This window comes from Dromiciops gliroides, chromosome 4 (assembly GCF_019393635.1).
Source record: "Dromiciops gliroides isolate mDroGli1 chromosome 4, mDroGli1.pri, whole genome shotgun sequence".
Classification (NCBI taxonomy): Eukaryota; Metazoa; Chordata; class Mammalia; order Microbiotheria; family Microbiotheriidae; genus Dromiciops; species Dromiciops gliroides.
Window position 1 is genome coordinate 483,148,999 of NC_057864.1, and position 67,118 is coordinate 483,216,116.

At 52.5% G+C, this 67,118-nt stretch overlaps 1 protein-coding gene across 2 annotated transcripts; it reads right to left on the reverse strand.

Moving 5' to 3' along the window:
• Nucleotides 1–25,217: 25,217 nt before the first annotated feature.
• EPHB3 (EPH receptor B3) lies at nucleotides 25,218–52,964 on the reverse strand. 2 transcript variants are annotated; one of them, XM_043962780.1, is made up of 16 exons: nucleotides 52,928–52,964; nucleotides 41,529–41,593; nucleotides 40,279–40,951; nucleotides 36,933–37,088; nucleotides 36,231–36,581; nucleotides 35,304–35,428; nucleotides 34,311–34,470; nucleotides 33,411–33,519; nucleotides 32,825–32,877; nucleotides 31,047–31,169; nucleotides 30,372–30,619; nucleotides 28,886–29,101; nucleotides 28,612–28,761; nucleotides 27,834–28,027; nucleotides 27,504–27,659; nucleotides 25,218–26,129 (listed from the first exon to the last, which is right to left on the reverse strand). In XM_043962780.1, exons 2-16 carry the CDS (start codon nucleotides 41,583–41,585, stop codon nucleotides 26,021–26,023), a joined length of 2,880 nt encoding a protein of 959 aa, XP_043818715.1. In that variant the 5' UTR covers nucleotides 41,586–41,593; nucleotides 52,928–52,964; the 3' UTR covers nucleotides 25,218–26,020. The 2 variants fall into 2 exon arrangements, with proteins under 2 accessions (XP_043818715.1, XP_043818714.1); XM_043962779.1 differs by having other exon boundaries at nucleotides 31,047–31,208.
• Nucleotides 52,965–67,118: the final 14,154 nt, after the last annotated feature.

A 67,118-nucleotide genomic window follows, 5' to 3' on the forward strand; every position in this document is an offset into this window, starting at 1 on the left:
TTCCTCCGTAAAATTTCAGAGGCCATTGGGAAAGACCTTTATGGATCGATGCAAAGTGAAATGAGATGAACAAGAACAAGAGTTTCTACAGTGGTAACATTAGAGAAAAAACCAACTTTGAAAGACTTTAGAAGTCTGATCAATACCCCGATGAAGCCCTAATCCAAGGGGATGAAGATGAGACAGTCCCGTAACCTTCTGGCAGAGAAGTGATGAACTTCAGATGCAGATTTCGGCGTGTGGCAAATACGGGAATTTGTTTGGACGGACTATGCAGTTTCGAATGGAGGGCTTCATTTTTTAAGGTTTTTTGGTGTGTTTTTTTAATTTTGATCAATAGGGGAAGGGTTAGTTGGAGGCACAGATTAATTTTAAAAGCACTTGTTACTTGAAAAATAAAAATAAGAAAAAAGCCAAGCGAAACCTTTTTTATTGTTTTTTAACGAGGAGGTTGGACTAAATAAATGCCTTCTAAAATCCCTTCCAGGGCTCAGAGGGTTCGCTGATGAGTCTTAGGCACATTCCCTTCTCCGGGCCTCAGTTTCCCCAACTGTAAAATGAGAGGATTGCCCCAGATGGACTCTAAGGTCCCTCTCAGCTCCGGATACAGGAGGCTGTGTTCTGTAAAAGGATTGTTCCTCCTGACGCTCACTCGATGTTTTTTAAGCATTTGCTCTTCCCTCAATGCCCAGTCCCTCCCCCCCTGCCCAACCTCCTCCCAAAGCCTGGGAAAACCTCTTAGTGTTCGGGATATCTGAAGGGAGATACATCTTAGAGCATCAGGCTTTAAAAGAAACCAGGCATTGAGAGCACAGAAGAGAGTGGGGTTTGGGGAAGGGGAAGAGGGGGAGGGAGCCCTGCTTTGGGGAGCCCTCCCCAGGGGAGCTAGAAGCCTCAGACCCCAAGGCGGACTCTCCCTGGACTCTCGGCCCCCTCCCTGCCCCAGATTGGCCCCAATCTCTCCAAAGCCAGGGTGACCCCAGTGCCTCCCCCCCCAAGCCCTCCCGGGGGTCAGCACTGGGGGTGACTCATCCCTCCCAGAGATGAGACTGAAGAGATCCTTTGTTCTGAGCTGGGCCAGGGGAGGCGGCCGGGCTGCGAGGAAGGAGCTCAGAAGCTTCGGGCAGAGGACCTGCATCCCCAGCTGGGGCCGATCTGCTGGGTCACCCTGAGCAGGTCACTCAGCGTCTCTGGGCCTCAGGTGCCTCAGCTGTAAAATGAAGAGGCCTCCCTCACACCAGAGGATGCCCGTGACCCTCCCCTTGCTCAGGGAGCCAGTGGCCACCATCGTCTGGCCCTGACCTGGCCCCTTTCCAGGCCCCTCGGTACGAACCCATCCATCTATCAACACCCTCTACTTCGGCTCCTCCCATCCAGAGTAAGATGGGGGGGGTGGTCAGGGAGGAGCCCAAGGGCAGGGGGAGAAGAGGAGGTGTCTTCCCTTCCCCTCTAAGGCATCCAGGAAGGCAGCCCGAGCAGCGCCCCTCCCCCACCGGGGCAGCCTTGTCTGGTCCCCCTCTGCCTCCCCCCTGCCTCCTCCAACAGGTTCTCTTAACAAAAGGATTGTGGGGCCTGAGCCCTGTGACCAAGTAGCCCTAAATCTGTCACTGTTCTACTGAGGCCTAAAGCAACAGGGGCTGGAGAAGACACCTCCCATTATAGGAATGGTAGAGGGCATCTCATCCAATCTCCTTCCCCATTTACAGATGAGTAAACTGAGGCCCAGAGGAGTGATTAAGTGAAGTGTAGGATTTAGTGCTGGAAGGGATCTTGGAGGCCTGCCCCACCCTTTAGAGAAGAGGAAGTTACATGACTTGTCCAAGATCTCACAGGGAGTTCCAGGGGCAGGATTTGAACCCAAGACCTCTGACTCCAGGGCCAGTACTCCTTCCACTGTACCACCCTGCTAGCTTCTCTATCAACTCTGCCTCAAGGGAAGGAGAGGAGAGAAATGTGTATGGTGAGCCCACTATGGGTCAGGCACTGGACAGAGCACTTTACAAATATTGTGGGTGAGGTAGGAAACTGAGGCAGACAGAGGCAGATAGGTGACTTGCTTAGTGGGTGTCTGAGGCCCAATGCTCCATCCACTGCACAGCCCAGCTGCCCCAGCCCTTCAATGAAGGGCATGCATTGAATGCCAAGGGAGGAGAAAGGGATTTTAGTCTGAAGACCCAAGTTTGAATCCTGACTCTGTTACCAGCTCTTTGGATGATTCTGAGCAAGACACAACCGCTTCTTTCCTCATGTGCAGAAGTAGGGGACTGGGGGGCAGCTAGATGGCGCAGTGGATAGAGCACTGGTCCTGGATTCAGGAGGACCTGAGTTCAAATCCGGCCTCAGACACTTGACACTTGCTAGCTGTGTGACCCTGGGCAAGTCACTTAACTCCCATTGCCCCACAAAAACAAAAAAACAAAAACAAAAAAAAAGGTAGGGGACTGCACTAAATGAGCACTAAGGTTCTGCTTGTGGCCAGATCTAGAACGCCTGCCCGCTAGTACCTCCCTTTTATGAGGCTGAGCAAGGTGATGAACCTTCCCTGGGCTCCCATGGTGGGCCAGTAAATCTCAGAGGTGGTTTGAATCCCGCTCTTTGAGGGTCCAGGTCTAGGGCTCCAATCACTACCCCACACAGCCCCTCCTAGCATAGGCCTCTTTGAGGCTCTCCCCAGGGTGGAGGAGACACTAGTGTTGGCTTATCCTGTCCCAACCAAAGACGTACATTCCTCTTCCTCAGTCTCCCCCATGCCCGCTCTGGGGTCCCCCTGAGCCTAACAACAAATGACTAATTCTTACTCCACCATGGTGGCCTTGTTGGCACCAAGCCCAGAGGGGTTGGGGCATAGGAGGCCCTGGACTGGGGAGGGGGCCCCAGCCCACCCCCATTCTGGAGCAGCTCCAGGCAGCTCAGGGAGGCAGCCACAGGGCTCCGGGTACCAGGCTTTGGACATCCACAGGGGTATCCAGACAGGGACTTCCGGCACGGGGAAGCACAAGAACGCAACCAGAACCCTGGGTAAAGGAAGAAAGAAAGCCAGGCCTTAACTCTCCCATGAACTCGAGGGCAGGCCTGGTGACCGGCTGTGGATCTGCCCTGGTGGGCAGGTCCCGGCCCTGACTCCAGAGTCCGAGGTTCTGGGTTCTGCTTCTGCTCCTGAGGTTTACTGGATGGTCTAGGTTAGGTGATTTCATTTCCCTGGGCCTATAAAATGGGGAGGGGAGAGGGGTGTGCTAGATAACCCCTCTGTTTCCCTGCAGTTCTAGATCCATGTCCCCAACATCCACAACCCCACAAGTCACTGAGCAGTTTCCAGGAGCACCAGGTCCTCACTCTCCTTGCCTGCCTAATTGGCCCAAAGATCACACCATGGGCTCATTTGCCCAGGAAGCCTTCTCTGGGTAGCAGAGAGTGGTTGTGTTGCTAGAGCTAGAGAACAAACTTCTCCTTCCCCATCCCTGATCTCAACTGTATCCCAAGGAAAACCAGGGCCCGAGGGGTTCATTGTGAAAAGGTGACCTAGGTGGGTGGGAGGGTGGAATGTCTGAGCCAGACCTCAGTCAGTGGGCACAGAGGGCACCCACGGGGCACTCCAAGTGGTGTTCCGCAGGTGGCACTTGGGTTAGCCTGTCCCCAATGCTAGCTTTGCCGTCTCGCCTCTGGGTGGATTTGGTCCTACCTCTCCAGCAACCCTACCCCAGGAGCACGGTCCCTGAGACCCAGACAAAGGAGGGACTGCGCACGGGATTCACAGGAGGTGCCAAGGAAACCTGTGATGAGGCTCAAAAAGAAGAGATGCTTTGTGGTGACCTTCCCAGGAAGAGAGAGATAAAGGGCCCAGGGATGACCTGGGCAGCCCTAACATGGGCCTTCTTCCCCAGCCGTGTATCTCAGACACGAATGAGAGCCTGCCAAGGCTTATCAAGCACGCTTCTGACCAGCAGCCCCTTCTGGGGGTTCCTGTGGAAAGGGTGTGGGACTTTGGGTTGTTCCTATCTCGTCTTCCCTTGGTATCAGGGATGACGGCATTTCAGAGACACATTCTCGTTTATGTGGGGGCCAGTGCTCAGCAGCCACTTCCCTCAAAACCTGAGAAGCTCAACTCAATTCTTTGTTCCTTCTCACCAGCCGTAGACAGAAACTGATTCTTGAGAGCTGGGAGAACACAGTGCTAGGATTCATCTCCCCTGGATGGGCCCAGAGGGTTTGACCCACAGGGAGACACTACGACAAACACAAAGGGTCAGTTGAGGGAGAGATACCAGACTCTGTAGGAAGAGAATCCCCCTCGGCTTGAGGCGCTACAAGAACAACTCATCCACTGATTACAAAGAGTCCTTTCTTGGCCACAGATGATCTCCAGAAGATGTTAGACAACCAGATCACCAGCATAAGAGGAGTCCTGGATGCTAGCAGACATAGCATTGGGTTAACTCTGTCCGGCAGGAAAGCAGCTCCCGAGAACACGGCTTCTGCCTGTTCTCTCCCTCCCTCCTGACCTCTCACTGTGATGGCTGGCTCCATTAACCATAATTTGTACAGGGCACGGCTTTAGCTGACAAAGTGTGAGTTTGTTTACTTCCTGCAGGGTGTCTGTCCTCTGGAGCACCCGAATATTTCCCTGTTGTCAGGTGCAAAGAATTCCACCTGTGAATGCTTATGGGAACCAGTTATATCACCAGAAAAAACATGTAAAGTATTTCTAGTGCCTCTAAAGGTTGTTGAGGGAGCCCCTCACCCCCCACCCTCACAAAAGACTCCTTGAGATCAGGGATTGTTTCTTCTGTGTGTGTGTATTTGTATCCCTATCACCCAGCACATAGTAGGTGCCTAGTAAATGCTTGTTGATGGATTCATTTTTCCAACTAATGATCAGGACTTTGGAAGAAAAGGGAGGATGTGGAAAGTAAAGACAGGGCTATAGAGATGATGTTATTGAACATATTTGGTTTTCTTGACTAGGACTTAAGATATCAGAATAATGGGTTTCTTTTTTCTTTTTTTTTTTTTTGCTTTGTTTTGTTTTTTTGCGGGGCAATGGGGGTTAAGTGACTTGCCCAGGGTCACACAGCTAGTAAGTATCAAGTGTCTGAGGCCGGATTTAAAGTCAGGTACTCCTGAATCCAGGGCTGGTGCTTTATCCACTGTGCCACCTAGCTGTCCCTAGAATAATGGGTTTCTTGCCAGGTACAGCATAAATCTCATGAGGCCTGGGAAGGAAGTGTTTGGGATGAAATACTGATCAAGAAGACTTTAGACTGAAATTGAAGAGGGAAGAAAAAATGCCCAGTTATACCTGTCAAACCAGATACGATGGAGGATGGAGGGGATGACCTAGAAAAAAAAAGAGTAAAGGTGTTGCCCAGTAATTTGCAGGAGGAAATGACCAGGAAGAGGGTTGGGGATAGCACTTAGGGCCTCAAACATCCTTTCAACAATGCAAAGGTGGTAAACAAGGTGAACTTGGATTTATTACATCCGGAAGCAAATATGATCTCTTAGTCATTATTGAGACTTGGTGGGATAGGACTCAAGGCTAAACTAGGACATTTGAAAGGCGTACATTCTTCAAAAGAAACACATCTGAAATAACTCTATTTGTCAAGATGTATGTCTACACAGAAACTCATGAACCTGAGGGCAGAAGCACAGCAGAGAGAATTTGGATTAGAATTAGGAAAGAACAAGAAACAGAGATTGACAAGAGTGTAGTATGAGCCACCCAGTCAGATGGAGGATATGGATGATGTTTTTCCCAGTACAGGTCATAAAATAGACCCAGGGACAAAATGTGGCAGAACCTATTTCAACTGTCAAGTTACTGGGAAGAGTAGATTATAGCTAAGAGAGAAGGGATACCCAGCAAAAGTAAAAAGACAGCAAGAGAGTCCCGAGCTGCTATAAATGATGTCAAGTCCCTAGGTTATGAAAGAAGTCATAGATTTCAATGGTCGATTGGCCCTAGGGGGCAGGACTAAGATCAAGGGTGCTCTCTAAAAGTGAAATGGGCTGCCTGGGGAAACCATGGGCTCCCTCTCCATGGCAGAGACTGGATAACCACTCTACGGGAATGTTGTCTAGGGGATCCTTGTCCAGATGCTTGTTGGACTAGATGCCTCTAAGATTTTTTCCAGCTCTCACATTCAATTCATCAAGATTTGGTTGAATGTTTACTACGCACCAGGCCCTGTTCTAGGTACTAGGGATCCAGAGACCAAAGGAAAAAAAAACCACTTGCTCTCAAGTCATTTACATTCTATTGATATCAAATAACATGTACACAGATGAGTAAATAGGAAAAATATGCTATTTTAAATGCAAAATAATTTTGGGAGAAGGGAAACACAACTGAAGGATCAAGAAGACCTCCTTAGCTGTGCCTCAAATAAAGCTTGGGGAGTCTACAAGCTGGAGAGGAGGAAGACATGAGGCACAGCCCGAGCAAAAGCATGGAGGTAGGAGATGATTTATGTGTTAGTATCGTTTGCATGATTCTATCATTCTGAGTCTGGGTGTCCCATGTAATGTGACTGAATGGTACTGTACAACAACATCGAGGTTCATGATATTTTCCCTTCTAAAATACCAACTGTGAATTCATGTCTGTAACAAGAGAAGAGAAGATGGAGGCTTGGGATCATTCTCCCTGAGGTATGCACTTGGGTCTGGGCCAGGATTGGTTTGGCAGGGGAAAGGGGAGAAAGAAAGCATTCGAGGAGTCCCTGAGTGAGCCAGCGCCTGAGAGTCACAGGACTTTGAGGGAAAAGGAAGGTAATTGTTGGAAGAGAGCAGATGAGCTCGCCAAAGCCAGCCAGACATGTGTGGGTGTGTACTTGCTGGCGGTATTTGGATGGGGGAAGGTTGGAGTGGAATGGAAGGAAGGAGGAGGGAGAAGTTACCCTTCCCTCCTTCCTGAAGAGCTGCACCCTTTCCATCAATAACAACAATAATAGCTAGTATTTTTATAGCACCTACTATGTGTTAAGTGCTTTACAAAAATATCTCATTTTATCTTTAGAACAACCCAGGAGATAGGTGCTTATTTCCATTTTATAGCTGAGGAAACTGGAGCAAACAGAGTTAAGTGACTTGCCCAAAGTCACACAACTAAGTGTTTGAAGTAGAATTGGAACTCAAGTCTTCCTGACGCATTGCCTTTTGGAGTCCCCTTTGCACAGGGGGAGGGGGGGGTGCTGAGCCCACCTCCATCTCATCTCTTGAGTGACTAGAAGTATGGTCCAGTGGGAAAGATCACTGGCCTGGTGTGCTAGGAAGTATATTAGAGCTGCAAGCAGGAAGAAATGGGTTCAAATCCCAACTGAGAGACTAGCTTTGTGACCCTCTTCAAGTCACCTAATTAATCCTCAGTTTTGTTTTCTGTAGAATGGCTGGGCAGGGGGTAGACTCCATAACCTTAAAGGTTGCTGCTAGATATAAATGAAAGCTCCTGGGACCAGCTTCCCTCCAGCTTTTTCTACCTATCCTAGGCCCTACCCCTCTGTCTGCCTGTCTGTCTGTCTGTCTCTCATCTCCCCTCCTCCCTCCCAGTCAAAGCCGGGCTTGACAAAAGAGGGTGACCCAGCTGGCACCAAAGAGAAGTAGAGGAAGCCGGTGGCCACTGCCTCTGCTCCCTCCCAGCAAGCACAGACCAGATAACCAGGGAGTGCAGCCTCTCTCCCTGAGACAAAGCCAACTGTCAGGACACTGCCGCAGCCTGACACATCTCTACAGTGGTAGGTAGGTTTGCAGAGTTTTGTTTTTTTTTTTTTTTTGCAGGGCAATGAAGGTTAATTGACTTGCCCAGGGTCACACAGCTAGTATCAAGTGTCTAAGACTGGATTTGAACTCAGGTCCTCCTGAATCTAGGGCCAGTGCTCTATCCACTGTGCCACCTAGCTGCCCCCTGCAGAGTTCTTTTTTTTTTTTAGGGAGGCAATTGGGGTTAAGTGACTTGCCCAGGGTCACACAGCTAGTAAGTGTTAAGTGTCTGAGGCCGCATTTGAATTCAGGTCCTCCTGAATCCAGGGCCAGTGCTCTATCCACTGCGCCACCTAGCTGCCCCCCACCGCAGAGTTCTTTATGGACATTAGCTCACTGACTCACAGAAACCCTTTGGGGGCAGATACTAGGAGGATATGACCCCATATTAGAGATGAAAAAACTGACATCAAGAGAAGTCATGTCACCAAGCTCACCAGCTAATGGTTCTAACCTGGGATTTGAACCCAGGCCTTCCCAACTCCCTATCCAACACCCTCTTCACTATGACACTAAACTGTGGGGGTTTTTCCCTCCATGGGCACAATATAAATTTGTCCAAAATACCTAATTTCTCTAAAGCCACAAGGAACAGACTAACAAGGACACCCCCAGGCCTACCAACCAACACTTATGAATTTTGTCCCTATTTTTCCAACACAAGGTTCTGTGTGGCTTAATTCATTTGGGAGATGCCAACTTGGGGGTTTGCACAATGCCAGCCAAGAGCATGAGCCACCATTCACTGTCATGGCAGACGTCAAAGATCCAGGGTTGGCCTTGAGCTGCCCCGATCTGCCCAGTGTCCAGACCTGGGAAGGTGATGGACGGCCAGCCCCTGCCCTGGCCAGAGCAGCTCACGAGTCTCACGTCCCTCATTCTGGGCATCAGGGTTTGGGAAGATGAACAAGTTTGGGAGTGTTGAGAGGAGGGAGATCTGCAGGGTGAGGGGACTAAAAACTACATCATAAGAGGGATTCTAAGAGACCTGGGGGTATTTGCATGGAGATGGAGCCACAGATATGAAGAGCTGTCACCCTATAGAAGAATTAAGCTTGTTTTCCTTGACTCCAGTGAGTAATGGGTGAATGTTCCAGGCAGAGATTTAGATTCAAACTATAGAAAAGGGGGCAGCTAGATGGCACAGTGGATAGAGCACCAGCCCTGGATTCAGGAGGACCTGAGTTCAAATACAGCCTCAGACACTTGACACTTACTAGCTGTGTGACCCTGAGCAAGTCACTTGACCCTCATTGCCCCAACCCCCCCCCCAACAAAACAAACTATAGAAAAGAATCCTTTTAATTAGAGCTAAGCAAAAGTGAACTTGGCTTTCTTGGTAAGTAATGAGTTCCCCATCACTACAGGCGTGAAAACAGAGGCTCTCTGAATAATTGTTTGAAAGCTCAGGAATGAGTTGCAATAGCTGAATTCTGAACTTCTCACATAATGTCATGGAAGCTGGCGGGACCTCGGAGGTGGTCTAGTCCAACCCCTCATGGTACACATGAGGAAACTGAGGCACACAGAAATGAGGTCTCACCCAAGGTCACAGTAAGTGGAAGGGTCAGGATTCGAACCCTAGAACGTTGACTCCAAGCACAGTGCTCTTCTCCTGGGCCCCGACTCAGAAGGGTTGGGGGCTTTGGTGGGAAGGAAGAAGCCAAGATAGCTTCCTAAAAGTCTCCAGACCTAGGGTTACTGGTCAGGTTAAAGCCAGGGCTAGGAAGGCATGTGGAAAGCCAGGCGAATGTTAGTGGTGTTCTGATACGGGCAGCCAAGTGTAGACACTAAGAACTGGGCAAGTTGGGAGGGAGGCACCAGCTGAGTGCAGTTATCTATCCAGATGCCCAGCGCTGAGAAGTCGGGATGTCCCCAGACTCTCAAAGATGGCATGAGCACAGCCAGGCCAGTCAGGTGCCAGCCCCCTCCCAGCACCGTTCCTTAACCTCCCTCCCTCTCTCCGTCTCTCAGCCTCCCTCTTTCCCATGGTATTATTGGCTCGGACAGCCATCAGCCCCAGGGCTCTCTTCTCTCTTAACTCCCAGGGGCCACCCACCCAGAGGCCACAGCCCTAGGATTCCAGAAAACACTCCCACTGGATTCCAGAGGCCACACCCCTGAGGTGAAAGGGAGGAGGCTAGAGAAAGCTAGCTTGGTCAGGTAGCAGGGCCGAAAGAACGGGATTTCTGTTTCCTTTTAGAAGGAGGGAAACTTGTCTCAGGTAGAAAGAGGAAAAACCCATGGGGGAGGGGAGGAGACAGAGACCGAGACACACAGAGAGAGATGGGAAAGGGAGAGAGAGAGAGAGAGTGTGTGTGTGGAGGTACTAGAGAACCAACCAACAAGCATTTGTTAAGTGCCTACTATGTGCCAGGCATTGTGCTGAATGTTGGGGATAGAAATTCAAAGAATGGAGAGAGAGAGAGAGAGAGAAACTGGAAGTACTAGAGAACCAACCAATAAGCATTTATGAAGTGCCTACTATGTGCCAGGCATTGTGCTGGATGTTGGGGATAGAAATTCAACGAATGAAAAAGAAAGGGGGTTTTGATTAGTGGAGTAAAGGATCATTGACCTAGAGCTAGAAGGAAGCTGGGAGGTCATCTAACCCTCATTTTTATCAATGTAGAAACAAAGGGCCAAGGAACTTAAGTGACTTGCCCAAGGTAATACATTTCACAGAGGTAATAAATTTCAGAGGTAGAATTTGAACCTTTGATGAAGTCCTGGAAAAGTTCCCTCCCCTAGCGGAATATTAGCTCTTTGAGTGCAGGGGCTATCTCCTTTGTGTCTGTGTGTGCTCAGCACCTAGCTCTGGGCTTGGCACATAGTAGGAGAGGTTGGTAAATTCCTGTTGATTGCTTGAAGAGGTAGAAAGGGATGGGATCAAAGATATATGTGAATGGGGCTAGCCTCAGAGAGGAGGGGAGGGAAGCTGCACGCAGAAGCAGGAAAGCGTGGGGGTGGGGAGAAGATCCCAGGATGTGGGTTCCCAGGGTCTGGATCTTCTCAGTCAAGCAGGGGTCTGGGAGCCAGGGGTCCAGGGGAGAGGGAAGGCTGAGGTGGAGGCAGGGGAACAAGGCAGAGCATAGACTCAGGGAAGAGCAGAGGGGCCCAGTTTTGAGACCCTCCCCATGATAAAGCAGCATCCTAGAAGCAAGATCTAGAGAAAGCAGACCCAGGGGGGTGATCCCAGGTTGGTCAGTGAAAACCAGACTACTCAAGTCATCAAGCAATTGTTGTGTTCTCTAAGCTCCGCCGCCGCCGGGGCGCAGGGAATGTGGATGCAAGCAAAGATAGATCGCCCCTGCCCTCAGGGAGCTTACATTCAAAGAGGAGAGGGCAACATTAAAAAAGGAAGTTGAGAGAAGAGAGAGTGAAGGAGTAAACTTGGCCAGCCAGGCACTTTTTTTTTTTTCCTTTTTAGTGAGGCAATTGGGGTTAAGTGACTTGTCCAGAGTCACACAGCTAGTAAGTGTTAAGTGTCGGAGGCTGGATTTGAACTCAGGTACTCCTGACTCCAGGGCTGGTGCTCTATCCACTGCGCCACCTAGCTGCCCCCCAGCTGGGCACTTTCTTCATGGAAATTCTAAGCGGAACTGATCAGAGGAAGTGGCCACAGGGCCATAGGATCTTCTGGGGTGAGAAGGCTGCTACAAGTGAAAGGTTAAGGGGCTACTGGAACAGTTATGACTTACCTTTTGGGCCCAGATGGGCAGGGAGACAAAGAATACTAACAATATCCATTCAAAAAACATTTATGACATGCTATAGTGGCCCCAGCAGAGAGAGAGACACAGAGACAGAGACAGAGACAGAGACAGAGACAGAGACAGAGACAGAGACAGAGACAGAGACAGAGACAGAGACAGAGTGAGCTGGGCTCCAAGCCAGGAAGACCCCAGGCCCCACACAGGCTCTGGCACATGCTGGCTGTGTGACCCTAGGTAAGTCATTTCATTTCTCCAGGCTACTCTAATTCTCTCTAACTGTAAATTACAGAGGGGGCAGATGGTGCCTCTTAGAGGGGGTTTCCTCATAGGGATTCCTTATGCTAATGAAATCAGGTCCAGTCCCTTTCCCCTATGCGTCTCTGTGTCTCTGGGCCTCTGGGGACACAAAGACAGAAAAATTACACAGCCCCTGCCCTCTATTGCCAAGGAAGTGACCCCAGAAAGGAGCCGCTCTGTCACCTGGGTAACTTTGGGGAAGTTGCTTAACCTCATTGAGCCTCAGTTTTCTCATTTGTAAAATGGGAGTATAGGATTAAATGACACCCAAGGTCCTTCCCAGTTTGCTAGGTCCTCAAAGGCCTAACAGGCTCCTCTTAAAAAAGGAAAAACCAAGGCCTGGGAAGATAAATATTGTGCAGATACTGGGATCTGAACCCAGAGCACACAGATATACTCTTGTGAGCTCAAAATACAGTGATAAAACTCCCTAAATACTCAACCTGTGAATACCTATTGAGTAATAAAGGATTGTTATAGAGAAATCATGTTTGTGGATAAGGACCACAACTCACTGTAGAGGGAAGAGGGAAACCGTGTGGATTTCAGCCTGCCAGCTTTGCATAAATAACTCGGACCTGTTTATTGTTGCTTGGCATAGTGCTGACTTAATCCTAGGTGGAGTTCTCCCTCTCTCCCTTCCTCCCTCCCTTCCTTTCTCTCTCTCTCAGAATTCTGCCCCCATAGTCCTGGCTCCTGGACCGTGTCCATATGCTCTTAGGGCCCAGTCAAGAGACTGGGAAAATCTTCCACTCCTCCTACTCTCTCACAACCCTGGAGTCTGTTCTTCCTCTGTTATACTTGTTAGAGGACAGAGGCTCAGCATCACTATCCAAGTTCAATCTGTTTAGAGAATTTGGAGGGCCCTCCTCTCCGCAGAGAGACGGGGAACTATATATAGGTATGTAATGAAACATAGATTGCCAGGCATGGCTGACTATTGATTTGTTTTGCCTAACTCTTCTCTGGAGCGTTCTGTGAAGCCACAAGAAGGAGGAAGGAGGTGAGTGTTGAAGAATCACAGGGACGGGAAACAAACTCCCAAATGAGAGCATCATAACAACTTTTCATTTTTGAGAAGACTCTTGCAGGGCGACATTCACAGGGTTTTCTCTTTCTTCTCCACAGTGAATTGTGGCGCTTGAATGGGAACACGGCTTCCCTGTCATAATCCCCTGAATAAACAGCTGCCCTGGATGCAGAGAAAAGCAACAAAGAGAGCCCGCTGTCTGCCACCCAGCTAAGGACAGATTTTCCAAACAAGCTGGGCCCCTGTCACTGGAGAGCTTGGCATACATTAAGATAAGCTATGAATGCTGGGCTGGGCTGGGGAGGGGTGAAGATCCTGGGGTCATAGAATACCCCCCAGGATAAAGAGGAGCTAGAAATGTTTAGGAGCAAAGAAGCATGGCTCCTCGCTCAGTGCCTGGCACACAGTAGGCCCTTAATAATGAGGGCTTGCTGAATTAAATGGAATGGAAGAAGGCAAATCTATGCTCACACTGACAAGTTGCCAGATGTAAATAAGTGTCCTTGAGCCCTGCAAATTTCATCCTGAACATTTCAGAGGGGAAAATATCTGCCACGCTGACATTTTCCTCACCCAAACTCACAGGATCCCAGAACCCAGAATCCGGCCTCACAAACCCAGCCCCCCGAAAACTGAATGAAGAGCCTTGTGAGAGACAGAGGACAGGGATGTTTTTGCAAAACCAGGCAGGGATGGTTTAGGGAAACCAATATACACAAGATCAGGAGGATGGGGAGGGCAGGGGGAGCAGAACAAAGAGGGCTCACACATCCCTGCCAGCAGAAGCAGGAGGGCTGGCTTGGGATGGGGCGCTGGGGTATGTAAGCCTTTGGAAAAGGGACCAGAGCTGCCTGGATGTAGCCTTGGGCATCTGCTCCAGGTCTGCCTGGGCCTGAGCTCCTGAACAGAGGGCTGTGCTTATGAAGAGGCCTGCTCTGCACCCCCGCACAAGGATGGGAGGCTGCTGTGAGCCCCTCCCCACTCCCAGGGCATCCTCCAGCAGAGGCCAGCTCACTTCACTGAATCATGAATCATCCTGGAATCTCTGTGTGCTAAGGCATCCCAAAAGCCGACTAGGCCAAGCCATCGCCTGACTGAGAATGCTCTCTGTCGCTTTGAGGGGGACCCCAATCCTGAGGCAGCCCCCCCTCCTTTGGGATCATTCTGATGGTGATGACGCTTGTCTTCAGGGTAGTGAAGGGAGCCTGAGACCTCACTTCCAGAGCCCCCACCCCCTCACCCCCTTCACCAAAGGTCCGGTGAAGCCCTTGGACCTCTTCTCACAATCGTGCTGCTTACTTAACACATAACATGTATTTAATGCAACAGTAAAATAAAATAATAAATGCAGAGGATTGTAAAGAATACTGATTATGTTGAAATTCAGTTATCAAAATACACATTTAAAAAAGGATCCCGGGGCCCACCCAGGTTCAGAACCCTCGGGGTGAGTCCAGTGCCCCTCATTTGTAAAATGAAGAAGCCGGGACTCTGAAAGATGCAATGATGATGATAGACAGAGCCCCAGAAGGGACCTTCTTTTTACCGAGGGGAAAATGGGGGAAGGTGCTGGGCCTTGCTCAGGTCACCCAGGCAGCAAGGGTTGGAGAAGAGATTTGAACTCAGGCCCTCAGTCTTCAGAGGCAGTTGTACCATGTACCTTGTACCATGGGTTCTCTTCATCAGGCCTAAACCTCTGGGCCACTTGCCCCCACTGCTATTCATTCTGCCCTCTGAGACCAAGCCCAAGGAGTCTCATCTCTCCTTATGGAAGAGCTCTTCAAATATGTAAAGACTGGGGGGGCAACTAGGTGGTGCGGTGGATAAAGCACTGGCCCTGGATTCAGGTGGACCTGAGTTCAAATCCGGCCTCAGACACTTGACACTTACTAGCTGTGTGACCCTGGGCAAGTCACTTAACCCTTATTGGCCAGCAAAAAACCAAAAAACAAAATGTAAATACTGCCTTAGGTGCTTTATCATTCATTCATTCATTCATTCATTCATTCATTCATCCATCCATCCATCCATCCATCCATCCATCCATCCATCCATCCATCCATCCATCTACTTATCCATCCATCTATCTATCCTTCCATTCATCTATCCATCTACCCACCCACCCACCCACCCACTCACTCATTCAGGTCCTTGCAAGCCTTCTCTTCTCAACCAATCAATGAATCAATAATTCTCATTCCTTTAACATGCACTGGGGGTGGCCAAGATAGAGCCCAGGTCTTCTGGGGGACTACGCCCATGACTATGACATACCAGAGGGCAGGGAACCCTGGACCCTGTTTATCCCTCAGCAACAAGGGCCAGATCCAAGCTCTAGAGTTGGAAGGGACCTCAGAGGTCAGCTAATTAGACCCCTCCTGTTAGAGTAGGGAAACTGAACCCAGAGGGGTTTGCCCAGGGTCACAGAGAGGATGGATGGGCCCAGGTTCCCTCAGTCCAAGTCTAGAAGTACACCACCCTGCCTTAATTTACTCCCCAGGACTATCCCTCAGAGGGGATGGCTTTGGACATCCATGTCAGGACTTCCCAGAGAGCCACATTCCATGTGGGAGAGGGCTGAGACTCATGTGCCTATAAGTGGACAGGGTCCCTCACAGCGGGGAAATAAGTGGTGCTGGATCTCAGGAAGACCTGAGTTCGAATCTTGCCTCAGACCCTTGATAGTTGTGTGACCCCAGACAAGCCTTCCTGGGCCTCAGTTTCCTCCTCTGTAAAATGAGGGGGTTGGACTAAATGTCCCTCTAAATCTATAATCTTCTGCTTTCCCCCTATGCTGATTACAGAGTGAACCCAGGAATGTCCCTCACCCCCTGCCTTATTAGCCCAATGAGATTGTGGCTGGAGAGAGTGAGCTCCCAGCCAAAGAGGGGATGAGTTCCTTGTTATCAGCCTCATGGAAATGAGTCCTCTGATGGGGACTTGAAGACCTCTAGAATCAAGGTCTTTTGGACAGCTCGAGACTCCGTGGAAGCCACCAAGGCCACGGCAGGGAGCGGGTGGAGGAAAGGACTCCAGGCCAGGTGCTGAGGTCACGGAGGAAGGTGGGAAGGAACCCAGAGCTCTGTAGATGATGGTGATGAGACCAGGGAGGAGAGGAAGGAGCAGATGGGCCTCGAGACCTCGAGAGAAGAAGGCCTGTTGAGTGATGGCAGGCCAACAAATGTCTGAAAACAGCAAAGGGGATCTGGCCAATCCCTTCTCCTCTTCTCCCAGTAAACCATGTGTATGCGTGGGGTGTGGGGGGGGGGGAGGGATTGGGATAGTAGGAGAGGGAGCAGCTGGCTGGGGAGAGAGCAGCCAGGTTCCAGGGCCCTTAGATTCCAGAGGCCCCACCCTTGGTCCCATTATAACCTCTCTCTCACCTGCTTTCAGAGGGCTATGAAGCCAAGCCCCTCATCTTTCCTGTGAAAAGCGGGGCACTCAAAGAAAACTGCTCCCAGAATCCTTGGCTCTCCCCTAGCCCATCTCCCAGGCCACTGTCAAGCAGGGAGCCCCTCCATCCACCCCCTCTTTTTCCCAGCCCCCAGCAGTCAGGGTCAGGGCAGGAACCTCTGGGCTGATGTCAGCAGCAGGCCTCTCGCCAGCTCCTGAGTCTGTTTTCATTCCTGTTCCATGAGACGGGAATAATTAATGAGAAACAGAGAGGGGGCAGGGGGAGGGAGAATCCTGCTTGCCTCTCACTCCCCCCCCCCAAACAACCCTCTTTGGGGCTAGGCTAGCCTCCTGACTGGGCACCAGCCAGGTTCAACTTTCCCTTCCCTGACTCATGCTCTGCTGAAATGACAGAGCCAGAGCTCTGTCCCTGGGACAGCCATCCCTGGGTCCTCTGGGTGCCAGCTAGCTCAGGGTGCAGGGGGTAAGTGGGCACCACTCAGGCTCTCAGGGTGCAGGCCACCTTTGTGTAAACCAGGGGCCTCCTTTCCCGCGCCTGACTCAGCTCCCCCAAATAGACAATCCCCAGACACCACCCCCCCCAGAACAAGTGAGGGCTCAGATAGCTCAAGTGTATCGTCTGTGACTACAATGAACACTTATCTACTTGTAGTCTTGTGAACATGGAAATCTGATGACCACACTCCATAGATGGAGTCACCAGGATACTAGTGACTGACTACTCACTGGCCCTGTCTCAGCCACTCTAGGTTTGGCACATAATTGGCCTTGTCCTCTGAACCATTCATTGGCTGAAGGGGTTGTTGGGGCCCTGAGGAAACAGGTGGCTGGGGGAGGGGGCTTCTGCTCCCTTTGCTGGGCATCAGCCCTGTGGGGGAGGGGCTTCAGGAGGAGGGGAGGACCCATCGAGGCTTAGGAGGGGAAGCTCAAGCCCAACTACCCATGAACTACTTCACCAGCACCCCAAGAGGAAGGGGCCTCAGAGGGTTAGGCTGCACCTGACCACCAGTCCCCTGCAGCCTCCTCAGCAAGTGACTGGTCAGCCTTTCTCTGAAGGTTCCAGGGAGACAGAGTGAGTCAGGGGCCACTATCTCTCAAGACAGCCCGTGACCTTTTTAAATGACTCCAACTATTAGCTAGTTTTTCACCATATTGCCCCTTGGGATCACCCTCCCAGCTCTATCCTCCGGTGGTAAGACGAAAAGTCTAATCCTTCCAGTGACAAGCCTTCCAAAATTTGAAGATTGCCCCTGGTCAGTTTTCCACAGGCTAAACATCCTTGGTTGTAAGGTCACAGATTCAGGGTTGGAGGGAGCCTCTCAAGCCATATGATGTAACCCTTTCATTTTTTTTTTTTTTAGTGAGGCAATTGGGGTCAAGTGACTTGCCCAGGGTCACACAGCTAGTAAGTGTTAAGTGTCTGAGGCCGGATCCTAACCCAGGTACTCCTGACTCCAGGGCCGGCGCTCTATCCACTGCGCCACCTAGCTGCCCCATAACCCTTTCATTTTTATGGATGGGGAACAGAGGTCCAGAAAGATTCACTGACTTGCCCAAGGTTACAGGTGACAGAGGTGGGATCTGAATCCAGGCACTCTGGTTCTAAATGTCGCCCTCTCTAATATCATCCGTGCTCAGTCCTCATGCGGCGTGATCTTAAGGCTCTTCGCCATCCTGGTCACCCTCTCCAGGGTAGTCACTAGCTGGATGAATTTTATCACCAACCCCTCACGTGTAGTAAGTAGTTGATAAACATTTTTCCATTTTTTTATTCAATGAGGTGCCCACAATACTCCAGGCATAGTACAACCAGAGCAAAAGACATTGGGTATCTTATTTCCCTCATCCTGGACACTGGACCAGATGGCCAGGACTTTACCAACATGGTACCTCCAGTATGGTCCCCTCTAATGACATCTTTCAAATCTTCCTTTGTCCCTTCCAAGCCCTGGAGCCCCTCCTGTGGCCCCACTCAAAGAGCATAACACCCACACTCCTAGATCTCTGATATCCCTGGGGAACCAAAGAGAGGGGGCCCTGGAGTGAAAGAGAGGCCTGTTTGTCCTTTCTACCACTTGCTCCCCCCAGGTTTCCCTCCAAAATTTCATAGTTTGGTAGGAGCTACTCCCACCCCCACATCACATTAGGGTCTCCTGACTCCCACAATTTCAGTGTATCCAGCAAAATGTCAGGAACACAGTAGAAGCTTACTGATTGATTGGGCCAATTATGTGCCAGGCATTGTGCTAGGAGATGACAGTACAAGGTCAAAAGTGAATCTCTGCCCTCAAGGAGATTACATTCTAACAAGAGAAGCAACATGTAATGTTCTAAGTATACCAAACACATGTAAAGCCGGTACAAAGTATCCTTGAAGGGGAAGGCAGAGCAGCTGGGCTACCAAGGGTAGGGAGGAGTGTCTGAGGCCTCCTGCTGAATCAAGTCAGACCGTTAGCATGTGGAGAAGGTCCCTCTCCAGGCTGGGGAACCTACATCTGGAGGCATCCAGGAGACCCAGCATGCCCCAAGCCTGGCCCAAACCCACCTCCTCTGACCTGTGACCACCAAGGGGGGTGCAGTCTCATGATCAAAGGAGAAGGAGGAAGAGGAAGAGGAGGAAGAGAAATGACCCAAGGGCCAGCCTGTCTCTCTCACTTTCCACTCCCTCCCCAGGGGCATAGAGGCTGGGTCCAGGACAGGAAAGGCCTCCCAGCCTCCCAGCCTTTCCTGTTCATTCCCATCGGCCCTGAGAGCACCTGTTGCTCTCTGCTCCCCTGCCCCTCTGAGTGCCTATATAGAGTACTCCTCTTCACCTAGACATAGCCAAATTGAGTGTGGAATGGGGGGGGGCAGAGAAGGGAGGACTTGGAGTTGTAGGGAACCCAGGGGGAGCTCGAGGAAAGGGAAAGGCAGCTCAGTTGTTCCTCAGGCTCCTTCAGGGAGCCCTGGGGACCAGAAGCCAATGCCTCCCACACAGGTCACAGGCGGGCTGTGACCTTGTCACATCTCTCCGGACCATTTCCTCCTGCCCCACCTCCTCTCCTGACATAAGCTAGTCCTTGGGGGGAGGGGAGAGTGTCCAGGGGTCGATTGCCCCTTCTCATCCCCTCTGGGCAGGCCCAGCTGAGCTCTGTGATGCTCTGGGCCCTGGTCCCCACACTGTTCTGTCTCACATCTAGGAGGGAGACAAAGACAATTTCCCAGGGAGCTGGGCTTTATTTACATCCTCCCCCAGATTTGAGGGGGGTGCTGTCTAAGTTGGAGGAGGAAGGGGTTGGGGCCTGGAAAGAACAAGGGCTGGAAAACCCAGTGGCTTCCCTCACTCCTGCCCCAGGGCAAGGAATGAGGTGCAAACTGTTAAGGGTGGGGCAGACTTAGATGGGGTGGGCTGGGCTCTTGGAGCAGGGTTGAAAGTTCCTTGGGGGCTCTAGGGATTGGAGATGGAATGGCTGAACACTGAGGAAAGGGAAACCAACCCTGGGGGACTCCAGGAAGGGTTGGGAGGGCACCCATCCCCCTCGCTCCCTCCCCCTGCCAAGCAACATCTCCCTGGTGATCGGGCCCCAAAGCACCTGGGGCCAGCAGAGGGGGTTGGGGTACTTCTCCTCACACCCACATCTCCCCACCCAGAAGCTGGAGGCTGGAGGGAGTTAGGGGGTCCTGGGCCTGGCTTCTCATCCCATGCTTTTTCAGACCCCTGGGTTCCCAAATCTGCAAACATCACCCCCCACTTCTATTCCATCTTGGGTCTCACTGTGCCCGCCCCGAGTGCACGCACACGCACACTGTGGGGGCTCAGGGGAGGGGCAGGAACCAAGAAGGAGAGCCGGGAAGAGGCAACTGACCCCCACTATCACAGCCATCCAGGACAGTGTTGGGGGTTGGGGAGGCCCAGAAGGTTTCAGGTCCAGTTCGGACTCTGAAATCTCTCCTACCCCATCCCTCCCTTCCTCTTCCTCTTCTTCCTTCTCCCCCTCCTTCCCCTCCTCCCCCTCCTTTCCCTCCTCCTCCTTCTCTTCCCCCTCCTTCCTCTGATGCTTGGCGCGGGCACTGCGGCGGCCTCACGCCGTGGGGGGAATATTAAGGAGCCTGGCTCGCCAGCTCCAGGAGTGTGTGTATGTGTGTGTATGTGTGTGGGGGGAGTTCCTTGTGCGTGTGTGTGCATACTGGCATGGTGGGTGCATGTGTGTGCATGCGTGTAGACACATGTGCCCCATCTCTCCAGGCCCCTGGAGGATCCTTGGACATGACCAGGGAATAGGGGAGAAGCTGTTCAGTCTTAGAGGAGAGCCTGGGCCTAACGAGCAGGGGCCTTTGGGGGCCCTGCCCATCTGCTCCCTACCCCTGGTCTGTTGGCAGCAGGAAAGGATTCAGGCTCCTACCTGCCCTGCTGGGTTGGGCCCCTGCATGACCCCTAGGTGACCTCACACCTGGCCAGTCTCTCGCCCCCCCTTCCCCTTTGGGGAAGCCTCCCCTTCTACCCTCTCTTGCTGGGCACAGTCTAGAAGGGAAGTGTGCCTGTGGGGAAGGAGCAGGATCCTGGGAGGGGTTGGGAGGAGGGGGCTGCATCTGGGCTCTGGTTGGGGATTGAGAGGGTCCAGCCTGAGCTGTCACAGGAAACTCCCAGGCCTGGGTGGTGACATGGGCCCTGAGGCAGGTGGGAACTGGCCACCCACAGTTCATTAATGTGTCCTCACCCCATATATCTGCATTTCCTCTTGAGAAAACTTCCCCTGGTTCCCATCAGGTTCAAATTCCTTCCACTGGGTCTTGGTTTTTCTTCTCCCCCCCACTCCTCAGGCTCCCTCACCTGCCTTCTAGTCTCTGCTTCCATGGGACTTGGAGGCAGAAAACCTATGTTTGACTGTGACCTTGGACAAGTCACTTCTGTGCCTCAGTTTCCTCATCTGTAAAATGAGACGATTGGACTAGTTGGTCTCCGAGGTCCCCTTCCAAATCCGTGATCCCATGACCTTAAGTCACACCCTTCTGGTCCAGTCACCTCTAGGTCCCTTCGTCCTCCTCCCCACCTTCACCCCCATGAATCTCCATGTAAACAATTACTTCATCTTTTTGTTCCTCATGTAGCCTCTTCAACCAAGCCACCTCCTTTGCTTCAGAAGTTAGACTCAGACCTGCTTCCTGTGCATGAGTGTGCGCGCGCGCGCGCGCACGCGCGCACACACACACACACACACACACACACACACACCTCCAGGAAGCCTTCCCAGATTAGCTGCGGGAGGAAGCAGGCACTCAAGGCTCCCTCATGTCAGCAGGCAGACTCTTCTCAGAGCTCTAGCCTAACTGTCAGGGACTGCCAGGGGCTATCAGCTCCTTCCCACTCTCCAGAGAGACTGAAGCCTGAGCTATTTTGGGATCTCCAAGGAGAGATTGCACAAGCTCCTTCAGAAACCTGTCCCGGTGTGTCTCCCTCCATCCCAGTTCCTGGGTCTCCTTTAAACCCCATTGAGGCACATTGAGTCTTCCTTCCCATGCTCTAGAGAGAACAACTACATCTGAATGTTGTGCAGGAAGGGACCTCAGAGGGGGTCTGGTCTGGACCCCCTCCTTTTACAGAAGAGGAAACTGAGACCCGGGGAGGTGAAACTACAAGAAATATGTGAAAGAGGCAGGATTTGAAATAAGTCAATCAATCTGTAGCACCCCCCCACACACACACCAGTTACCAAGATCTTATTTCAGGCAAAATACATGCATCTGTTAAGCACCTACTATGGGCTAAGCAATGGGGATACAAAGCAGAAATGACCTCACTCCTATCCCCATGATCCCTCAAAGGCTACATTAGAGCCAGAGCTCAGAACTAAGGTGGGGAAACAGGAGCTCTGTTCTAGGGCACTGAGTTTTGAGAGTGCTAAATTGCTTTTGCATGCTCTAAGTCCTTCACCAGCACAGCACCTACTTAGCAATAACAGTTAATGAGACTAGAAACAACTGGAGAAGCTTCCTCTAACCCTTGCCTACTCCATCTCTTACTACCTTCTGTCACCCCCACCTCCAATCTCAATATGGCAGCCTGCTCAGTAGCAATCCTTATGCCAGTGTCCAAGGGTCTGTTTCTTCCCTGTGGGCTAGTATCCTGCCTAGAGGCCCAAGGGAATGTTTGCCCTGGGCAGTTTGGGGGCTTATCCTGGGGTAAACAAATTCCTGGTTCCAACTCTGTCCAGCATTGAGCTGAGCCCCAGGAACTCAAGCAATGATCTTGAGGTTCCATCTGGGGGGGATTGGTGGGTGGATAAGTTTTTCATTATTCACGGACAATTTTAGGGGTTTCAACTCCCTGGCACCTCCCTTCCCACTTCCCCAGGAGAATCATTTATAGAACCAAGGGACAGCCCAGCTGGAGAGGAGCTCAGAGATTGTCCATTGTTCAAACCCTTCATTTTGCAGATGTGAAAACAGAGTCCTAGACAGGGCAAGAGACTTTCCTAAGGACTCACAGGCAGAGCTGAGGCTAGAATCCACATCTCCTGGGATTCCTAGGCCCAGGTTCTTTCTACATACCAAGGGCCAGGGACAGACTCTTCAGCCCCTCTGCAGGGGTGTTGGAGCCCTGGCTCGCCAAAGCCTGAGAGAATTGGAGGTCCAGAGCTAGAGGGAATCTACCCCCCCCCTCCTCATTTTATAGATGAACAAACTGAGGTCCAGAAAAGGACAGAATTCAAACTCGGATCTTGAGACATGAAGTGCCGATGAACGCCTCCAGCCTCTCCATCGGCATAGCATTTGCTCTCTCTGTCTGTCTCCCTCCCTCATTCCCTTGTTCTCCCTCTCCTTTCTCTTCCCCATCTTCCCCTCTTTTCCTTTCTCTCCCCTTTTTTCTTTCCCTCTCCTTCTTTTTCCTCTATCTATTCCCTCTTTCCCTTTTTTCTCTCTTCCCTTTTCTCTTCTCCCTCTTCTTCTGACCCCCTTTCTCTCCCTCCTCTATCTTCCCCTTCCTCTACCCCCCTCCTTTCTCCTCTCTCCATTTCTTTCTCTCTCCCTTTCCCTCTGATTCTTTCTCTATCTCTCCTCCCCTTTCCTCTTTCTCTCCCCATCCCCCACTTCCCAGCACAAAGACTCCAAATCCCATTAGTTCCTTCTTCAACTCCAAGGCCTGGGATAGCACAGTCAGGGAGACCCAAGAGTCTCTGTTGGGGGAGGGGGGGATAAACAGCCAAGGCATCTAAAATGAGCAGGGTGGGGAGGGAGAAGAGGACAAATGATCCAGGAGGCTAGTTGAGGCACGGAAGGGGGGTGGAGGCTGGGAAGCATTGTCCACCAGATCCCCTCACAGCAAGGGTTGGGCGTAGCAGGAATATGGCCCGCCCACCCTGCATTGCAGGCTTGGTAGCTATGCCCAGGCACTGTTGCACCCCTCCCATGGATCCAGCCTCCAGCACCCTGGAGGCCCAGATAACCTGCCACTATTTGTGGGGCTACTGTCCCAACAGAGTGGAATCCAGGTTGGATTTGACAGAGGGCTGGGAATCTAACATCATTTACAGATGGGAAAGGTCCAACCCCCTTATTTTATATTTGGGAAAACTGTGGCCCAAAGAGATGAGCAGGAGTACCCCTCCCCCACTACCATACACCTGGATTTGAACCCCTGTCCTGGTTCCAGGCCTAAGACTTGTCCCCTCCCTCGTTCTCCATGAAAATGCTACCTAAATGTCTTATCATTATTATTTTTTTGTTTTGTTTTTGCAGGGCAGTGAGGGTTAAGTGATTTGTCCAGGGTCACACAGCTAGTGTCAAGTGTCTGAGGCTGGATTTGAACTCAGGTCCTCCTGAATCCAAGGCCAGTGCTTTATCCACTGCACCACCTAGCTGCCCACACTCTTGTCATTATTATTGACCAGACCTAGGATTCTTTGGTGTAAGACATCCCAGTGAAGGAAATACTTCCACCACCTGCCCTGCAGTCTGCAGTCCCAAAGGATTCCTTAGGGCCGTGAGTAGTTAAAGCACCTATCCAGGGTCACACAACCAGCTTGCATCAGAAGCAGGATTTGAACCCTCTTTGCCTCAGTTTCCCCCATCTGTAAAATGAGCTGGAGAAGGAAATAGCAAACTCCTCCAGGGTCTTTGCCAAGAAAACCCCAGCTGGGGGCCTGGACAGTCTGACATGACTGACTCTGAGGCCAGATTCCTAGCCCCCATACCACATACTGTGTATGTATCCCCAGTGCAGGTGGGATGGTAAAGGTCTCTCTTCCCTGTGTCTGTGTCACTGGCTGTGAGCTGGCCTTGGGCAGGCCCCCCACCCCAGATCAGCGGCCTTGTCTTGGGCTCCACTTGTTGGTTCTGTTGCCGTCTTGAAATCACTTGGCATCCATTAGACTTCTCTGACTACCTTCTGTACCCTCCACCTCCACCCCCAGTCAAACATAAGCCCTTTGAGGGCAGGGACCATTTTCTGGGAGCCTTCCATAGGGCCTGGCACAGAGCATGACTCCCAGCCTGATCGACTGGTTGTCTGTATCCCCAGTAGAAAGTAAGGGCCTGAAGAGCAGGGTGTCCCTGGCATTCGGCACAGTCCCTGGCTCCCAGCAGGCACTTAATCAACCTTTGTCATAGATTGGTTTCATCTCCAGTAGACAGGAAGCATCCTGAGGGCAGGGGTGGTTTTATCCCCCCCCCCTTTGTTTCCCAAATGTGGAGGGCATAGTAAGACCCAAATAACTTTCTTTTTTTTGTTTGTTTTGTTTTGTTTTGTTTTGCGGGGCAATGGGGGTTAAGTGACTTGCCCAAGGTCACACAGCCAGTAAGTGTCAAGTGTCTGAGGCCGGATTTGAACTCAGGAATTCCTGAATCCAGGGCCGGTGCTTTATCCACTGAGCCACCTAGCTGCCCCGCCAAATAACTTTCTTGAGTGGGATTGACGTTGTTTCTGGAATTCTGACATCAGATGCAGAGCACGGTGTCCCCCTGGCCTTGGTGAAGGGGACCAGGTGGAGGTGGGGTGGAGGGGAGAATGAGCAGGAGGCACCACAGCAATGACTTATTGCCTTTATTCTGCTGACGCCCCAGCTGGGCCACCCCCCAGCTGGGCCCAAGCTCTCCCATGCTCACACACGCACCTGCCCGGTGCGCTAGCACGCATAGCAGACATCCAGACATCTATTCTCTGGCTCTGTGAGTCTCTAAGGGGCAGGGGGGCTGCTCCTCAGCCGGCCCCCTCCCCATTTTGGAAGCCAGCTTCAGCACCAACCAGGCTGAGGAGGGGGGCCAGGAGGTATCAGGTAGGAGCCGGGTCCTATCCACCCCCCTCCCCCCCGCCAAAGAGTCCCTGTGCAAACTTGAAGCGATGGTGGCTGGCTCTGGAGCAGGGCCGGGGCGTCGAGTACGTCCCCTCACTCCCTGAAGCTTCCCCCCTCTGGTTTCTGAGGGAGGGGCTGCTTTTTGCGTACCTGGGGGGGCCCTGATCCAGGCTAGAGCCCCACCAGGCTCACTATTGCAGTCACTCCAGCGTGGAGAACACCCAAGTCTGAGGCTGTGGGGTCACCCCCCTGTCCGAGAGCAGGGAGGCCTGGGCCCCAAGGGGGATGGGTAGTGGCATGACTCCCATCCCCTAATCCGTCTTCAATATGAAGAGGTGGCATCTGTCCTAAGTCCCGAACCTGCTGTTGCCCACAAAGGGAGCACAGGCCACTGCGGGGGGTGGGGCTCCTGCTGGTCCCCCGACACATTGTGAACTTTTGGGCCGCAGCCCTTGACCGAGCATCCAAACGTCCGAATGTCCAGCCGCTCAGAGTCCCTGTGGCACCCCGGGGGCCCCGGGGGCTGCTGGAGGGGGTCAGACCTGCACCGGCAGTGTTTGGTTCATCTGCAACCGCATATCCTGGATACTACTTAGGATCTTCTTCTGGTGGCCGGCCAAAGTCACTCCGATCCGAAGCAGGTCCCTGGAGGGCAAAGGACAGTCAGTCAGCCTCCCAGGGGCATCTCCCCTCTTAAGAGCTTTTCTCTCCTGGGAACACTCTTCCTTCTCTGAGGGTTCTAAGGATTCTTCCAGTCAAACACCACCTCCTACCCCAGTTCCCCTGGGGGGTTAGCCCCACTACCCCCTCAACAATCCAAACTGACTTTGTACAATTGCGCGGGCTTATCCTAACCCATATTCTGCCCCTCTAAGGAGAAGGGAACTCTCTTGAGGGCAGGCCTATTTCAATTTAGTCTTTTAATGCCCAGCCGTCTCACTGTGCGAGGCACATAGTAGGCATTTATGTGAATGATTACTGATTGACTGATACTTGTTTGTGTGTGTGTGCAGGGCAATGGGGGTTAACTGACTTGCCGAGGGTCACACAGCTAGTAAGTGTCAAGTATCTGAGGCCGGATTTGAACTCAGGTACTTCTGAATCCAGGACCGGTGCTCTATCCACTGCGCCACCTAGCTGCCCCCTGACTGATACTTTTTGATGTGAGCGCCAGCACACCCTCCACCCCCAACCACATACACATGTGCACACGCATGGACACAAGCACTCATGAGCACTGTTTCCCTCCATTGAATGTGCACTCCTCAATGGCAGGCATGGATTTAGTTTCGGTTTTGATCACCAGAGCCTTAATAGATGCTTGTTGAATTAAATCTTAGATTTAGAGGATCATAGATCTCCAGTTAAGAAGGACCTTAGAGACCAAGAAGTTCAATCCCCTATTTTTACAGAAGGGCAAACTGACACTCAGAGGAAAGGAAGTGACTAGGACGAGGTCATGTGGTCAGTAAGGGACAGAGCCACTAAGAATAGAGCCTTTCCCACTGTATCATCTAGGATCATAATGTCATTGTACGGGAAGGAAAATCTTCAAAGTCACCTGGGCCTGACTTAGCCTCATTTTACAAATGAGCAAATGAATTTTCAGAGAAGGGAGGGGATTGTTTTTGTTGTTTGTCCTTTGTTATTGAAGAGGACCTTGCAGTGAAGTGGATTTAAGTGAGAGACAGTTGTGCAAAGTCATCAGCCTCACTCTCTCCTCTAGAGCGGTGACCCTGGATGTTTAAGGCAATCGGGGTTAAGTGACTTGCCCAGGGTCACACAACTGGTAAATGTCTGAGGTGAGATTTGAACTCAGGTCCTCTTAACTCCACGGCCAGTGAGTGCTCTATCTATTGCACCACCCAGCTGCCCAGTTAGGGGATACTGGAGCAATGGAGGGTCTTGACCTTGGTGGTTATCCAGTACAACCCCAATGCTTTGCCCCAGGTCACTTGCACTGTCCATGACAGAGCCAGGATTCAGGCCCCTCCCCCCGCCAGTGGAAGGGACACTTACTCTGCCGTCATCTGGGCAACGAGGTCAAAGGAGGCAAAGCCCGCGCTGACAAAGCTTTCTTTGTACCGCCCCATCTTGATGGCGTCCAACCAGTCCCCCACCGTGGTGAAGGTGGTGTAGTCGGGGACAGTTCGGTCTAACAGTGGCTGGGACACCCTGTGGGCACAGAAGAGGAGGGGACATGAACCTCTGGGGAGGGAGCTGGGAGGGAAGAGGGGAGGAAGGTGGGAGGGGGAGGGAGGCAGGAGGTGGAAGGAGCCAGGAGAAGAGGGGGGCAGGAGGAGGAGGGAGCCAAAGCTTCAGACAGGACTGGGGAGGAGGGACACGTACCCAGACTGGACGCTGGCAATGACCTTCAGGCTGGCAGCATTCCGAATGAGCTTGTCCAAGGTGTTGACAATCTGGGCAAACTTGGGCCGTAGATTGCGGTCCCGTACCCAGCAGTCCAGCATGAGCTGATGCAGAGCGTTGGGGCAGTCCATGGGGGGTGGCAGGCGATAATCCTGCTCCACGGCATTGATCACCTGGAGTCGGGGGAGGAGGGAGAGAGATGCCCGGGAGGAGTGAGCCTTTGCAGGTACTGCTGACATCTGTCCTGGGCCCCATCCTCCCTGGGGGCTCCCAAAGCCCCACCCTGAACCCCCGTCTGGCCTTTCCCTGAACAATACCCCCCCCTTGCCTTTTCATTTCAGATTTCTCTCCTCTGGTCGCAGGCCCTTAATAAGCAGCGTCCATTCCAGTTAAGGTAAGCTGTCCCAGCACCTGGCACGATGGCCCAGAGCTCAGAGGCCATTTATTTCAATCCCCTTGTTTTTCAGATGAGGAAACAGGGGGGGTGGAGGGGACTTGCCCAAAGTCAGATTTGGAGCCGGAGGGGCTCTTAGAGGAAACCCACCAAGAAGTCAGGTGACTTGCCCAAGGTCACGCAGTTAATAAGTGAGAAAATTTGCACCTAGTTCCTGGGACTCCAGATTTTGCCCACTTTTCACCGTACTTTTTACCTCCTTAATAAAAGTCTGTTGAATTGAAGGAAATGGAGGGATTCCGGTCTAGTACAGCAACCCCCTCCCTCCCCCGGAGCTGTTCTTTTGCCCCCATGCCCACTTACATCTTGATTGCTCATGTCCCAGTAGGGCCGTTCTCCATAGCTCATCACCTCCCACATGACGATTCCGTAGCTCCAGACATCACTGGCCGACGTGAATTTCCGGTAAGCGATGGCTTCTGGGGCCGTCCATCGGATGGGGATCTTCCCACCCTGGTGGGGAGGGGAGCACAAGCCCTTCGTCCTGTGCTTCAGGGCTGGCTCCCACCCAGGTGGCACCACCTCGCCCGCCTCCTCCCCACCCCCTGTCATCATTCCATGACTCTCTGGCCCATACCAGTGAGCTAGTGTAGGTGGGATCAGCAGGGTCATCTTCTAGAAAGCGGGAGAGGCCAAAGTCAGAGACTTTGCACACCAGGTTGCTGTTCACCAGGATGTTCCGGGCAGCTAGGTCCCGGTGCACATAGTTCATCTCCGACAGGTACTTCATGCCCGCCGCAATGCCCCGTAACATGCCCACCAGCTGGATCACAGTGAACTGCCCGTCGTTCAACTGGAGAGGAGGAACACACAGACTTAGCCTCCCAGCCTGAGCCCTTCTTTGGACTAATGCTTCCCTCTCCCTCCAAGAGAAGTGACCTGGATCACCCCTCTCTGGGGGGTGTATGTGTGTGTGTGCATGCATGCGTGTGCATGTGGCGGGGGAGAGAAAGGGTGCCTTCTCTCCCCTCTAAAAATAAAAAGTAACTTATATCCATTGTTTTAACATCACCCATATCTCCCAAGGTCCCCATCTTCTTCCCCTTCTCAGAGAGAGAGCTATCCCTTAGAACAAAGGAAAGAGGAGGGGGTAGGGGTGACAGAACAATTCAGCAGAGCTAACCAACATAGAGGGGGTAGCAGTACTGCATGCAGTGTTCCACCCCCACAGTCTCCCATCTCTCCAAAGGAGGGGGGGGAAAGAGAGCACCTTGACCTTTGGGGGCCAGGGAGATGGGCAAAGTGTCTGCGACCTGACCTCAGGGTTCAAGGCTCCATGGGAAGGGGTCAGGACCTGGCTCTTTAAGGTCGTGATAACATGCTCTCTGTGCCTGAGCTCATCGGAACCTCATGGCCAGCCCAGGAAGCGGGGTTGGGGCTGCTGCTTTGGGGCTAGCCAGGATCCAGGCCTGTGATTAGAGCAGTGTGGGGCTCAGCCACTTCTCTGAGACTTAGGATCTTAGAGAATTGTCTGGGACCCCAGATCTGTCACAGCAAGGATTGAGGCCCGGCTCTGAGGAGGGCTCACTCTCCTCTATGATTTGTGGCATGGTTAATGCTCTCTGTCAACGCTCTGCTGTGTATAAGAGAGATGCCTGGGGGTGCTGAGAGGTGCCACACTATTATTATCCCCATTTTATGGAGGAAGAAACTGAGGCTTGCCATCCTCTCGGCCTCACTGCCTTTCCTGGGCATCTTCAAATAGAGGCCAGATGACCACTTGTCAGGTATGTTAGCGTGGGGATTTCTCATCAGGTATGGGTTAGATGAGCTGGCCATTGAAATCACTCATATTCCAGGATTCTAGGGAGGAAGAAGACTGCGAGGGATGGATGAAAGAACACCACGTGAGGCAGCTGTGGCCCCACATTTGAGTTCTAATCAGCTCCCTGGCCTTGGATAGGTCACTTAGCTGCTATGGGACTCAGTTTGCTCATCTGTAAAATGGGGCTAAGATTCTGTGCCTTGCCCGCCTTCCCAGGACGGAAGGGATCCAATGAGATAAGAGCTGTGAACACACTTGGGAAGTACCAGCACCAGAGGCAGTGGTTTCTGGGACTCACTCGGAGGAAGGAGTCGAGGGCACAGTTCTCCATGAACTCCGTGAGGATCATGACGGGCCGACTCTTGGTGACCACGCCTTCCAGGCGGATGATGTTGGGATGGTCAAACTGGCCCATGATGGAGGCCTCGCTCAGGAAGTCTCGCCGCTGCCTTTCCGTGTAGCCGGCCTTCAGAGTCTTTATAGCCACAAAGAGCTCCCGGCGTCCGGGCTGCTTCAGCCGGCCCCGACACACCTCGCCAAACTCCCCTGCAGGTCACAGGCCACAGGTCACACGCTATCCTTGGGGCCCAGGAGGAAGGAAGGCCCTTCCGCACCGGGATCGTTTGGGATTGGCAAAGAGAGCCCGGACACACAGGAGGCCAAATCAGACACAGGCTTCAGGCTCTAACGCCCACCTATCTCAGGGACCCCCCCATACCTTCTGCTTCCCTAGAATAGGGACTCTTCACCCGGGCACTGGGACCTTCTCTCTCTCTATTTTGATGACTGAATATGTCAACACCATCATTTCCCTCTGGAATCCAGTGGATTCCATTTGATATATTTAAGAACATTATTTGGAAAAGGTACCAAAGGAACTCATGTGAGCAAAGGTCAAGAGTCCTTGCCCCAGAGGGACCGTGTGGCCCACCTATTGTCTCCTCGATCCCTCCCACCCTCCCTGGTGACTCACCAGCTCCGATCACCTCCTCAATCTTGACACAAGAGACATCGATCTCTTTGGCAAACTCCCTCACAGCCTCATTGGGGTCTTCATAAGTGAAAGGGTCGATGTAAACCTTCATGCCAGGGGCAACTGGGGGCAGAAGAGAGGGATCAGGGAGGGACAGGGTTCCTGGAGGGGGGAGGGAAGAGGTGGAACTCAGGTTGGTGATTCTGCAGGGAATGCACTCGACAGACAGGGAGCCTCCTTTTCCACCTGTTTTGGGGGAGCTGAGAGAGCTGTAGCCATGATTTTGCCCGCCAAGGGAGCTCAAAGGGGGAGCCTGAAGGAGATCAGAGGTGGACTAGAAATAACTACTTTATCTTCTGCCCCTTGGCAGGAGCCCCAGTGAACACCACATCCAGGGAGAGGCCCTCACCATCCTGCCCGCCTGCTGGCAAGAGCGGCAGCCGGGACGGCCAGAGACAGGGCGTTCTCTGTGGCTGGGTGGACTCCAACCCCTTGTTGTGCGGCACCCTGCTGGTCACCAACAACTCTTGTGCCTTCCTCGGGTATCTCTCTCAGCTTTGCCCATGGCCACCAGCTCAGCCCAGGCCCTCATCATCTCCTGCCTGGATTATCAGCTGGCCTGCCCACCAGCCGCCTGTCCCTACTTCCAATCAAACCTGGGCCAAAGAAATCTCAATCAAACCCCTCTTTAGGCAATTCACACCCATTATTGACCAGACCCAGCCACTGGGCAGCCAGCTCCCTTCTGCCTAAAATCTTGTACCTGGTTTGCAAAGCCCCCGCCCACTGTACCCACCCACCCATGCCTCCACCCTTCAGAGGCCTTGGCAGCACAAAGGTGACCTCCCTCATTCCCCTGGCTACCGACGCTAGTGGATGGGACAGTGAGGAGAGCACCAGACCGGGATGCCAGTCTCAGCTTTTGGACTTCAGCAAGCCCCTTCCCCCTCAGCCTCAGTCTATACAGTGGGTCCATCAAGCTTGGCTGGCTCTAAGCCTGAGGGCTGTGACCCTGGCACTATCCTACAAATGCCTCTCTGTGGATCTGTGACGTGTCCCGCTAGAATCTAGGCCCCTCCTCCTCGGCTGTGACTGAACCAAGGGATCCTGACCCATCCTCCTTTTCCGGCATTCTTTTCATATTGAAATGTGCATGTTCATGGAGGATTTTCTAGTTCACGTTTTTTTTAAAAAGAATGTAAGCAGGGGCAGCTAGGTGGCGCAGTGGATAGAGCACCAGCCCTGGATTCAGGAGGACCTGAGTTCAAATCCGGCCTCAGACACTTTACACACTTACTAGCTGTGTGACCCTGGGCAAGTCACTTTACCCCAATTGCCTCACAAACAAAAGCAAAAACAAAAACAAAAAAAAAGAATGTAAGCTTCTGGAGGGCAGGGAGTTTTTCATTTGTGCCCCAGGCCCAGAGGAGGTGCCTAAGAATTCTTTGCTAGGCAGTGGATGATCCAGCAGAAAATTGTGTCTAGTCTGTAAGTCTGGTCTCCCCCAGCTAGACTAGACCCTCCTTGAGGCCACAGACCAGATCTGAGGCCTCTGAGGATCTCGGCACAGTGCTAGGCACCTGGAGGGGAGCAGAAGGAGTATGGGCCCTTCACATGCTGCGTTCCCACAGGGGAAGGTCCCTCCCCCCCAGCCCAAGTGAGGCTTGAGGAAAGCAAAGGTGGGAGAGGAAACTGAGGGGGAAAGTGAGGCCTGGGGTGGGGTGTGGGGGCCTCAGAGCATCCTGGGGAGAAGACAGCAGGCCCTTCTCATCACTTACTGTATTGCTGCAGCTTCTCAGTGTATTCCGAGTCAGAGCCATGGCGTTGCTTCCTAGAGGAGGGATGGGGGAGGAGTCAGCCACTGAGACACCCCCACGCCTCTACCCCTCCTTGCCCAGCTTGGACCTATGGGCTTTAAGAGGGTGGATGTGGGCAAACCCCAACCAGAATCTTCAAGTGGAAAGAGCCCAGAGCACCTGGGTTCAAATTAGCTTCTGTGTGACCTTGGTCAAGTCACCCACCACCCCTAGGGCTTCATTATCCTCCTCAGTAAAATGAAGGGATTAGGCTAAATAGTCTTGAAGGTCTTTCCAAATCTAGATCTCTTGTCACTTCCCTCTCTCAACCTGTTTCCTCAACTGTAAAGTGAGGGAGTTAGAGGCCCCCTGAAGCTCTAGGATATGGAGTGTCCAGGTTGGAGGCACCAGAGCCACATGGGAGACACAGACACTGTGGGGAGTTCTTGGAAGGAGATGGAGGAATGAGATGGGCCGTGGAAGTTGGTGGAAGGGGGCACACTCCATGCCAGGGGAATACTATTTGATCCAGGGGCCCCAGGACACAGTCAGAGGGAGGGAAGCGGACCTGAGGCAGACGATGGCAATGACCACAACCACTACGAGGAAGACCAGGCCGGCGGTAGCTGAACCCACGATGAGGGGAAGCTGCTCTTGGAGTTGTTGCGCCCCTGAACCTAAAGACAGGAGAAGGAGGTGCTTGAGAGAGCCAATGGGAGAGGCGCACGTGGGCGCTGGGAGGAAGAAGGAAGGGAGAATTGAGGAATCCTGAGAAACACAGGAAGACCTGCATGAACTGATGCAGGGACAAGTAAGGGATCATCTCCATGATGATCAAGATGGTTAAAAGGAAGTCAAACACTTCCAGTAATGGCCACAGGGGAGAGATAATGAAGGACACCTCTTCTCTGGGCAGAATGTTATCAACACTGTCAGGCGTAATCATGGCATGAGCTGATTTCCTTACTTTTGGCAGTGTTAAGTAAGGGCTAAAATTCTAGCTAAACTGTCTAAAATATCTAATGAGGGGTCGCCAATAAATTATAAGCTTTAACAAGAGTTAGGCTTTTAAGCATTTACTAAGGAAAATAAGAATTTGGTAAAGAGAGAGAGAAAGGCCTAGATTCCTATCTATTAAAGGGAGAGCACATTTTTAGCTCCGCTCTCCGCCAGAGTCCTCAGGAAAGAGCACAAGACCGAGCGCCAGTCTCTTCCTTCCTCCTCCCACTAGCCCGGGTCACTTCCTGACGCCAAAGAAAAGACTCCTGGTCTTGCCCTCAAAGACCTTCGCTTCTTGGGCGGAACTCTTCTACAGTAAGTCTCCAGCAGGTGGCATCATTCCAATTGTTACAGCAGATACAAGGAAGGATTCCATCCGGAGGGAGGAAGGGGCAGAGACATTTCCAGGAATGACCATTTAGGAATGAGTTGAGCAGAGGGAGTTAGGAGGTAGGAGAGGGCTACTCACCTCTCTCCCCAGTGGTCTCAAACTCAGCAGGGTGGCTGTATTGGCCGTAGCCAGCCACAGTCCGAGCTCGGACCTGGACCACATAACAGGCGTCCGGCCGAAGTCCATCCAACTGCACTGAGTTCTTCTGACTGGTCACCGTGGAAGGGATGCGATCATTCTGTAAGGGTGAGAGAGGACCATGGGGGGCTCTGAAAGGCACACCTTCCACTGCCTGCCCCTGAGGCTCCCATGGGCCCTGGCCCCCCACTCCAAAGGGTACCATCCCGTTTGGCTTGGAAACAGAGGGAGATGGGATCGTCCTGTCATTTGGGGAAGGAAGCAGGGGCACACCTCTCCCAGAACTCCCCATGGCCTATCTTGAGCACTTGAGCCCCTCCCTAGTCCACTCTTTACTCCCATAGACACCATAGACAACCTTCTACAATCTGGTCCCAGCCAATCCTTCCACACTCAGAGTAGAAGACTGCCCTTCCTACAGTCTCTGTTCCACACTTCCAGCCTCCATGTCTGTGTCCCTCCTGCTCAGGCTTCCCTCCTTATGCAAGCAAAGCTTATCATCCGCCTCCTCCAGGAGGCCCCTCATGATTCCCTGGGTTGTTAGTAGGTGCTTCCAGTCCTTGCCTCATTATAGGATAACAGGCTCTGTCTCACCCCCCCCCCCCCGCCCCCCAGGCAGAATGTAAAACCCTGTTCTTGCTTCTGCCTCGGTGGGTGCTTGATGGATATTTCCTGAACGGAGGATGAAAGAACAAACGAATGGACAAACTATGTCTCTGCCGCACTTGGTCAGCGCCCTCCCTGCCTCCTCTCTTCCTTTCCCTACTCATGGTCTGACACACAGGACTTCAACCCCAACTTGGATTCTCCCTGGGCCCTTTTTCTGCCCCAGCTGAGCCCCACCCAGACTGCCCCCCACATGCACAGACATACAATTTGCAATGACACCTGTGCACACACACACAATCACACGCGTGTGCACGCTGCACTAACCTTTTCATAGTACTTCATCTCATAGTCCAAGATAATGCCATTGGGCCTCTCAGGGGGGGACCAGGACAGGGTCAAGCTGCTTCCAGAGCTGCTGTGTAGACGCATAGTGGGCACCTCTGACGGAGCTGGGGGCAGAGGGTAGAAGTCATGTCCCAGCTTCCCTTGTTCTCCACCAGCCACCAGGAGCAAGGGCTGTTCCCCAACCCCGCCCAGGGGAAAGAGCACTGACTCTGTGGTTATGGGACCTGGGTTCAAATCCTGCCCGGGACACTTCTTCCCTAGATGATTTGCAATTCATTTGCTTTCCCTGGGTCTCAGTGTCTACCTCGGTAAATGAGAAAGTTGGACAAGGTGACCTCTTGGGCCCACACCCCAGGGCTCAAGGGCCTGCTCAGGAAGTGGGAGCATTCACCTACTAGTCAGGATTCTACCCTAAGGAAAGAGCCTGACACTGGCCACCAGCCTCTTTGTGGCATCACGCTCGCGGCCCACTGCAGCCTGTTGAAGGCCAAGGGAATGCCCAGCCCCTGAAGCCAGGAGCAGGTAGAGATGCACTTACTCATTCTCATCCCACTCATCCCCCAACCCCCAGTAGACTGCAAACTCCCTGAAGGCAGGTACTGCTTTTCATTCTCTCTTTGCATCCTCATTAGAAGAAGCAGCTCTTGAACCCAGGCCCCATTGGAGCCCATGGTCTAGAGACCATATGGGGCAGGCCTTTGGCACCCTGCCTGGAGGTTGTGCCCCACCCACCCCCAGCAGGCCACTTTCACCAGGAAGCACAGGTGACCCAAGGCCTGACCTCTTAACCTGTTCTTGACCCTGAGGCTATCTGCTGGTCTGCTGGTCTTCATCTGGCTAGTCTGAAGGGCTGTAACTAGGGTGGCCAGTGAGAGCTTTGCCCCAGCTCCCGGGGCCCTTCCTCACCAGCTTGGTTGGTGGTGATGTTCACAGCAGCATAGCGTGGGGGCAGGGGGCTCTTGCCAGAGACCCCATTCACGGCCTGCACCTCAAAGCTGTAGCGTGTGTGGGCCAACAGACGGCTCACGTGTACCCGCCGCTCAGTCAGCCCCAGCTGCCGGGGCACAAACTCCACGTTGTCATCACAGCGGGAACAGGTAGCCGGGCCTGACGTCCCAGGGCCCCCCTGGCACTTCTTGCAGATGACATTATAGAGGAGGTCATCACGGCCCCCCAAGTCCCGGGGTTCACTCCACTCAAGCACCAGCGAGGTCTCATTCACGTTGGAAATCACACTGTGGGGTGGGGAAGGCACCGCTGGGAGAGAGAAAGAAGTGTCAGGGGCAGGTGGTGAGGTAGGGGAAGGCGAGGATATGGGCTGCCAGGGGAGCCCCCCCCCCCAGGCTTCTCCCCTAACAAAAGAACAGCCAGCCCCAAGACAACACATACCACCCCTGCCAGGGCAGGGCAGCAAGAAGCCCCAAGAAAGCTTGACCTTCTCTCTCAATTTGCCCTGTGGCAAAACCCCAGCAGACTGCCCTTGGTCAGGAGCTTTGGACCAGCTAGCTTGAGAAAATCGGGGGGATTGGTGGAAGAGGAAATTCCAGACCCCCACCCTCACCCCGGGTCAAAGTCAGGGCCAGAGGTCAAAGCTCAAGGGTCACTCACTGGTGCAGGCACTGTCAGGAGGGTCGGAGTCAGCACGATAAAAGTTGTTATGGCAAATACAGATGGTGGCGGCGGCCGACGTGGTACGGCTATTGGGGGGGCAAGGGAGGCAGGGTCCCTCGCCCTGTTTTGCCTTGAAACTCCCAGGGGGACAGGCTGCCAAAGATCAGGGAACAGAAGATCCGGTCATCCCCCTCCCTCTTGGGTCAAAAGGGAAAACAGACCCTTTCCCCATGAAAAAGGCCATGGCAAGACTCAGCCAGGCCTCCCTAGCATGGGCCTTGGCTCCCCCTCCCCTTCCCTCCCAGACCCCAGGGTGATGCCAAGATTGCCCAATCCCAGTCAGGGTAACAAAGGGCCCTTCTGGCCTCATGGAAACCCCGAGTCAGCAGATCCCCCCCCCCAGCCTGGGGGCCTCAGCGACTACGTCAGCCTTGCCACCTGGCCAGCTTGGGCATGTCGAACTTGGAACGGGGCGGAGGAGAAAAAGACCACCAGGGGGACTGGCAGTAGAACCCCTTTGCACTCAGTGAGCTTAGCAAAGGCCTGACACCTTGGGGGAGTCCCAAAGTCCTCCCCGGCCATCCCTGTATACCCAGGAGGACCCAGCTCCCCAGAACACCCAAAATAGCCAGGCCCTCGGGACCCTCAGAACCTCCCCCCCATCAATTCTTTCACTGAGAACAGTGGCCCTATTATTCCTGCTGGCCCCGAGGGCAGCGGGGGTAAGGAATGGAGAGGTCTCCAGGCCCAGCCCTGGTGGTGGGTGGGTGGGTGGAAGAGACAGGTTATAACCAAGACCCTTAGGCATCTCCTTCCGAATTTCTGGAGCAGTCCCAGAGAGTGGGCCAGAAGAACACTTGGCACCTAGCAGGGGACCATGAACTGTTCAGTGATGGAAGGGCGGAGGGGGTCCCGGCAAATGCCGAGAATGTCAAGGAGACCAGGAGAAAGACTGCCAGCCTGGCCGTGGGCTATCAGACCCCAGGGGTGGCCCAGGACAGCCTATTAGCATCTGTGCATCCCCAGCAGCCAGCACACAGTAGGTCCTTTAATGAGCATTTAGTTGTAGAGTTTGCATTTGAATTGAATACTGATTAGGTCCCAAAGGGCAGTGACTTACCCAAGGTTACACAGTTTGTGCAATCCAGGATTGGAACACAAGACCTCACTCCAATTATGTATTTCAATCCAACAAAAAATAGTATTGGGATTCTATTAGAATTCTTCCTTGTGCCCCTAGTGCCTACTTTAACACAGCCAATTGGTAATAATAATCCTTTATTTAAAAAAAAAAACCCAAAATCCAGAGCTATGATTTCATCTATGGAGGGAGTTCCCAGTGAGGCTTTAGCACCTGGTTCTGCAACTTTTGGTGTTAAGGTATTGCCCAGGGAACTGAGAGGTTAAGTAATCTGGCCGCAGTCACACAGCCAGTGGGTGACAGGAGGCAGAGCCTCCCTACAAGGTAAACTCCGAGGAAGAAAATTCCAATGAGCCCAAGCTACCACTTTGATGGTGATTTAAGGTTTCAAAGGACACTGCACAGTGTCTCATTGATCTTCTCAACTGTCTTGGGAGGAGGTCTGAGAGGCTGTTATTCTTTTTTTTTTTTTTTTTTTTTTTTTTTTGTGGGGCAATGGGGGTTAAGTGACTTGCCCAGGGTCATGGAGCTAGTGTCAAGTGTCCGAGGCCAGATTTGAACTCAGGTCCTCCTGACTCCAAGTCCAGCTGCCTTTGATGCTTGCTACCTGTGTGACCTCAGCCTCAATTTCCTCATCTATAAAAGGAGGTGGGGCTGGACAAGATGGCATGAGATCCTTTCGAGCTCTTGCCCTATAATCCTACCATCTTTGACATCACTTACTCTCCCTGTGCCTCAGTTTCCTCATCTGGAAAATGAAGGGTTGGAACTACACGGCTTCTGCGATCCTTTCCAACTCGAGATCTATGAACCTATCATTCTTAGTCACTTAACTGCCCTCTGCCTCAGTTTCCCTTGCTGTAAAATGAGGGGGTTGGAGCAGATGGTCTTTGGGATCCTTGTCAGCTCTGATCCTTTGACAAGGCTTACTCATGTCCCTGTGTGTTGATCTGTGTTCCTACTTTTCATTTGCCACCCTGTCCCCAACTCAGCATCCCGGTAAACGGAAATTGGTCGAATCCCTACCTGTATTTCATCATCCAGCCCTCTCCTGCTCTATAGGATTTACCCTTACTTATTACCCCTGCCATGGTTGGCCAGGGCTGTGAGAATCAGAAGCTCGGGCAGAGACCGTGCCCATCCTCAGGGCTCAGCCACACTCATACCCTCTCCAAAGCTCAAACAGGGGGTGGGTGAGAGGACCACACCCTTCCTCTTCTCTCTCTCTCTCCCCTCCTCCCCTCCCCTTTCTGCCTCTCCCCTCCATTCCTTGCTTAAAGCAGCAGACAGTTGCTAAGGGAACCCAAGAGCATTTCCTGCCTGGGACCTGAATGTCCGTGCCTTTTCCTGCCAGCCCTGCCTCTCTCCTCAATGAAGATTCCAGACAGCATCCTAGTCCTCAGGATCCCCCATCCTCAGTCTGGGTCCCTCCCTCCCATCCCAAGGCCAGGGAGCTGGGTCTAGCAGGACTTCCAGCCTCTCCTGCCTGGCCCCCAGAGTCTGTGCATATTTAAGGGCCAGGGAATCAGCCTGGAGGGAACAGGGAGATTACCCTTCAGAAATGCCTTCTGTTGGGCAGCTAGGCAGCATGGGAAGAACGCTGACTACACAGTCAGGAGATGGGGCAGGAGTCCTAGCTGCCATGTAGCCTAAGGCAAGTCACAACCTCGGTGGGGCTGTCTCCTCATCTGGAAATTGGGGATAATAATAGCTGCCCCACTGATCTGACAGGTTTGTTATCAGGATCAAAAGAAATCATGGAAGTAAAAGTGTCTTAGAAAGAACGTGTTCTACAGCCCCAAGAGTTCTGAATTGGCCCCATCTCCCTCCCTGGTTTGTTTGTTGTTAATAATTTGTTTTAAAGTTGTTCAGTGACAGAGCAGCTCAGTGGTCTTTTGTCTCAGCCTCACCAACCACAGGCCTTGCAGATGCTCCGGCAAAAGGGATCTAGCAATGTTGGGGCGTCTCTGTCTGACAGGGCTCCCCTCGAGTTCCCATTCAACAAACACTCCCTTTCAGCTCAGCCCTCAGGGGCTAACCCTCCCTGAGTGGGCAAAGGATCCCAAGTGGGAGTAGGAAGGCTGGGCAGGTAGCCACGAATCTGGGTGACCCGGCTGCCCGTCCCTCTTATCTTCCCTGCTCCTTCACCCTCCAAGGCCAGAGCCATGCCAGATGTGCCCATGCTGGCCCACCTTCACTTACCCTGACACTGAGTCTCCTTGGCAGAGGGTTCGTAGCCGGCGGCACAGGTACAGGCTCCCACAGGCACCATCCACTCGCCATCCCCATTGCAGTACAGTTTGAGGGGCACCGAGACCTCAACAGCATTGGGGATGCAGGTGCCAGGAGCGATGACCAGGGAGGTGGGCTCAGCCCCCGTGAGGGTCTCCGGGAAGAGGGCGAAGCTGGCGATGGTCCGGGCACATTTCTTATAGAAGACCCGGACAGATATGAGGGACATGCAGGCCCCCTGGTCCTGGAAGGCCAGGTAGAAGCCAGCCTTAGAAAGGGGCCCAAAGCTGCGCACTTTAGTGTTGACCCGGCCGGCATCCAGGCGGGAGAAGCTCTCATCTGGTGCAATCGTGTCCACCTTGATGTAGGGATTCTCCATCCAGAAGGGGCTGGAGGCTGAGGCCACGTCACTGTCTGCCTCATAATAAAAGAGGTTGAAAGTCTCCTTGCAGGAGCCAGGGATGTTGGGGATGCTGTTGCAGTCCCGAACGGTAAACTTGATTTCCACGTACACCCGCTGTACCTCTCGCCTGCGGATGAAGCCGGTCCGCAGCCAGTTGTTCTGGCTGCTCTCCCTCACATTGCACACCTGGTACGTCCGGATGGGGTTCATGGCTGCATCGTAGCCACTGACCTCTTCCCACTGTGGAGCAGATACAGGAGCTCAGAGCTGGTCAGGGAAGCCACTGGGAGGGGATCCCACAGCCTCAGAGCCAAATCAAACTTGGACCCAGTGATTTGATAGGTGAGGATAATGGAGGCCAGAGTGGGCAAGGGGCTCGTCCTCCAGGTCACAGGAAGCTGGGGGACAAGCTGGCATTAGAACTCACTAGACTGGGCTGCCTCTCAAGGCAAGGCCAGGTTAAGTGAGGGACATAGGGGCAGAGGAAGAACTGGGTGGATGGATGGTCAGACGGGTGATGAGGTACAGACAGTGTAGATAGGAGTGAGGTAGATGAGACAGTCAGTAGCAAAGGTGAACTCAACAAAGAAATTGATATCCCAGGGAAGGGAAGAAACAGAGACAGCCTGTGAGTTGGGCCGATGGGTGGCGATGACAGTGACATGCCCATCCAGAGATCAAAGACCAACAGGCAGACAAAGGAGGGAGGCAGGTACAAGAGTGAGGCAGCCGTGTTTTCCAGGCACTAGTGAAATTCTGGATGACTGGAATCGTGCTATCCCTAGGGCAGCAGAGACAGGGAGGAGGGCAGTCTTACCCCAGTTTCTGGATGGGGCGTCCACGCCAGCTCAGATGTCACCCACTTTGTGTCCATGAGGGTCTCTGAAGGGTGGGGAGACAGAGAAGAGAAAAGTCAGCTGCTTAGCTAGCCCCGCAGGCAGAGAAAATAGGGGAGAGGAAATTGCCCAAAGCAGGGGTCAAAAAAGAAGCACCCCCAGATGTAGACCTGGACTGGGGGATGAAAGTTCGGGTGCCAGACTACAAAGGATCTCCCAATCTCCCACTTATCACAACACAGATTTAAAGCCAACAGGAACCTTCGGAGTCATCTGGCCCAACCCCCTCATTTTGCATGGAGGGAAACCGAGGAGCTCAGTAACATGATGGAGATTAGTCCCGCCGGTAGCAAGGGCTAGGGCCCATATTTGAACCCAAGAGCCCTGGCTCCCAGTCCAGCAGACCCTGCGCCTTCCACGTGCTCCCCAGGGGAAGGCCAACCAGGAGCAGGCACTGTAAGAAGCCTCTCCCTTGTCCTCATCCTCAGGGCCCCACTCCCTCTCCTGCCCCAGGGACCTAGCCCCAGGAGGAGGCCCCATGAACTGGCAGAGGTCCTGAAGGTCAGAGCCCTGGGGATGAAGGGTGGGTATCTGTTGCTGACCCTGAAGGCCCGGGTTAATGAGGCTGGAGCTGCAGGCCGGTTCACACACCTACGGCCCTCGTAATCCCCACACAAAGAGCTGGGCTGCTCCTTTATCCCAGAACAGAAGGCTGTGTGTGCCCAGACCCCTGCTGTCCCACTTACTCCCCTGACTCCAGGCCCGACACAAAGGGCCAACCACACACACAGCCCGACTGAGCAAAGGGGCAGCTGGGGGAGGGGCAGGAGCCCAAGGGACCCCCAACCCTGGCTGGGGCCGATGGGCCATCCCTGCCCTCCTGCTACCAGCCAGAGGGGGGGACGTCATCCTCTGGATCCCAAAGGACAGCTTGTACCCTGACCAAGAGGAGCGGGAGCAGCGTGGAACATGGGACAAAATGCTAGATCTAGACCGACCAAGGCCTAGGACACCCTGGAGGCCAGAGTTGGTCCCAGAACCCAGGGACAGGACTTGGGCAGAGGGAAGGGAGGAGGGGGGCATGTGAAGGCTTCCTTCTACCCCTTGGAAAAGAGGACGTCCTCTGGTCTTTCCTCAGCTTTGTACAAGAATAGGTGAAGTAGCCAAGAGCCAAAGAGGGGGAAGGGACTTGGGCCGTACAGGCCAAGCCCTCACCCTCTCCCCACCATCCCAGGTAGGCCTGACAGGGGTCAGCCATCGAGGCTCTTCTTGAATCTTCCCCAGCAGCAGGCAGCTCACTATCTTACAAGAAAACCAACCCACCAATTAGTTCTAGTTATCTCAGGAGTTTCTCCAGACCAAGGAGAGAAAGCCTCCCCCAGACTCTGCCCCTTCCTGTGTCTGAAGAGTGTTGGGGCTGGCCTGAAGGTCTGGGCACTGGCAGTCTCAGGTGCCTGGATGAGAGCCCAGGTGTATAGCTTTAATAGGTCAGGATGCAGCGGGATGGGAAACCTGGAGCACAGCATCCCCAGAGGCAGATGGGAGTAGGAGCCATTTCCCAGGGAGGGAGCTCCTTTCTCCTGACCCCTGGGAGCTACCTGCCAAGGGTAAATGACAAGTTCTCAGGAAATGCCCAGCAGGCTCCGCTGACAGACTGACAGCTCCCAACAGGCTGGGCTCTGAGCAGGAGACAGAGATGAGACAGGAGTGGGCAAAGATGGACAGAGATGGGCAGGCAAGAGAGCGAGGCCCACATGCCATTGTGCAGGGGAAAGACCTTGACCTCACCAGACAGTGGACCTGGGCTCAAAGCAAGTCCCTGGTGCTCATTAGGCCATCTCCAACTAGAGGCAGCCTTGAAAAGGTTACCACAGTGACAAAAGTCTGGGCTCAGACATGCTACCTGAGACACTAAGAGCAAGGGTGAGGATAATCAGAGCTACCATTGTCCTGTGCTAAATGTTTTACAAACACTATCTCATTTGATCTTCACAGCAACCCTGTGCTATTATGATCATCATTACAGATGAGGGAACTGAGGCAAACACAGGTTAAGTGACTTGTCCAGGGTCACACAGTTGGTAAGGGTCTGAGGCTGGATTTGAACTTGGGTCTTCCCGACTCCAGGTCTTGCTTTCATGCACTGTGGCACCGCCTAGCTGCTGCCTCTAGTTAGTGGTTGTGGGCAAGTCACTTCTCTGATGTGCTATGGAAATGTTAGCCATTAAGAGATGGCCTCTGAAGGCCTTTCCAGCTCTTGACCAATCAGGTGCCATTACATTGTTTACAAAGGAAGAAACTGAGAGCAGAGGAAGAGGAAGACCCACCTAAGATCACTATAAAGGTAGTAGGTGAAAGAACTCAACTTCCAGCACTTCTTCCCTCATAGGTACTCATGACCAGAAAGTGTGGAGACAGTTACAGAGACACAGGGTGAGAGACACAGAGATGCCAGCCACACCCCTCTCCTTTTACAGGTGGGGAAACTGAGAAGTCTTCCTCAGCCCAGTCCATCACTATCCTCTGTGGAGACTGCGACTGGCAGACACCAAGACAGTCTGCCTGCAGCCGAGCACAAGATGGAGAGAGCAGCCGCCGGCAAGACAAGACAGAGACAGGGCAGAGACTGCCAAGTGGCCTCCCCTCCAGCCAGCAGCCAGCAGCCAGCAGCCAGCCCTGAGAATTCCTGTCCCTGGGACTTCTCCCTCCCCGCGGGCAGCACTCCCTCCTCCTTCCCTCTCGCCCAGGCCCAGAGCAGCCAGGCGAGCAGGCGAGCAGGCAGCTCGGCTTGGGCTCCCACCCTTGCTAGCTCCCTCTCCCTTCCCTGACTCCATCCCTCTCCTCCTCCTCCTCCTCCCTCCCTCCCTCCCGATCTGCTCCCTCCCGCTCGCTCCCTCTTGCTCGCTCGCTCACTTCCTCCTGCTCTGCCCGTGCCAAACCCATCTGGAACTGTTTAAACCCAAATATTCAGCTCCCTCCCCCCTCCAGCCGGATTCCTCCACAGTTTCAAACAAGCCCAGAGATGGGAGGAGGGAGACTGGGAGGGAGGGAAGGGGAGAGATGGGGAAGAGAGCAGAGCAGAGCAGAGGAGAGGAGAAGGGGAGTGGGGAGAGGGGAGAGGAGGAGAGAAGAGCAGAGGAGAGGAGGAGAGGAGAGGCCAGGGCTCGGAGGGAGAGACAGGGAGGCAGCCCCGTTTGCCTCTCTTCATCTCCCGATCATTTCTAGAAAGCTTGGGAGGGGAAAGGCTTTGGCCACCGCTCAATCGTGGCACATTTTTCTCATTAATAGAGAGGACTTGGATTTTTTGTCATGTGTGCAGGAGGAAGGGCCCCGGTCACCCTGAGGGGCGGGCCTGGCTCTCCTACCCCTGCCCCCCTTCCTCATGGAGGGAGGCAAGGAGAAGGGGGCCTCCTCCTCCCTACCACAGGGATGGCTGGGTGGGACTCAGCCCCTTCAGTGGAGCCAACATAGCCCCATCCTCCCACCTCCTCCCTGGGGCCCAAGGAGGGTATACACCTCTCTAGCTGGGGGACCAGCAGGGCCACGGAGTCAGGAAAACCCAACCAGAGCCCAGTTCCCCAAGCTCTCGGGAACCCCATTTTGCAGCTCTGTGCACACGTGGGGATGGGGGCTGAAGTCTTGAAGGGATGGAGACTCAGTAGTGTCTGCCAGCCCTGGGAGGCCATATACTAGTTCCTGTTGCCCCAGCTCAGCAGGATGTCATGGATGGCTGGCAGGCCCAGGGAAGCCCAAGGCAAAGTGTCAGGCCCAGCCCAGTGGCCATGGCTGGCCCAGCACTAGCTAAGGGCCACACTCAGCTCAAGAACCCACTTGCTCAGAACAGAGAGAGCTCCCAAGTTCAGGTTTCCACAGAGACGCAGCCGCCACGTGGCAACAGATGGGCCCCTCCCTGGTGTGTTCCGAGGCTCCAGATGCACTTGGGGTTTGCCCCCTGGCTTAGCCACCAGGCTTCTCAGTGCAGGGGCTGAAAAGGGGCAGATCCACCCCCACCCCCACCACCTACCCCATTACCATTGTTGTTACAGTGTTTTTCATTAGTTAGAAATTCACTTTAGATCCCTAGTTACAGCCTTGGTTAGATACATGCTCACTGTTACACATACATACACACAGAGAGCCGACATTAAGAACCACACACTGATTAGAGACAAATCGTTACAGTCTTTGAGACAAACGTAGTTACAGTTTTGGTTACAAAGGCACACGCTCACACGAGGACTCTCTCTCTCTCTCTCTCTCTCTCTCTCTCTCTCTCTCACACACACACACACACACACACACACACAATTTGTCTCCCACAGTCCTGCATGCACACATTATTTCACAAAGTTAGTCTGGGTAAGATCCATTCATTGTTACACATACACAGCGTTTTTTGGATGGACACTATGTCACAGTCCCAGAAAGTCAGTCTTCCTAAGACACACACTGCCCTGCTGTTCACAGGTACTCTGCCTTACACACACACACACACACACACACACACACACACACACACACACACACACACACACACACACACACCTGGTCCAAGTTGCATAAAGCCACAGTTATATACAATTCCAGCAAAGGTCCCACAGATGCCGTGGGCCAGCCTTCACACTTTTACAAACACACACCACACTGTAACAAACCCGGTGTGCACAGCCCCACTACGCACACACTCAGAGTCTCCTCAGAACTCACACTGGGCGCATGCTGGCGGCAAAACTTCTTGAGGTGCCTACATGAACAAATTCCCAGAGGCACACACGGGTCACAAGCACATCCTACCCCACCCCCCATTACTAGAGATAATCACCCTCCTTCTACACAGCCTGTCTGTCAGCTCTGGGCATGGGGGGGGGGGGGGCGGAACTTGAAGGAAGAAGCCAGCCCTGGTCTGGAAAGGGAGATGTAGCCCTTTGGTATCCCTTCCCCCACCCTGCCCGCCTGCCAGCCTGCCTGCCAGTCCCGGGTCCCCCAGGTGTGGCACCTCCTCTAGATAAGACAAAACAGAAGCACAGACAACATGGAGCCGGCGAGGTGAGGCGGGAAAGCTGCGGGGGCAGCCCTGGGTTAGAGGGAGGGAGGGATAAAGGGGTGGCAGGGAGTGGAGCCACCAACCCACTGGTCCTGCCTCCTGTTGCCAGTGTACAGGCAGGGCTGGGGAAGTTGGTCATGGGACTGGGGCTGAGCCTGGGGTGGGGCAAAACCCTCCGCAGCTGAGGGAGAACTGGGCCCTACAGACACCGAGTCCCATCTGACCACCATTAAGGAACTACAGCTCTCGGCCCAGCACCTGCCTCTCAGAAAGGACCCCCAAGAGGAGCAAGAGTCCCTGCTCCCCTCCTCTTTCCCCCATCTCTGTACCTAGGCCCCCCCCAAGGAGGGGCTTGGCCTATGCCACCAAGGGCCAGGGACTACGAATGTCCCTCATAGGCTCCAGGTCCCACCATGCTCCAGCCAAGCCCAGAGCATTAGAACCCAGCCCACCTCCCTGTGGGCCCCAGGCCCCTGCTCCTAGACCGAGTGTGAGTGTCAGGTCAGCCTGGTGAGCCTCACCCTGAGAACAGGCGTGTCTCCCAAATCCACAGAGCCTGAAAAACGAGGGAAACAAACTGAGACTAAACCTTGAACCTCAACCCAAAGCCGGGGAGAGTTCCTGCCCAGTCAAGGGCAGGTACAGGGGAGGCTTCGGGCAGAACACAGCCCTTGGGGGGAGGAGGAAGGGCCCCTTGGTTCTGCCAGGAAGCAAAGGGCGCCCTCTCTCACCAACCCACTCCCTGCTCCCCTGGGCTGGCAGCCCCCTCCCCACCCATTCCCTCACTCCGGACAGAGCCGGCTTACTCCCCCCCAGTCTAGACACACACACACACACACACACACACACACACACACACTCTCCCCACCCTTGGGGTGCTTCCCCCCTGTAGGATCAGAGGGAAAGGGTAGCCTGTCCTCTCCAGAGCCACGAACCCCAGGGTGGGGTGGGCTGGCAAGACCTCCCCTAAGAATCTTAATGGAGCCAGGACCATGGGGACTTGGGGTGCACCCCCTCCCCATCCTGGAGGTCCAGCAGCGTGGTTGTCCCTCACTTTGGCTTACTCCTCAGCCCAAGGTCCCGAGGGGCAGGGAAAGGGCTAGAGCATCCCAGAGTGGAGAACACATTGTGTTTTTCATTCTTGGCCCTCAGATCTCTGGGATGTATAATTAAATAAACATGAGAGGGAGCAGCAGCAAGGAGGGAGCAAAGCAGGGGCCAGGTGCCTGAAACAGCAGGTCTCTACCCCAGAGCAGCCCCTCTGGCAGGGTGGGGAGCCTACCCACCCTACCTAAGGCCTACCTAACCCACGGTTTTCCCCACTGGGTCCTGGGGGCAGGGGCAGGTGGCACAGGAATGGGGAGAGGGGCAAGCCTGGCTAGTGGGTCCCAGCCCACTGGCAGCAGCTCAGGTGCCCAGCTGTGCCCAAAGCTGCCCCTCCCCCCCTGGCCAGCCCCAGCGGCTCCATCCTGACAAACCAGTTTGACTCAGCCTAGCAGGCCCAGTACAATTTGCAAACTATTCAGGGCTGGTGATTCAGTCTCTTCAGGCTGTTTAATTAGCACACCGCCGGGGTGGTAGAGGCCTTTCCCAGGACAGTTGAGTGGCCCCCGCGACGGTGGCGGCGATGGTGGTGGCGGCCAATGGCAGCAACAGCTAATGAGAAGAAAATGCAGCAGCAAACTGGTTCCCCCAAATACCTGCTGCCGTCAATCATCACCCCACAGAAACGCCAGCTCATGACAAAACTGGAGGGGAGGGGGAAGGCACACCAGCTCCCCAAACAGGTGAATAAGTCACAGAAAGTACCAGGGCCCATTGTCCCTTGGGTAGCAGCAGTAAAGGCAGCAGTTGGTTTGACTGACTCCCTCCCTCCCTCCCTCCCTCTCTCCCTCTCTCCCTCTCCCCCCCCCTCACACATACATACACATACACACACACACACACACACACACACACACACACCCTCCCTATCACCTGCCAGGCCCTGAACAAAGATGGGGAGACCTTGGGATTTGTTCTTCTGTCCCTAAGTGGTCCCATAGTGACTCTTTGCCATATCTCAAATCTGTTTCTTGATAGGGCCTGTCATTCATCCCATGGCCCTTTGCTCTCCCGATTCCCATCCCCCACTCTGTTCTCTCCTATTCAACCAGAGCTCCAATTCCTTCCCGAGTACCCATGCATCGAAAAGAACAGGGCAAGAGAATGACCAGGATAAATGGGACTGCTGTTCCTCTGGTCTTTCTGTCCCCAGATGTCTGAGGGTACTTGAAAGTCAGGGGTCAGTCAATGAGCATTCACTAAGCAACCACTATTGCCAGACCCTGTGGCCAGGAAGGGCTGTTCTTTCAACTGGCGGGAGATGCTCAGGGCTGTGGCCCCAGGGAGGTTCGAAGTAGGGGCACCCTTGTGGATCCAGGTGATGGGCAATGCTTGGCACAGAGTAATTAATTGGTCAATAACTGCTTTTTATCCATTCATTCTTTAATCAGGAGCCTTTTTTCGATGGCTCCTAAGCTATGGGAAGTCAGGGGGGCAGAGCTCAAAAAAATCGAGTCCTAAGTCTTGGGTTGGAATCCCACTTACTATCTGTGTGACCCTGGATATGTCACTTAACTCTGGGGCTCAGTTTCCCCATCTGTAAAACATGGGGACTGGAATCTACAATCCCTTCTAGCTGTGATCCCTCAGTGGGCCGGGGTTGGGAGGGGAGTCAGGGCCAGCCAGTGTCAAACTGCAGGGAGTTGAATAATAACCCAGATTTATATAGTACATTAAGGATTGCAAAGCACCAGGCCTATTATCTCATGAGAGCCTCATAATGAGTCTGGGAGGTATGCAGTGCAAGTGTCATTATCTCTATTGAACAGGTGCAGAAACTGAGGCAAGGTGCCTTTGAGTGAGTTGCCCAAGGTTGCGTATCTTATGATAGAACCGCGTCCCACTGGCTTTCACTGAGGGCTGGGCAGAGGGGGACAGTCAGGTCTAGAAGCAGAGGCTCCAAGAGCTGCAACTAAAAGTATTCACTAAATGCACATGTTCTCAGAAGGCACTCACTGCTACTGCCAACCAATCTGAGCCTGGCAGAAGTCTGGGAATGACAGATTTCAGAGGAACCTCTCCCCCTTCTTAGCAAGACACACCCCTTGTTTCTATCCCCACAGAACATCCCCCTCTTCATCCCCCAAGTCGCCTGGAGCGACTTGGACAGATTTCCCAAGGGACCTTAGGACCCAGGCAACCCAACTCCCCAGAAGACCCTTGGTTTCCACAAGGCAGCCAAAGGGCTTAGCTCTGCTTCTTATAAGACATCCCCTCATTCACTCCCTGGAGCTGCAGGAGAGGAGAGCAGGGACTATGTACTGAAATGTACCTGTGGGCTGAGGATTGGGACAAAGTAGGGCTACTGCTTGCCCCAGCTCTGCTCTGGGGGAGCAAAGGGCCAAGCTTCCCTACAAGGAGGTAGGAGACAGCCAGACATAGAAATGAACTTGGCCCAAAGTTGATCAGTTATAGGGCAGGCAGCCCTTCCACCACCCCCTCCCTCCCACCATACATTCCCCCCCACCCCACCCCCACACTCCTCAAACAGACATAAAGAAAGACCAGGCTGCAGGTGCTGGGGTCTGGAATACAGGAAGATCCCCAGGCTAGAGAACAGGGAGGAGGGTTGGGACTAGTCCAGGAGCTCATCACAAAGTACACCAACACAGTAGCTGCTCAGGAGAGGTAGACTCCAAACCTGGATTAGGCTGATTACTAACTATGTGACCCAGACAAGTCACTCACCTCCTTGTAGACTTAGTTTCTACATCAGGAAAATGGGGATAATAGGAGCAACCACATGACTAAGGTGTTGTGAGGGCTAATGAGTCGAATGTCAAGTGCTTTGGAAACTCTGTCAACGGGAGCTGTTATTATTACAATCACCGTTTGCACTCCTGTTTCTGAAGCCCAGAAACCAGGTGCAAGGGTGGGGATGGGGGGGGGGCTGATCTAACCCAGGTAGGTCAAAGGTCCAGCGCCCATTCTACAGTCAGGAAACAAGGGCACAGGCTTCCCGCCTTTTCTTCCCTCTTAGACTTGTTTTCAGTTAGGAAAGAACCACCTGCCTGCCTCACTTATTCAGTGCACAGAAATCTAGGGCTGGAAGAGACCATAGCAGTCTCAAGGTCCAATGACCTTACCTTGCAGGGGAGCAAACTGGGGCAAAGAGGAAGGAAAGGGACTTGCTCAAAGTCACATAGATAGAAACAGGATTGGAATCCAGGTCCTTTGAATGCTTTCCATAGATGCAGTTTATCTGACATAAGGGTTTTCTTACTGCTCCCTTTCCCCCTTCCCTGACACCAGCTAGGCACACAGAGCAGGCAGTCTACTCTGATGAGACTCGGGCTGAACCAAACAGAGCAATGGAAGGGGTGCTCACCTGCAATACACTCCCCTAATCCAAGCCAAATAGACACCCAGCAATGCTGAGAGAGAGAGAGAGAGAGAGAGAGAGAGAGAGAGAGAGAGAGAGAGAGAGAGACCTGGGAACTACTCACATTCACACCCTGAAGGCACCCAACAACAAAGAGAGCTTCACTGGTTTCTCCAGCCTGTGATCCTATCATAGACCCACATCTTTGTGAGTGTTCGAATGTGGGCCCTGCCCCTGTGTACATCTGTGTGTGTGTGTATGTGTGTGTCTGCCGGCTCCCTTGTCGTTGTGTGAGAGTACAGAGATCTTTGTGTAGATGAATGAGAAAAACTGGGGGGGGGGGGAGAGAAAATCCCAGAAATCCCAGAGCAAGACCCCCCCCCCATTGGAAAGAACCAGGGAGAAAAAAGTCTTTTTCCCCTAAAACACCCCCCCCCCCCCCCCCCCCCCCGCCTTCCCCAACCAAACCCCTACAACTATATATATATCCCTACCCAAATAGGATACTTTTATGGGCTAACCAAGTTAACCAGAATCATTTTAAGCTCCTAAACGTTGGAGGGAAGTGTGTGTGTGTACAAGGGTAGAAGTACTTATTTCTATTTTTTCAATATCCACCCTTGAAAAAGTAATGCCCCCCCCTTTCCTGATTTCTGGGCATTATAAAATATGTGTGTGTGCTTCTACTTGCTGATGGGTCTGTGTAAGTTTCTATTGTTTGTGTCTGGGTCCCAGTGTGTCCATCTCAGCATGCATGTGTCACAGGGCATGCCTGTAAGCGGCTTTCAGTCCAGAGGGGACAAGAACACTTGTGCCCCAGCTCCCCTGGGATTTGGGAGTGGGCCCCCCCTCCCCATCCTCACAACTGCAAGAGAAGGAGGAGGAGGTGTGAGCACAAGCCATTGTGTTGCTGGCCGGTTTTCCACACTTGGCACTGTCGGGAGGACCAGGATCAAACCAGAAACTTCGGGGGCCCGGTTAGGGGCGCTTTGGCCTCCAGTAGACCCCGCCTGCCTGTAGGCCTGCCTGGATTTCCTAGTGAAATCCACACGGAGGTGAGCCCCCGGGCTGGGTGGGGCGGCCCCCCTCGTGCGTTGTTGGCACTTGCTAATACATAAACAATAACAGTGCCCCAGCCCCTGCCACCCCCGCAAGCCAGCAGCAGCAGCGCTCACGACGGCTGCCAGGCTCATCCCCTCCACCCGACAAAGCGGGCTAGCTGGGCCGGCTCGCTCAGCCTCCGGGAAGCCGAGGGTACCCCCACATACGCACGCAGGCACTCATGGAGACAAGGCACACGCACAGTCTTCCCCACTCGCACTCACACTCACATTCGGCCCCCAACTCCATCTCCCCAGCTGCTCACATGAGGAGCCCGGCGGGTTTCTTGGGTGCCCCCCACCCTCACCCCCGGGGGATCCCCAGGAGCGGAGGGCAGTCCTCGGCTCTCTCCCATCGGAGCCTGGCCCCGAAAGGGTGTCGTGCACTCCTGGGTCACCCATGCCCCTCTGAGAGGTGCCCAGGAGGATGCCCCCCTTCCCTCCCCAGCTTGTCTCTGATGATCCCCTCCCCCCGCTCCCGCGTAGCGGATCCCTCCTCCCTCCCCTCCGTGGCTGACAGTGGCAGGGCCCCCGCGCCACCCGAGGGATCCCTCCCGCGTTCCTCGAGCGCAGCCGATCGATTTCCCGACCCCCCACCCCCGTCTCCATCTACCCGGCAGACGTCTCTTGGAGGCCCAGGGCCCTCCTCCAGGCGCGGGTCCCGGGCCCCGGGCTGCGGGATCGTCCGGGGCTCCGGGCAGCCTGAACAGCGGCCCCTCCGGAGGAACCCGGGGCCGGGCGCGGGGGGCGCCCCGGCCTGATGCCCGCCCGCCGCCCTCCTGCCCGGCACCCCCGGGGGCTCGCTCTCACCTTCCAGCGCCCAGCTGCCGGCGGGCAGCAGCAGCAGCGGCAGTAGCGGCAGCAGCAGCGGCAGCGGCAGCGGCAGCGGCAGCGGCGGGAGCTGGAGCAGCGGCCCCCGCAGCCCCGGGAGCCCCGGCGCCGCCGGCGGCCGGCAGCCCGGGTGGGCTCGGGCCATGGCCGGGCGGGCAGGGGTCCGGGCCGGGACCGCCCTCGGGGCGCACCGCGCAGGGAGGATCGGGGGCTGTGGACGGTGCGGGCCGGACGCGGCCGAAGGGCTGCCAGGCAGTAAAGCAGGTAGGTCCTCGGGGACAGGGGCCCGGGCCCGGCGGGCTCTGGCCGGACCCTCCGTGGACGGGCTCGTGGGAGGCGGTGGTGCTCCGAGGCGCACGGTAATCCAGGGGCCGGCAGGCCCACCCGGGGGCAACAGGGGTCTAGGTCTAAGATCCGAGCGCTGGGCTCTGGGCTTCGGGGTCCGGGCTCCTGGGTCTGGGGTGCCTCCTGCACACCCGCCCGCCCTCCTTCACTTCTGCTCCAGCCTGCACTGCCGCGGCGGCTCAGAGGGAGAGGGGCCGGGCCGGCTTCCTGCCCATCACCCGCCCCGCCACGCCCCGGGCCACTGGACGGCCAATGGGCGAAGGCCAGGCTCGTGAGTCACGCCCCGCCCGGAACGCCCCCTGCGTCCCCAGGTGGCAGTGGCCCCCCTCAGCCCCACCCCTAGAGCCTAGCGACAGGGCGGAGGGAGGAGCTCAAGAAAAGATGAATTAGATTAGGCGGGGCGACGCCGTCCATCAGGGAAGGAAGCCACGCCCCCTAGTCCCCATTGGCATTGGGAACTGAAATAGGGCGGAGGAGGTGCTTGCAGGTGGGCTAGAGCGGGCGTGGAGCGCCCCCTAGCGTCTACACCGTCCTCACCGTGCGCGCCGTTCCGGGCTGTCTTCTTTCATTCCGGGCGTTTCTCTGGCCATCGGAAAAGGCTGTGGTCTTCTGGGATAGGGTCTAGAGCTATAAGGTCATCTGGCACAACTCTCCCGTTTTGCAGATGGGGAAACCGAGGCCCAGAGACGTTGAGTAAAGGTAACACAGGAAAAGAGCCAGGATTAAACTCAGGTCCCATCATTCCAAATTCAGCACCTTTCCCATGACAGATGAGGAAACTGAGGTCCCGTGACTTAGTCAAGGTCTCACAGGCAGTGGGTGGCAGGTCGGACCAGGGAGGTCTGCGTGATCCGGAGCAAGACTTAGAGCAACCTTCTGAATTGCAAAGAGATCAAATGCAAGCCAGGCGCCCACGTGCACCGATGGTAGCTGAGAGCTCTCTCTGGCAAAGGAAATCTCAGGTCCAGTTCCTATCCTTGTCGCGACAAATAAATAGGTGCTAGAAGTGGAGGTTTAACAACTGGAGGAATCGAGAAAGGCCTCTTGGAGGAGATGGCCCCGGGGTAAGCCTTGAAAGGAGCTACAGAATCCAACAGACAGAGGTGAAAGGGAAGGGTTCCAGGCATGGGGTGCAGCCTAGGCAAAGGCATGGAGACGGGAGACAGAGAATAAAGCTAGGTGACATAGAGTCCTGAACTGGAGTCCAGAAGATGAGTTCGAATTCTGCCTCTGACAGTAGCTGAGTGATCCTGGGCAAGTCACTTGACCCCTCAGTCCTGGTTTCTTCATTTGTAAAATGAGATTAATAATAAATAACACCTACCTCCGAACATGGATGATTAAAGGAAATAACATGTACAGTGCTTTGCAAACATTAACATTCTCTGTAAATGCTAGCTACTGTTATTATTAAAAATGGGGAATCCACCTGGAAAAGGCAGGCTTGAGCCAAATTATGAAGTGGGGGGGGGGGGGAGCTGCAAATGCCTAACACAGAGGAGTTTGTATTTTATTCTGAAGGAAGGGAGTGAACCTGGACTTCTACCTGGATTAGAGAAAGGGGGGGGGCAGGGAGCTGTGGTCACGAATTTGAAGGCCGACATGTGAAAGAGCTTCAGACCCTAGAAGGCCAGAACTGGAGGCAATGGGGGAAAGGCTAGAAAGAGTCTGTAAGTGTCGAATCTAGCTCAGGAAAACCTTCCCTAGGATGAGGGCTGCCCCAAAGTGGCCCAAGCTGCTGCCACCGGCAGGAGGGGAGCAGGACAGTGGGTTCCTAGGAACCTGGAACCTCCCTGGGCCTCAGTTTCCTCCCCTGTAAAAAAGTGGCTCCTCAGGTCCCTTGCTAGAGCTAGGATGCTAAAGCATTTGCAGCTGCTCAGAAGCATAGAAATAGCCCTGTTTAGCGCCGAGGGGGCCAACATCTTTAGTTAAAATGCCCCCCACACTTGTCTCCGCTCCAGCACTCTCACCTACCCTCCTCCCAGGAAGTTTTAGGGGCTCCCCCCCTCAAGCTGGGGCCCCCAAGGCGACATTTCACACCATTTCCCTCAGTCAAGCTTTATGCTGCTTCCCCCAAGCACAAGGGAATGCGGGCTATAGAACTGATTAAGTTGTACCTTGGGCCTAGCCGGGTGCTAAGTACTGAGCAAAAGCAAGACAATCTCTGCCCTTGGGGAATTTCTTTTCTTTCTTTCTTTTTTTTTTTTTGGCGGGCAGTGGGGGTTAAGTGACTTGCCCAGGGTCACACAGCTAGTAAGTGTCAAGTGTCTGAGGCCAGATTTGAACTCAGGTACTCCTGAATTCAGGGCCGGTGCTTTATCCACTGCACCACCTAGCCACCCCTGGGGAATTTCTATTCTAAGAAGAGGAGAAAGGGACATGGGGGAAGGATCAGGATCCATGGTAGGTCTGGGAATGAGAGAGAAGCCTCAGAGAATAGTGTGGAGTTCTTGAGGCCTGGAAGGTACCTAGATCTATGCTCCCAGGGTCAGAGAGGCTCTAAGGAGAATTGTTCTCATCCTAGGAGATGCTGATGCCCGCAGGCTTTGTGACCTCGGGCGATTCCTGGGGCTTGCTGTAAAAGCCAGGAGGTAGACCAGATGACCCAAGGGGCCCTTGCCAGTCCTTCTAGTATCCTGTATTGACATTGCTGGTCTGGACCAAGGGCAAGGCGAAGGTGCTAGAGGAGGGATCCCAGAGGGGAGAAGCCACACCTGCACTTACATTAGTCCACAGAAGTCCAGTTCCCCCAAAGCCCCAGGTTGAAGGGATGATTGGTGAGCCCAGGTCTATAAGCTTGTTGGAAGGACCCTCAGAGGCTACCCAATCCAACCACCTCACTTTACAGAGCAGGACACAAAGCCCAGAGAAGCTTGAAGTCACACAGCTAGCTAGAAAGTATCAAAGCTAGGATTTACACCCAGGTCCTCAGACCTGAACCCTTCCTCCCAAACTTTCTCCTGCACAGGTCTGTTCTCAACCCCTTGAGGCCCCTCAGAACAGATATCCCAGGGGGCAGCTAGGTGGCACAGTGGATGAAGCACTGGCCCTGGATTCAGGAGTACCTGAGTTCAAATCCAGCCTCAGACACTTGACACTTACTAGCTGTGTGACCCTGGGCAAGTCACTTAACCCCCACTGCCCCGCCAAAAAAAAAAAAAAAGAACAGATCTCCCTGTCCTTTCCCCTCCCCAGACTCTGTGGCAGGGTGAGGTCTTTTCAGGCTCTGTGAGGTGCTGGTCTTTGGGGAACCTAAATTTCTGGGGTGCTGACTGGGGCTCCCTTCTCGGAAAGCCACTCCATCCCCTTGTTTCCCTAGGCAGTTCTCTAGGGCCAGTTGCCCTGTTTACACAGCATCTCTGCCAGGAGGGACCCACCTTGGGCAAACATAGCCAGCCGGGTGGCAGGCACCGGGCCCTTTGTTCCAGGGCTGGATAGGAGCGGCTAGTGGGCAGGTAACAGGGAGACCCCAGGGAGCTCCGGATATTGGCGCCAATGTTCCCACGGGAACCATGCCTGATCAAGGGGCCCAGAGGGCAAGAGGGGCAAAAGGATGAGTGTGCTTGGCAGGAAACTGGATCACCTGCCCTGAGAGGAGGGTTTTGGGGGGCCAGGCTGGCTTCTAGGATCACTGACTTAGCCCCTGACTTCTCGGACGTACCTACCACTGACACCCAAGGCAGCAGAGGCAGCATTGCCTAATGGGGAGGATTCGGGACTGGGGGTCCTTTGTGACCCTGGGCAAGTTATAGGGTCATAGATTCAGAGATGGAAGGGACCTTAGAAATCAACTAACCGAAACCCTTTATTTTGCAGAAAAAGAAACTGAGATTCACCCAAGGACAGGAAATTACCTTGTCAGGTTCCCATGGGTAACTACATAGTCATCTTACAGACGAGGAAACTCAGACCCCTAGAGATGAAGTGACTAGTCCTAGAGCTGTGCCATGGGGGCCCAGTGTCACTGTAAGGATTTGAACCCAAGTCCTTTTACTCCAAGTCAATGTTCTCCCCACCCTACTGCCTCTACCCCTCAGGATTCTGGGGGGGGGGGAAAGACATCTCTTTTCATTAATGTCTGACACATAACGTGCCCATGAAATACTAGAAAACATAATTCTGAGAAGGGACCCCAGGCTTCAGCCTGCTGCCCCAGGGGGGTCGCATCCCCCCCACAGAAGTGCCCCGGAAGTGTGGCCTAATCCACACTTCTCTGTATATAGATGAGGCCCATAGGTAGGTAGTGAGTGGTAGAATGAAAATTCTAACTCAGGCCTTGTTCTCACCAGCAGAGTAGGACTGATAACACTTCTCTCCCTTACAGGTTATTGTTGGGATCCTGGGAGATAATGTCTGTAAAGAATTTTGCAAACCTTCAAGCTCCATATGAATGTGGGCTATTACCCTTGTTAGTGCAGGGCTATGGTTTGGGGGTAGAGAGAGGCCAGCCCAGCCACCCTGCCCCCTGCCTTCTCTCTTCCTCCAGTCCTTGCCCTAGGGCCCAGGGGTTAAGAAGCCAAGAGGCCCTGGGGCCACTGGCTCCCTCCTCCCCTTTCTTGTGCTCTGGGCCGCCCACAGGTCCTCCCCACTGGGAGCCCACAAAATAATTACTGACAGCTTTTTATATGCTTGATTATTTCCAAGGCACATCATACAACAATTCTCTCATTAAGCTTTCACAAGTCACCGGTGGCGGCATTATGATCTAGATTTTATGAGGGAACAGAGGTTGGGCTTCACCAAGGTCACACAGCCAGGAAGAACCTAGTAAAGAAAAAACACTGGATCTGGATTCAAATCCTGATTCTGAAACTTACTCCCCATGTGACCTTGGGCAAGTCCCTTCACCTCCCTTTGCCTCAGTTTCCCTATCTATAAAATGAGGGTGTCAGACTAGACCACCTGACTCTGAGATCCCATCCCATGATTTGGGATAGTTTTATGGTCTCCTCCCCAGACTTCCTTCTGTCTCACTCTAGAGAAACTCTCTGGAATAGTGGATAAAATACAAGACTTGGAGTCAGGAAGGCATGGGTTCAAATCCCAGCTCTCACTCTAGCAAGTTGTTTGACCCTGGGCAAGTCATTCAGTCTCTCTAAGTCTGTGTCCTCATCTGCAAAATAGAGACCCTAATGGCCCTGACCTACCCAGGCTATTACAAGGCTCCAATGAGATCATGTCTGTCAAGCCCTTTGCAAACCCCAAAGCAGTACATAAGTGGAAGCCAGTTGTTGTGAGAGCACAGCCCTGCAAGGGCTTGAAACAGGAATTCAGCCTCCAGTCTGAACCACTCAAGTTTAGTGGGGACAGGATGGGGAGGCGGGGACACGAAGCTAGCCAGGTCTCTGAATTCAGCTCACTTTACATCCCACCTTCTCTCTCTGGTTCATTGGAGGCCAGGATGCCCAGTCCCCCAGATCCATACCCTGGCCAAGGACCCAGGCACCTCAGCATCCGTGGTCCCTTGTCCCCTCCCCCCGCCATCACTCAAAAGGGTCAGTGAACAGAGTCGTTCCTGGACTGAGCTGGAATCTGACTCCTTCTCCTATTAACCAAACACAGAATCTCTTATTTTAAAAAGAAAACAGAACCCCTCATTTCTGAGTTGCCTGAGTGTTTGTGTGTGTGTCTAGACAGAGTCTGAACACCTGTCCAGTTTCCCTGGCAGGGGTGAGAAAGGAGGTTGTGATAGCGTGGTGTCATTCGGAGACCAGGGAGGCAGAGATCTGGGGAAGGTGAGGAGTTCTGATATTTAAGGGGTCAGGGGTTCACTAAATGAGTGAGAGTGAAAAAGCATTTATGATCCTCTTACTGGGTGTCAAACACCGTGCTAAGTGCTAGTGGCGCAAATAAAAAAAAGCTCATGAGCAAGGCCTGCTCTCAAGGGGATCACACTCTAATGGGGGGGGGGGGCTCACTTATAGAAGCATCTGGCCACAGGATAGGAAGATTCCAGAAATCCAAAGGATTCCCCAGTGGGTCAGATGACAGTGCCCAGGAACTGGAGGCCATGACAGTGGGGAGATGGGAAGGTCCAGGGGTCCAGCCATGACAGTAAGGACTGGCTGTCCTCCATCTCACTGGACAGCTTGTAGTTGGTGATCCCACAGTCCAAGGCTGTGATGCCTGGGCAGGCTTGGGGATGGTCATGGGGAGAGACAAAGGGAAGAGCAAGAGGAAGAGTATTCCCAAGGGTCAGATAGACTTTGGCTCTCTTTGTAAGCATGTGGCTCATGCGGTGGTAACTCCCCTGGAGATGACTCCCCCCTCCCCCTGCCTGACCTAAGGGAAGCCCCCTCCTCAAAGGGGAGCTCTTGTTCCAGTCTTAAGGAGAATCCAATTCTAACTGGAGGTAGCCTCACACCAAAGAGAAGGGGTCTGGCTCTTTCTTGGACTCTCTGTCTCTGCCCCCGTTCTGGGATTCTGGAGAAAATCTCAGAAGCTGAATTTAGGGAGAGCTTCTATTTAGAGCCTCCCCATAAAGGGTTAAAGCCTTCTGGAAGAGGTTTTCATTGTACAAAGTAGCTAGCAGGCGTCTCTCCACTTTGTGAGGCAGCATGACTGTGGATGGAACACCGGGCTTGGAGGCAGGAGATCAAATCCTACTTCAGACACTCTGTACTTCACTTTCCTCATTTGCAAAATGGGTTGGGGTCTGGGTCTGGGGGTGAGTGTGCACTGAAGTCCCTTCGAGGTCTAAATCTAAGAAATCATCATTCCTTTAGTACGAAGGAAATGCTTAAAAGTCATAAGGAAGCCTTAACAAATACCCACAACCTGAAACAACAGCGCATCACCTATTGTACTCTCGTGGGGGTAAAGGAAACTTCATGGGAATGCTGAAGAGATATTTCACATTCATCTTGGATCTGTTCTGTCTGAGAGTCTCACAAAGTCCTAATGCTCTGGCCACCCAGACCTGGCTCTAGTCCATGTGGACTTCTAGGAGTGATGCCCTTCTCCCAGGGCTATACTGGTGCAGTCAATGTTTTAACAACAGCCTCTCCAGGAGGAGGAAATGGACAATGTGAGCCGGACACATTTTTAAGTTAACATTTTCTCTGTCACTTTCTAGTTAGAATTATTCAACAATTGTATTTTTCTTTTCTTTTTCTTTTTGCGGGCCAATGAGGGTTCAGTGACTTGCCTAGGGTCACACAGCTAGTAAGTGTCAAGTGTCTGAGGCTTCATTTGAACTCAGGTCCTCCTGAATCCAGGGCCAGTGCTTTATCCACTGCGCCACCTAGCTGCCCCTCTCCATCACTTACTAAAGTCTAGACAATCAACGAAACCACGACTCAAACTCTAATTTGTAGCATTTTTGGATTTCTGAGGTGTTTTTATCCTGGGAACTTAACAATCAGCTCCCCTGAGCCCATCTGAGCTGACTTCAGCCTATGCCTGCCTTCTGTTCTAAGAGGCTACTGCAGAATTCACCTCCCATAAGCAGCATCTGATTCGGGAACTCTCAAGGTCATGAAGTTGCCACCAAGGCTAGAAGTGGTTGTTTGATAGCCATCTGTTGCTTAGGAGGAAAACAGAAGTCTTGCCTCAGGCCAACACTGCCTGTGTTGTTGCTGCTATGGGCTTGTCATTGCCATTGTGGGAAAGAAATCCCCTCTGCTCTTGATTGGAGGTCCAAGGGAGACTTGTGGTACCACCTCAGTAGGGCTGGAATAGTCCAGGAACCATGCCTCCTACTTCTTCTAATAGCTTACTCAGGGCGCTGGCTCTTCCTGACCCAGGAGTCAATCACCTTCGAGGTAGAGTCCAATCAATGTTCATGTGAGCTATTTATGATGAATTACAAACCTCAAAAGCCATCTTCCTCCTCTCACTCCATCGAGCCTCCCAGACAGAAGACCTCCCTTTTCTTGCTTCTGGTACTGAAGTCTTTCTCTACCAGAGAGACCTTGGGACTGAGGATGGAAGTGGTGAGCAGGAAGTGGAAAGCAAAGAGGTGAGAAAGATGGCAAGAGAGCACCTGACCATGCTCCATGATTCAAATCACCAAGCCCAGACAAGCTGCATCCCAAGGTGCTGAAAAATCTGGGAGAAGTAATGACTAAATTGGCACCATGGATTTCTGGAAAAATCAGGTGGAGGGAGAGGTTGGTGTACCTGTATTGTCTTAATTTTAAAAGGGAAAGGAAGACAGGGTGGGACCTTTACAGGATCGATAGGAATTATAGCTTGACTCCAACAGGAGGAAGTGTGATCCTGCTTCAGGGGACTAGCTCACCCAAAGAATTGGAGGGTCACCACAAATTGTGTAAAAGAAAAAGATTTATTAGGAGAGATATGTGGCCAGAAGACAGACTCACTAAGGAAAATCTGTCTCACTGGAGTAAGAGAAGACCTGCTCTTTTGTATCTTTACAAAACAAAGAAAGGTGAAGGAATTACAAAGCAAGAGGAAATGCAAAAACTGGGAAGGGCCAGATAAGTAGGTGGGGATCTTGGAATAATGGGGTATCAGTAGAATATGTAGCATCCGTCCATATCCTGCATATCATCTTATAGACCTTGGTATTGCTGCTTATCTGCGTACCTGGGTCGTCCTCAGCCACACTTTATTCCTCTTTGTTTGTTTTGGTTTGGTTTTGCTGGGAAGTGAGGGTTAAGTGACTTGCCCAAGGTCACACAGCTAGTAAGTGTCAAGTGTCTGAGGACAGATTTGAACTCAGGTCCTCCTGAATCCAGGGCCAGTGCTTTATCCACTGCGCCACCCAGTTGCCCTAATATATGTCAAGTGTCTTAGACTGAATTTGAACTCAGGTCCTCCTGAATACAGGGCCAGTCCTTTATTTTTTCCCTTGGTCTTGGGGGTTGGGATCTTTAGGTTTCTTGGGGGTCCCACTGCATTCCCACAACAGAAGGAAACATTTAACAACTAGGACTCCAGGTGTGTGTGTTGGGGGGGGGGTTGGGGGGATGGTGAATGCACACTTTTAAACTTAATCTGATTACTAACACAGCCTTCATTTGTAGTGATTGAGGTGTGAATGCTGACACTGACAATTTAACAATCAGCTCTTCTAAACTGATTAGAACTGGCTCCAGCATACCCCTCAACTTTTCTTGCAAAATTCTAAGACATTATTTTAAAAATAAATTTTATTTTCATAGCACCTATATTTCCTCATATATCTCATCCCTGCCTTGCTTACAGTTACCCCTTATAACAAATAATATTTTTTTGGTTTTGTTTTTTTTTTCTTATGGGGCAATGAGGGTTAAGTGACTTGCCCAGGGTCACACAGCTAGTAAGTGTCAAGTGTCTGAGGACAGATTTGAACTCAGGTCCTCCTGAATCCAGGGCCAGTGCTTTATCCACTGCGCCACCCAGTTGCCCTAATATATTTTTTTTAACAAATAATTTTTTAAAAGAAAAACAATCAGCAAATTTTAATTAATGCCCCCAAAATCTAAAATAATATGCAGTGTTCCATACTCAGGGATCTCTCACCTCTGCAAAGGAGTTGGGGGAAGTGCTAAGACATATTTATTATTAAAGGAATGAGGGGAGGGGAAGCAGTGATCCCTTAGCACCAGCCAGCATTGCTTCACCAGGAAATAGCCAAGCCAAATTTATGGTGTTACTTTTGCTTGATGGGGTTATAGATGAATGAGCAAAGCAATGCCAGGGTTTCTTAACCTTTATATGTGTGTGTGTGTGTGTGTGTGTGTGTGTGTGTGTATGTGTGAGTGTGTATATATATACTTTGTATATATACATGTTTTTTTTTTTGTTTTTGTTTTTGAGATATTTTATTTTTTCCGTTACATGTAAAGATAGTTCTCAACTTTTGTTTATACATGCTTTACAATTTCAGATTTTTCTCCCTCCCTCCCTCCCCTCCCTCCCCCCTCCCCTAGACAGCAGGTAATCTGATATAGGTTATATCTATATATATCTATACATATACGTATATATACATGTTATGGGCCCAGAGCACCCCAGAAGTTGTCTGGGGTACATCAAGGAACCTTCTCCTTGAGAAACTAAACCAAAGGACAGACACACCTAAAGAGATAGATAAGTGGAACCAGATCAGACCGAGCTAGCTCCTGGACCCCCACCCTTCATTGCAGTCTCCTCCACCCCTGGGGAGATAAGATTAGGTGTGGCTGCTGCCTTTGTGTCCTGAAGAGATGGCTCGAGAGATCTGCAGCCACCCCTCACCCAACTCCCCCAGCCACCACCAGTGGGGGATGGTCCTCCCCCAATAAGGGAACTTTCCACAGTCAGATGGTCACCCCCATCAGTCCTCTATAAAAGTATCTGCCAGTCTCCTGCTCGAGGAGATTGGTATCTCAGAGCCATGCTCTGTGCCATGCCTTCTCCCCATGAGAAGTCCAATGATTTCTCTCTTGGTTTCCCTTCCCTTCCCCTGCCCCTGAATAAACTCTACCTTATTCTAATTGCTTTTGTGTGCAAGAGGGTGTAATTCTTTAAAGAGGAATTTCTAAGGACCCCAAACGCCTACCCCTACCCAAGCCCCCCTACCCTATTTTCCCCATAACATTCATACACACACACATACATATATATATATAAAGAATAATGCATAAAATAATGAGATTGGCTCACAAAGGAAATCGCTTATATTGAAATACAGTGATTAAAATATTTTGACACAAGTCCATGGACTCTAGGCATAGTCTCTCTTGTTTTCAGAAAAGTATTTCATGCTATCCTAGATGTTCTCCTTGTGAATACAGGTGGCAAAATGGAAGAATGGGGGAGCAGCTAGGTGGCACAGTAGATAAAGCACTGACCCTGGAGTCAGGAGGACCTGAGTTCAAATCTGGCCTCAGACACTTGACCCTTATTAGCTGTGTGACCCTGGGCAAGTCACTTAACCCCATTGCCTTCCCCCCCCCAAAAAAAAAAAATTGAAGGATGGGTGCTAGATGATAAGTGACACCATTGAGTGGAGTCAGTACTCTGGAGTAACTGGACCATAAGGGCAGTGGCTGATGGGTAGATATCAGCCTGGAGGCATAGCTTTAGTGGAGCAGCTCAGGAGTCTGTTCTTGGATCCATGTAGTGCAACATTTTTATCAATGACTTAAATGAGGGCATGCTTGCCAGATTTGCAGGTGACACAGAGCTGGGAGAGATAACTTAGCTTGATGGACTTCAGGTCTGGACCCCAAAAGATCTAAACAAGATAAAATGATGGGCTGAATCTATGAAAAGAAAACCTATCTATCCATGACTGTATTTCACTATTTAGTGTATCAATGATCTCAGTGCTGTAGTGACTCCCTCCAGGGATGGAGGGAACAACCTCTCCATGCCTTCTTGTTCTGGGAGTTTCTTGCTTATTAGTCCTCCATAGCTGTGTGTGAAGGAGAGTGTCTCTCCAGCCCACCAAGAGCCTTCCTCCAAGGCTTTTAACAACCAGTGGTTACTAGGGCAGTGCTCAGCTCTCCATCTGTCATCCCTCACTCTTTTTTTTTTACCTAAACATACACGACAAGTTTTATTTCACCAGATAGAAAATACAAAGCCCAAAGGTCTCATGCCCAAATCTATAAAAAAGCAGAACTCTTCTCCTTCCTTTTCCTTTCTTCCCCCTTCCCATTCTAGTCAGCTCAGTCTCTTTCACTTATACAGTTCTCCAGACTTCTTGTACTCCCTTGTGGTTGAGACTCTCCTCCAAAGGGAAAGAACTGTGGTTACTAGAGAATCACTCATCTTCCTCTTGACCTGCACAGTACACATTACTTACAGAAGAAATGGAGAATAGGATTCAAGGCTGATCTCTTCATTGTTCATCCCACATTCTTGTTATATGACTAGGCTGAATACTTCTTTGATGGCAGATTTCCTGATATCTGTTTATCTACATATGTGTAGACAGGACACATGCTAAAATCCTGTAAGAGTCATTGAGAGATGCCACCATAAATATGTCTTTGTGCAATGATCATCTATGGGTCAAGATCAAGCAGAGCATAAAATCAGGAGCTGTGCTTGACAAAGGTTTCCCTGCTGCAAAGGATGGTGCTTTACAGTAGCCAAATGAAAGACAGTAAGATATGCCACCTATCGATGACAAGATCCTCCAGTAGCTCCTAACTGCAAATGACATTATGCTAGTGGCATCAAAACCCAGACTACTACAGATCCTCCTCAATTAGCTCAACAACAACAACAATAAAACCATTCCAAAGAGATCTACTTAACAATTTACACAGGGAAAACTAAGTGGATGAAAAAAACATCTACTACCCAGGCTATGACATACAGTTGAATGAACATGTCACTGAATTATTCCATCAGTCCATCTCTCTTGGACAACAGCTGCAGATGACAAAATTGAATACATGGGGCAGCTAGGAGTCAGGAGGACCTGAGTTCAAATCTGGCCTCAGACACTTGACACTTACTAGCTGTGTGACCCTGGGAAAGTTACTTAACCCCAACTGCCTCACCCAAAAATAAATAAATAAATAAAACTGAATACAGACAAATAAAGTCTGACATTTGGACTCAAAAATCCAACTGCACACATATAGAATGTGAGACACAGACAGATAGTAAAGGTGAAAATGATCAAGGAACTTCTATGGACAGCAAAGTTAATATAAGGTGACAGTAGGAAATGTGAAATTTAAAAGCTCATACCATGTTGAGCTCATTTATTTATTTATTTTAGTTTTTGTTTTTGTTTTGGTAGGCAATGGGGGTTAAGTGACTTGCCCAGGGTCACACAGCTAGTAAGTGTCAAGTGTCTGAGGCTGGATTTGAACTCAGGTACTCCTGAATCCAGGGCTGGTGCTTTAACCACTGTGCCATCTAGCTGCCCCCATGTTGAGCTCATTTAAAAGAGGAAGAGTGTTCCAAATAGAAGAGTTGGGGACTGTTAGGTGGTGCAGTGGATAAAGCACTGGCCCTGGATTCAGGAGGACCTGAGTTCAAATCCAGCCCCAGACACTTGACACTGTAACGATTGGAATGACCCCACCTTGTGGAGACTTACTGTAGAAAAGCTCTTCCATGAAGTGAAGGTCTTTGAGGGCAAGACCATGTGTCTTTTTTTTGGCGTCAGGAAGTGACATTTGCTTGTGGGAGGAAGAAGGGGGAGCCTGGCACTCTGACTGGGGCTTTTTCCTGAGGCCTCTGGTGGAGAAGGGAGCGAGAAATGTGCTCTCCCTTTAATAGATAGATGAATGTAGGCCTTTCTCTCTCTCTTTACCAAATTCTTATTTTCCTTAATAAATGCTTAAAAGTCTAACTCTTGCTAAAGCTTATAATTTATTGGTGACTGCTTATTAGATTTTAGACAGTCTAGCTAGAATTTTAGCCCTTAACAACACTTACTAGCTGTATGACCCTGGGCAAGTCACTTAACCCTCATTGCCCTGCAAAAAACAAAACAAAACAAAACAAAACAAAACAAAACAAAGAACAAATAGAAGAGCTGATCCTTCCATTGGACTGTGTTCATTTCTGGGCAACCCATTTTAGGAAAGACTGAGAAAGTCAAGAGTCTCCAGAGTAGGGTGACTGGGTGCTAAGGAGATTGAGAAACATGCTATAAATTGGAGGAGCTGGTGAAGAGAAGACTGGGGGCTGTCACATGCAGGAAGAATTACTTATTTGGTCCCAAAGGGCAGAGCCAGGAATAACAGGTGGAAGTTGTAGGGAGGCAGACTTCAGCTCAATGACAGGAAACGTTTCCCAGCAAGGAGAGCTGGGATAGAAGTGGCAGCAGGCTCTTCATTTCCTTGGGCCTTGATTTTTTCACATGCAAAATGAGGGGTCTGGGTTAGATCTTTCCTGAGCTTCCCTCCAGTTCTACATTCTATCC

Excerpts from the sequence above, each read along its gene's own strand:
- EPHB3 (XM_043962779.1), bottom strand. The coding sequence starts at position 41,585 with ATGGACACAAAGTGGGTGACATCTGAGCTGGCGTGGACGCCCCATCCA. Across the intron at positions 28,762-28,885 it reads CCACCTACACTAGCTCACTG|GGTGGGAAGATCCCCATCCG; the intron begins GTATGGGCCAGA and ends CCTCCCCACCAG. Across the intron at positions 28,028-28,611 it reads GGGACATGAGCAATCAAGAT|GTGATCAATGCCGTGGAGCA; the intron begins GTAAGTGGGCAT and ends CCCCGACTCCAG.